Source organism: Dipodomys merriami, unplaced genomic scaffold (assembly GCF_024711535.1).
Source record: "Dipodomys merriami isolate MVZ:Mamm:240054 unplaced genomic scaffold, mDipMer1.0.p SCAF_19, whole genome shotgun sequence".
Lineage (NCBI taxonomy): Eukaryota > Metazoa > Chordata > Mammalia > Rodentia > Heteromyidae > Dipodomys > Dipodomys merriami.
The window spans coordinates 30,938,044-31,006,143 of record NW_027203270.1 but is presented as its reverse complement, the minus strand read 5'-3'; the positions used below and the strand labels follow the sequence as shown (position 1 = coordinate 31,006,143).

Here is a 68,100-nt window from a genome sequence, read left to right as displayed (position 1 = left end):
AAGCCAGCCTGCACAGGAAAGTTTGTAAGACTCATCAAAAAGCTAGAAGTAGAGGTGTGGCTCAAATAGTCAGATAGTAGAGAACCAGTCTGAAGCAGAAAAAGCTAAGGGACAGTGCCTGGGCTCTGAGTTCAAGTCCCGGTACCAACATACCCATGTGAGGGGGGGAAGAGAGAAAGAGTTGGGGGAAGTGGGGGGGGGGAGAGAAAATTCGGGGAGGGAGGAGTAGAGGAAGGGAGGGAGAAAGAGGGAGGAAAGAAGAAAGAAGGAGGGAGGGAGAGGGGGACAGGGAGGGAGAGAGGGAGGAAGAGAGAAAGGGAGAAAGGGAGAGGGAGATAGAGAGAAACAGACAGACACAGACTGAAAAAAATGAGCCTCATCAACTGTTCCGAACCATCCACAGCATCTTCTGTCTCCTCTGCCTGCCCCAACCAGCCCTGCCTCACCAATGGCTCCTCTGCCGGTCGCAAGCCCAAGCCCCCCCCCTCCCCCCACCACGCCCTCAAGCATCTCCCTGTGTGTTCAGCCAGTCCTGGGCCCAGCCTCCGTCTTTGACTTGTGTGCTCTACACTAATATGCAGCCTAGAACCCGAGTTCAGCAGACAGAACCCGAGTCCAAACGCCATGTTGCATCTACTTTGGTATGTCATTTCTTCCTCCTCATCCCTGGAGAGACCTGACCACCACAGCCACACTGCAAGTTCAAGTTCAAGGCAGAGCTGAGCCCACACTCTTGCTCAATGCTTGCTCTTTCATGTTGGTATCTTTTTTTTTTTCTCCTAGTCCTGGGGCTTGCACTGAAGGCCTGGGCACTGTCCCTGAGCTGCTTTTTTTTGCTCAAGGCTAGCACTTAAGCCATAGCGCCAGCCACTTCTGGCTTTTTCTCTGTGTGTGGCACTCAGGAATAGAACCTAGGCTTCATGCATGCTAGGCAAGCACTGTACCACGAAGCCACACTCTCAGCCAAATATATTTTTTTGTGTACTGGGATTTGAACTCAGGGTACTGACAGCACTTGGGTGCTATCCCTGAGCTTTTGTGTTCAGGGTTAGCATGCTACTGCTTGAGTAGCCGTTCCGCTTCTGGCTTTTTTTGTTTTGTAATTTATTGGAGATAAGAGTCTCACAGACTTTCCTGCCAGGGCTGGCTTTGAACCATGAGCCCCATAGCTCAGCCTTCTGAGTTGCTAGGATTACAGGCATGGCTACTTGTCTTTTTTTTTTTTTTTTTTTTGGTCAGTCATTGGCTTGAACTCTGGGCTTGGGCACTGTCCCTGAGCTCTTCAGCTCAAGGCAAATGCTCTACCACTTGAGCCACAGCTCCACTTTCCAGTTTTCTAGTGATTTATTGGAGATAAGAGTTTCAAGGACTTCCCGCATGGGCTGGCTTTGAACCGTGATCCTCAGATCTCAACCACCTGAGTGGCTAGGATTACAGGTATGAGCCACTGGCACCTGGCTACTTGTCTTATAATTGCATTTTGAACTCTGCCAGCTTCCCTCCCAAGTTGAGTTTGTCTTGTGCTAGGCATTTGCTTTTGCTGAGCACCTATGCCAGATGGCAGAAACCAAGGAGTCTGGAAAGCTCTTTCTGCACCGGGGGTGAGCCACACACAGTCAAGAAGCGATTGTTCATATTCACCAGGCTCTACTGCAGGGTACATGGAAATGCAAAGGGAAATGGAAACTACCTCTCCTCCCTTTCACCCAGGAGAAATGGAATAATGAAACTGCCTAGACTTGGTTTCCCATCAGCCTGTGCCAACACTGAAAAAATTCCCATCTTCCTGCTGCTGTTTACCATGTCCTATCCCCTGGGAAGTTGTCTCTCATTTCCTCCCCTACCTCTGCTTGCATTCTCCCATCCCAAAGCAAGCCTGGTCCTGAGGATGGCTATGGGAACAAGCCTCGAAGAACATAATGGCCTTTCCCAGGCTCCGGTGTTAATGCCCAACTCAAATCCCTTGCTCCTTCAGGCAGCTGAGAATTCAGAATGCCAGCTCCCCAGCACATCATCTCAAGGTACAGAAAAAGCAGCAGACTAAGAAAAGGGGGCTGTGGTCCTGTATCCCAGCGCATCTTCCTGAGCCAATCATTTATCCTTCAACATCCACCTCCATCTTCTGTGAATGATTTTTTTGTTGTTGTTTTGTTTGTCGGTCGTGGGGCTTGATCTCTGGGCCTGGTCACTGTCCCTGCGCTCTTCAGCTCAAGGCGATTGCTCTACCACTTGAGTCACAGCACCACTTCTGGGTTTTTTCTTTTTGCTTATGTGGTGCTGAGGAATCAAACCCAGGGCCTCAGGCATGCAAGGCAAGCACTCTACCACTGAGCCAACTTCCCAGCCCATCTAGTACTTTATTGGAGATAAGAGTCTCACGGACTTTCCTGCCTGGGCTGGCTTTGAACCATGATCCTCAGATCTCAGCCTCCTGAGTAGCTAGGATTACAAGCATGAGCCACAGGCACCTGGCTTCGTGAGACTCTTATCTCCAATAAACCACTAGAAAACTGGAAGTGGCACTGTGGCTCAAGTGGTAGAGGACTCACCTTGAGCTGAAGAGTGGAGAGACAGCACCCAAGCCCAGAGTTCAAGCCCCATGATTGGCAAAATAATAATAATAATAACAAAAAATTTTTAAAAAGATCTCATGTGGCCAGGTTGTGGCTCACACCTGTAATCCTAGCAGGCAGAATGGACTGTGAAGGTTGAGATTTGAGGACTGTGGTTCAAAGCCAGCTGGGACAAGAAAGTCCGTGAGGGGCTGGGAAGGTGGCTCCGTGGTAGAATGCTTGCGTCACTTGCATGAGGCCCTAGGTTGGATTCCTCAGCACCACATAAGTAGAAAAGCCAGGAGTGGAGCTATGCTCAAGTGGTAGAGCGCTAGCCTTGAGCTGAAGAGTGGAGGGATGATGCCCAGGCCCAGAGTTCAGGCCCCACGACTGACAGAAAGGAAGAAAGAAAGAAAGAGATTTATTTTCAATTAATCATCAGAAAACAAGCGGTGCTGTGGCTTAAAGTGGTACAGCATTAGGCTTGAGTGCAAGAGCTCATGGACAGCTCCCAGGCCCCAAATTAAAAAACAAACTCATGTTTATGTCTAGACCAGCCTGGATTTCCATCCTCCTATTTCTGCATACCACACTCAGCTTTTATTGGTTGAAATGGGACCTTGCAAACTTTTTGCTTGGGCTGGCAATCTCTGCCTACCTACTGAGCTAGGATTACAGGTGTGAGCCATTGCACCCCGTGCAGCTGGCTGATCTGAAAAAACACTTCTTTCTGTCAGAGTCAGTGATGACTCCAACTTAGAGACACAGACATGTGAAAACCCTAGAATTCCTAAACCTTCAAACCAAACAAGCTTCATCCAAGTGCTCATCAGAGTCTCCAGAGTCAGAAAGTATGCATGGACATTCTGGACTTGGGTATGTGAGTGACTGTTGAGCAGAAAGGATTGGGGTTAAGTGCACTTCTTCTTCTTCGCTGAGTGCAGATCAGTGACCTGAAGGCATTTCGAGGTCAGTCACACAATGACAGTGAGCTGGTATGTCTTTGGATGGTAAGTAGAGGGAGGATCTGTGATTGACTCCCTCAGACCCACAGTGTGGGGCAGTGAGGGATCCAGCTTCTCCTCCATTGGGATTTGAGATTTCGCTCGGTGGTTACATCAGCAGGGTTTGCCATCTACCACAGACAGCATAGGCAACAGGCTATTTCTTGTTGGCATGGTGGGTTGGGGGTAGAGCATGGATCAAGGAAGAACTACTTTTGATGTGGGACTTTCAGCAAAGGATCCTCCTTGGCGTGGTTTGAAATAATGCTATGGTGTGTTTGGATAATGGCTAAATTAGCCTTCTATAAAGACTGGAAATGAAGTGATGTCTAAATATAACGCCAGGGAATGCATTCAGTGGAGAAAGGAGCAAGATGGCGATTCCAGACAGGCAGAATGGACTTTTTTTTTTTTGCCAAAGAAAACACAGGAGTCACACCCTGCTTTGCAAAAACGATTTGTATTTGAGAGCACTTCTAATAAGGAGGAAGAGGGTGATGTACACGGGGAAGGGGCTGTGCCTTCAGCCTGCAGTAGATTGCAACAACTTCATGTTGCAAGAAATAATTCATAAACCTGTGGGACAGAACTAAGAACTGTCTGTGGATAAATAAAAAAACACAAAAACAAAAAACTTGTCTAGAGGTATAAGACAAATTCACGAGGAGCTGGTGGTTCACACCTATAATCCAAGTTACTCAGGAGGCTGAGATCTGAGAATTGTGACTTAAAACCAGCCTGGACAGAAAAGTCTGTGAGACTCCTAGCTCCAGTTAACTAGAAAAAAAACCTGGAAGTGGAGCTGTGACTCAAGTGGCCTGAAGCACAAAAGCCAACAAGAGCATGGGGCCCTGAGTTCAAGTTCTAGTACTAGCAGAAAAGAAGTAAATTAAAAAAGAAAAAGGGGAGGGGATTGTAGTCATGGAGACGGGAGGGCAGGGATGGTAGGGGAAAAACAAAGGGGGAGGCAACAATGCTTGATGAGAAATGTACTCATTACCTTGCTCATGTAATTGTAACCCCTCTGTATAATATTTTCTCAATAAAAAAAATTATTTAAGAAAAAGAAATGGGCTGGGAAGGTGGCTCAGTAGAGCGCTTGCCTTGCATGCATGAGGCCCTGGGTTCGATTCCTCAGCACCACATAAGAAAAAAGAAAAAAGCTGGAAGTGGTGCTGTGGCTCAAGTGGTGGAGCGCTAGCCTTGAGCTGAAGAGCTGAGGGACAGCGCCCAGGCCCAGAGTTCAGGCCCCATGATCGGACCCAAAAAAAAAAAGAAAAAAAGAAGAAAAAGGCCAAATATCCACCTTATAATCCCACTTTCCAGCTTTAGAAGTTTTGTTGTTGCTTTGTTTTGTTTTGTTTTGTTTTTAAGTGGGGGGGAGGAATGATAAGTTGTGTGGCATTATTCTTGTTGACCTCAGCAGAGAGAGGTCTTTTAATGGGTTTGTTTTTTGTTTAGTCTGAGAGTGTGTTGTGTTCTGATGTTCTGTTTTGGTTTTGGTTGAGACCGAGTGTCTCTATGTAGCCCAGGCTGGTGCTGAACTCACTTTGTAGCCCAGCTAACCTTGAATTCACAATCTCCTGCCTCCACCTCCTGAAGTGCTGAAATTACAAGCATGTATCACTACTCCTGGCCTAGAGATGTGTGTCTGGCCTCAGCTAATTCATCTGCAAAATGGAAGTCTGTATTTGTGGGATGCCTATTCCTATGGGCTGGGGTGGAGACACTGTCCCCCGACTATGGAGGACAGTGGAGAGAATGCCATTTTACTGATGGGCCCTGTGTCCTAACAGCACAGAGCACTGAAATGACCCTCATAAAAGGACCCTCAGGCCTGTGTCATGGTGAGACACTAAATCTTCAGATCGCACAAGAGCCTTCTCAAGCGCCAGCACAGCAAAGTAATTCTGGAGACAGGGATAAAGAAAGGTCCAAAAGAAACAGGGCCATGTCAGGTCTCTTGGCATTTCTGCCCCTTCTAAATGCCAAAACAAGTAGCAGTGTGGGTATGGAGGGGAGTCATAAAGGGTCTGGGCTGCCAGGCTGCAAACACTACAGGTGATGTGTGAAGGTGGGTGAGGGCTTTTATTAGAAACCTTTCATTTTTCTGACATGTCCCTAATTTAGGCAAACCACTCTTGGTGAATGATCTGGGTGTTCTTAGCCTCAGGGTGGATTTGATTTAGTTTGAGAAGGGTAGTAGGGGATAGGGGCAGTTGCAGCTGGATGGTCACTTACACTGCGGGAGACTAAAAATAAAAACAGTGGGGCTCCCCACGCTGGGCCTCATCTGTGAAAGAGATGAGGAAGAGAAAGCAGAGCCTGGGTTGAGTCCTAGGTTCAGGGTACCCTCAGGACGGAATGGCAGCACTTGAGGGGCAGGAGCTGGGGGAGTGGGGGGAATGAGGGACACCACTGAAGTCACAATCCCTTTCCCCGATGGCTTTTGGGGTCCCCAAGTCGCCAACTTTCATTTGAGCAAGTCTGGAGTGGTCTGGACAGGAGCCAATGCGCCTCCAACTTGGCGCTCTGGGCAGTGCCACGTCCGCGGCCCGGCTGGGGGTGGGGGCCGCGGAGGGGGCGCGGGACTCCGGGCCCCACCCTGCCGCGCGCGTGGCCCGCGCCCTTGGGAACGCGTCCAGCCCGGAGGGAGGGCGGAGGGCGGGGCCGGGACGTGGCGCCTGCCGAGGCGTGGCCCGGGCTGGGCTGGGCCGGGAGGGGGGGCGGGGGCTGCCCCGGGACGCCGGGTCCCCGCTGGCTGGGCGACCGCTGGCTCGCGGAGCTGGAGGCCTGGGGAGGAGCGCGGCGGGCGCCGGGGCCCCGCGTGGGCGCGGCGCGCGGGAGCGGTCGCCCTGGCAACGGGACGCCGCGCGTGCCGCACCGCCGGGCCCCGCCGCAACGCCCCCGGGTCCCCTCTGCGCTGCTGTCTGGCGGCGGATCCCCGGAGTCGGGGCTGCCGATTGTTCAGCCTCGAGACTGGCTGGCTCTGCTGAACTTCCAGACGCCTCTGTGGTCCTGGGGGAGGTGGAGAGGAAAAGCCGAGCACCGGAACCGCGCCTCCCGGTGCCAGCAGACAGCGGCCGTGCCCCATTTCACAAATGGCAAAACTGAGGGCTGAGAGAGGCAGGGATTGGGGAACTCCCACCTGCCTGGGAATTCAGACCTTTTTTTGGGGGGGGGGAGGAGGGGAAACAGTACAGAGATTGCGTTTAAGGCCTAGGCTGGCACTCTACCACTTGGGCCAAACCTCCAGCTCTGTGTGTGTGTGTGTATTTAGCTAATTTTGGAGGAAAGAGGCTCACAGACATTTCAGCCAGGCCTGGCTTTGAACCTCAATCCTCAGATCTCAGCCTCCTGAGTAGCTAGGATTACAGGCAGGAGCCACTGGTGCCGGCCTTGCTGGTTATTTCTTAGGGTCTCCTGAACTTTTTTGTTTCTTCTTTTTGTCGGTCGTAGGGCTTGAACTCTGGGCCTGGGCGCTGTCCCTGAGCTCTTCAGCTCAAGGCAAGCACTCTACCACTTGAGCCACAGCGCCACTTCTGGTTTTCTAGTGGTTTATTGGAGATGAGTCCCATGGACTTTCTGCCAGGGCTGCCTTTGAACACAGTCCTCAGCCTCCTGAGTAGCTAGGATTACAGGCATGAGCCACAGGCGCCCTGCCCCCATTATTTAAGAACTAGAGTAACTCCCTAGATGCTTTCAAGTGCTGATATTCTGTATTCTCATTTGCATGTGTTCTCTGTAAGGCCATGGTCTGAAATAAAGTTTTTCCCCCTTCTTGCTGTATAATACTTGCCTCTCTAGCAGCTGTGCAGTTAGTAGATCAATAATGGTTAATACAATATAGGAGCACCTTTGCTGGTCCCTTCTCTGCCAGCAAATTCCTAATGATCACCAAGGATGAGAAGAGAAAAATAGCTGGATACTGGTAGTTCATGCCTGTAGTCCTACTCAGGAGGCTGAGATCTGAGGATTGTGGTTTGAAGCCAGCCTGAACAGGAAAGTATGAGACTCTTACTTCCAATTAACCATCAAAAAGCTGGAAGTGGATCTGTGGCTCAAATGGTAGAGTGCTAGCCTTGAGCAAAAATGCCCTGAGTTGAAGCCCAGGACTGGCACATATGAGAAAGAGAGGTTTATGAGCCCATGTCAAAGAATCTGTAGGTCACCAGGAGAATGGAAAGTTGACTCCCACCTCCTAAGATTGGTAAAGCAGCAGAAATACCACTATCTAGGAGCTAGGTTTTAATTTTCTCAAGACAATGGCCATGTAGTTTCTTGAATTCTGTGGGTGTGCACATGCGTGCGCACACACACACACTCACACAGGCACACATGCATGTTGGTAATAAGGGCCTAAACTGAGGGCTTGAGCACTGTCCTTCAGCTTTTTCACTCAAGGTTGGTGCTTGAGCACCACCGTGAGCCACAGCCTTACTTCCAACTTTTTGGTGGTTAACTGGAGATAAGATTCTCATGGATTATCCTGTGCAGGCTGGCTTCCAACTGCAATCCTCAGATCTCAGCCTCTGGAGTAGCTAAGATTATAGGCTTAGGAAATCCTGATTCTTTTCTCATTCAAGAGGAACAATCCTGACCCCTGGTCCAGGGCTGGGGACACGCACCTTGCCTTACTCATTTGCATCTAGATCCTAAGTGGGGCTGGGTGCAGGCCTTAGACGTAAGGATGAACAAGACACAGATCCGGTCTATTCTATATTTGGAGGAATTGTCACTCCAGGAAAGGAAGCAGAATATCCCTCCAGGCATGTCCAAGAGGTGGATGGCCCACATTGGGAGAACTCCTGTCCAAGTATTCGGGGCTGGTTTACGTGTTTATTTCATTTGAACATCACCATCTTTGCTATTCTCAAGGGAAACCACTCAGGACCTGTCTTCCTTTCCCCAGCTTGGGTGCCACATCTGAGAGTTGTCTAATCAACATTAGACAACTCCTAAGCTGCCTCTTCTTGGATCTCAGAATGACCTTGCATGACTTGGGCCAAGTGGCTGTGGATGTACTTTTCACAGGACTTGGAGGCACAGCACTTGGAGTGGGGGGGGGCGGTCCATAGAGGGTTAACCTTGCCTCGAAAATTGCGCTGAACATTTCGCTCCCTCACTCTCTTCTTTCCTCCCTCCCTTCTTCCCTCGGTGCCTCCCTCCCTCCGTTCCTTCCTCCTTCCCTTCTTTCCTCCCTCAGCTCCTCCTATTCCTTCCTTCCTTCCTTCCTTCCTTCCTTCCTTCCTTCCTTCCTCCCTCCCTTCTGCCTTGAGACAGGGTTCATCCTTGAGACAGGTACATCCCCAGGCTAGCCTCCTGCCCTATGCCTATTCGTAATGATGAGATTACAGGTATAAACTACCACATACCAAGCTGGGCGCTGGTGGCTCATGCCTGTAATCCTACCTACTCAGGAGGCTGAGATCTGAGGATCGTGGTTCAAGGCCAGCCCAGGCAGAAAAGTCTGGGATTCTTATCTCCAATAAACCCCCAGAAAACCAGAAGTGGCTCTGTGGCTCATGTGGTAGAGCGCTAGCCTTGAGCTGAAGAGCTCAGGGACAGTGCCCAGGCCCAGAGTTCAAGCCTCACGACAAAAAACAAAACCATATACCACATTCAGCTGACTTAATGGGGGTGGGGTGGGGATAACTGGGGTTTAAACTCAGAGCTTTATGCTTGCTACGCAGGTTCTCTATCATTTGAGTCATGTCTCAGCTCCTTAAATTTACTTTTGAAAGCAATTCACATTTATACATGTATGTAGGCATGTGATACAAAATTCCAAAGATACACAGAATGAATGCAGTGAAAAGTCAGTCTTCCCTTCCCAAACATAACCACTCTTACTTTTTTTGTCAGTCGTGGGGCTTGAACTCTGGGCCTGGACGCTGTCTCTGAGCTCTTCAGCTCAAAGTGGACACTCTACCACGTTGAGCCACAGCACCACTTCCAGTCTTCTTGTAGTTTATTGGAGATAAGAGTCTCACAGACTTCCCTGTCTGGGCTGGCTTTGAACCATGATCCTCAGATCTCAGCTTCCTGAGTAGCTAGGATTACAGGCATGAACCACTAATGCCCAGCTTTACTCGTTTCTTATAAGTCCATCCAGAATCAAATATTCTCTTTCAAAGATTTTGTAACATAGATGTTGTCTGTAGACTATTTCAGTCAGGACCAGATCACAAACATTAAAGATGGAGAAAGTGTTTTGAAGAATTTGCTATGCCCCCTGTAAGATGGAAAGATATTTCCAGATGATCTATGTCTTTTCCTGTTTCATTTTTTTCCCCCTATTATCTTTCTTTTTTTCTTTTCTTTTTTTTTTGTTGGTAGTGGGCCCTGAACTCTGGGCCTGGGCGCTGTCCCTGAGCTCAAGGCTAGTGCTCTACCACTTGAGCCATAGCACCACTTCCGGCTTTTTCTGCTTATGTGGTATTGAGGAATCGAACCCAGGGTCTCAAGCATGCAAGGCAAGCGCTCTACCACTGAGCTACCTTCCTAAGCCTCCATTTCCTTTTCTTTCTTACCTTTTTTTTTCTTTTGTAAACTCAGGGCTTAATGCTTGTTCTTGGCTGGCACTCTAACACTGGAGCTACACCTCGAGGCCAGCTTTATACTGCTTCATTGGAGAGTCTTTATAGACTTTTCTATCTGGAATGTCTTTAAGCCATAACTGTCCAGATCTCAGCCTCCTGAAGAGCTAAGATTACAGTAAACCACCAATGCCTGGCATCAGACATCCCCATATCTACAGCAGAAGACAGAGACTGAACCTAGAACGGTTCGTGCTAGCTCTAGAATCAGGTTTTCCAAAACTAGCGTACACCAATGTTGTATCCCTCTACTCAGGAGGCAGTGACAGGAAGATCAAAAGTTCAAGCCAACCTAGGCAAAGGTTAATGAATCTTTATCTCAAAATAAATAGCTGGAGGCATGGCTCAAATGGAACGGTGCTTACCTGGTATGCAAGGCCCTGAGTTCAATCTGGATTTGCAGGCTAGTCCATTTGTACAGGGTGCTGTTGTCTCACCTCTGGAGTGACACCAGAGCAAGCTGGCCCAGCCTCAGTCCTGATGTAACCCAGCCATCTGACTATGATTACACCATGGACCAAGGAGAGGCTTGGCCACAAGCTTTTTCACCCATTCCCCTGAACAAGCTGCTCACCCAGGAATCTTCAGCCTTCTCCCCAGGCAGGACTGTGTTGATAGGAACTAGAAACTGCCAGAACAGGTGTGTCTAAACAATCCAGTGTTTAACTCCATATATCCCCACCAAAATGAGTTCCCCCAAAGGAAGAGTTCCTTGTATGAAAACACTCTTCGACTCAGATTATCTTCCAGCTGAGGAAATGAGGCTGAGAGGGGTCCTATAGTATGGAAGGAGATAAGGCAAAGATTGAGTGCGGTGGTCTGACATCAGCTGATAACCTGAAATTATGCAAGGGAGAGGATGTACCAAATAACAAAGGTCTAAGACTGGCATTTTTGGTAGTTTTTTTTTTGTGCCAGTCCTGGGGCTTGAACTCAGGGCCTGGGCACTGTCCCTGAGCTTCTTTATGCTCAAGGCTAGTACTCTACCATTTGATCCACAGCGCGTCAGCCTTTTCTGTTTATATGGTGCTGAGGAATCAAGCCCAGAGCTTTGTGCGTGCTAGGCAAGCACTCTTACCACTAAACCACATTCCTAGCCCCTGCTTCTTTTGTTTTTCTCTCATGCCAATACCAGGGCTTGAACTCAGGGCCTTGCACACTTGCTCACCTTTCTTGCTCATGACTAGCACTCAACCATTGGAGCCACACCTCCAGTCCAGCACGTTGCTGGTTCATTGGAGATGGCATCCCAAAGACTCTTCTTCCCAGGCTGGTTTTGAACCATGATTCTCCAGATCTCAGCCTCCTGAATAGGTAGGGTTACAGGCATGAGCCACCAGCGCTAGGCATCAGATGTTCCTATTTCTACATGAGGAGACAAATGCAGAACCCAGTAGAATTCATGCTAGGTCTAGAACCAGGTTTTCCAACACTTTGGGCTACACCAGCATTGTAAACACATGTATGCATACGTGGATCTTTGGTAATAAATCTTTTTTGTTCCCCCAAATGAAGTGGGACCTAGAAATACAATGGGAAATCAGTAAAGGCAGAGCTCCTATGATTGCAGTGGGGTGGGCGATGGTCCCTACTCTACTTATCACAACCCCTGTGACATTTCCTTGGAAGCCTACCAAGCATGTCTTGGAGATGATGGAATGTGATATTTAAAAGTCAAAGGCCAGAAATGAGGAATGGGAAGTTCTGGCTAGACTTTGTATGAAGTGTCATTTGCAAGCCCAGGAATGACTGTCTGTCATGGGGGCAAGGCTGGAACATAGCATCTACACTCCTATTTATATGCCTCTCAGTGTGCCCTACTGCTTGCTCTGCTCTGGCCACAAACTGGGCCCTGACTAGTCTTGGGACACAGAGAGGGAGATCACTCATCAGGCTCCCTGCTTCAGATACCTGGAAGTCTCTTCTCCCCAGATATCTGCAGGCTCCCTCAGTTCTTCCCGCCCTGTGCTCAACACCTGACCAGTGAGGTCTTCCTCCATTGGCTTTTAGTAGATAAGTAACACCCAATGCCCTTGCATTTGTGCACTTCCTTGTTTCTGGCCGTTCCCATTGGATGGGAGCTTCCTGGCACCCAGAGCATCACCAGACACCAGCAGCTTACACCAAGTATTCATGGGACTCCTCCCATGAGGAGAAGCCAGTCAGCCTGGTACAACTGTAGTATTTGGGGTTTGTTTTGGGTGCAGTAACTAGGGCTTGAAGCCAGAGAGTCATGCTCTCGCTTGGCTTTTTCACTTAAGGCTGGTACTTTACCAATTGAGACACATAGCTCCACTTCTGGCTTTTTGCATGGTTAATTGGAGATAAAAATCTCAGGGACTTTTCTGCCTGGGGTGGCTTTGAAATGTGATCCTCAGAACTAGGCCTCTTGAGCAGCTAGGATTACAGGCATGAGCCACTGCATCTGGCTGCTGCAAGCAGGTGCCAGTTTGGAACCGTCTGTCACAGGGACTGAGGGGAAAACTGGGAAGTACCATAGAGCTTGGGCAGTACAGGTGGAAAGTGTAGGTCTCTGCTCCCTATGTGATGTGTAGTCACTGTAGATGCCAAGCCCAGGATATAGAGAGGCAGTCTATCGGGACCCAGTATGAGTGAGGCAGCCAGCCAGGTGTCCCCTCCCACCCCTGGGCTTGGTGCCCTTAACCTGTCCTTGGCTTCCCAGATGAATCAGCAAGTTCCCAGTCCCAGGGGTTCATTGCAGCACGTTCCCCTGGGGAAGATTAGAGGATCAGGCATGACATTAAGTAATACATGAGGGAGGGCAGGAGGCCTGGAAACCAGCAGCAGCCTGGGGTAGGGGTCACCCAGGGTCACAGCCAGTGTCTGTGAGCAGATGCTGGGAACCCACATGGCTCAGCTCCTCTGGCCCCAGTGACCACCAGCAGCCTGGCTCCAAGAAGCTGCAAAACACTGAGTTTGAAGACAGAACATCCTCCAAGGAGTGAATGTAGGTGAGCCTTGCCCAAAGCCATCCACTTAGGATAATCCAATATCTGCCAAAAGTGAAAGAGGAGTGGGATTCCTCCTGATGTTTATTTATGTCTGCTTGTTTTGTGCTGGCTCTGGGGCTTACACACTGGACCTTGCATTCTCCCTTAGAGTTTTTGCTCAAGGCTAGTATTCTTCTACCACATGAGTAAAATCTCTCCTTCTGGCTTCTTACTGGTTAGAGATAAGTCTTGGATTTGTCTACCTGGGCAGGCTTCAAGCCTTTAATCCTCAGATCTCAGCCTCCTGAGTAGCTAGAATGACAGGCTTGAGCTTCTCCACCTGAGAGATTTTTCACTTTGAAAAAGGCACTCTTGTCAGGCACTGGTGGCTCATGCCTGAAATCCTAGCTACTCAGGAGGCTGAGATCTGAGGATCACAGTTTAAAGCCAACCCAGGTAGGAGAGTCTATGAGATTCTTTTTTTTTTTTTTTTTTTTGGGGGGGGGGGTCCGGTCATGGGGCCTGAACTCTGGGCCTGGGCGCTGTTCCTCAGCTCTTCAGCTCTAAAGCTAGCACTCTACTACTTGAGCCACAGCGCCACTTCTGGCCTTTTTTTTCTTTTTGGCTTATGTGGTGCTGAGGAATCGAACCCAGGCCTCATGCATGCAAGGCAAGCGCTCTACCACTGAGCCACCTTCCCAGCCCAGTCTATGAGATTCTTATCTCCAATTAACTACAAAAAACACAAACAAGCAAAAAAGCTGGAAGTAGAGCTGTGGCTTCAAGTGGCAGAGCACTAGCCTTGAGTAAAAGGAGCTCAGGGACAGTGCCTAGGCCCTGAATTCATACCCCCATCACACACCAAACTTAAAAAATAAGGACGAGTGCCAGTGGCTCACGCCTGTAATCCTAGCTACTCAGGAGGCTGAGATCTGAGGATCATGGTTCAAAGCCAGCCCAGGATAAAGAGTCCATGAGACTCTTTATCCCAAATAAACTACCAGAAAACCAGAAGTGGCCACTGTGGCTCAAGTGGTAGACTGCCAGTCTTGAGCTGAAGAGCTGAGGGACAGTGCCCAGACCCAGAGTTCAAGCCCTACAACAAAGAAAGAAAGAAAGAAAGAAAGAAAGAAAGAAAGAAAGAAAGAAAGAAAGAAAGAAAGAAAGAAAGAAAGAAAGAAAGAAAGAAAGAGAAGAGAGAAAGAGAGAGAGAAAGAGAGAGAAAGAAAGAAAGAGAAAGAAAGAAAGAAAGGAAGGAAGGAAGGAAGGAAGGAAGGAAGGAAGGAAGGAAGAAAGAAAGAAAGAAAGAAAGAAAGAAAGAAGGGAAGAAAGCTCTTTAGAATAAAATAAATACTAAAGAGTGCTCCTTAGGACCATGGGAGCTCCCCACGTCAACTGGAAATGATTGCCTCTATACAAAGGCAGCCTTCCTAGAACTTGAAACATGGCACTTGCTGGTAGATAAACTACCTTCAAACACACATGAGCACATGATTCTGCACGTGGGCAGAATCTCTTCAGACTCTGAGGGCCCACAGTGACCTCCACCTGATTGACTAGGGACCCGGGATGGCTTGAGTAAGACCTGTAGACTCCAAGCTCTTCCCTTCACACCCCACTGTCCCCCATGACTGTGACTTCAAGGAGGCCAGGATGAGGACAAGTGACTTTGGTTTCCTGTCACAAATAGAAAACTGAAGGGAGGTGAAGCGTGCCAAATACAGCTCAGGAACTGCAGTCCAGCAGAGCCAGGCTCTTGCTGCTACGCCCTATCTCTACTGGGCTGGCTCCTGACCTTTCCAGCCTCAGTTTCCAAGTTAGTAAAATGAGGATGAAACCAATGTCTTGGGAGGTATGAGGCAGGCACCTGATGTGCTATGGGTAGGGGCTTAGAGCAGACTGATGTACAGCTGGTATTAGTCTGTCCTGTCATTTCATTAGTCTTAGAGTATCTCACACTTTCACATGTAATCCGCACAGGGATTAAAGTGGACAGGCTCTTTTTCTTTCTTTCTTTCTTTTTTTTGACCAGTCATGGGGCTCATACTCAGGGCCTGGGCACTACCCCTGAGAGTTTTTTGCTCAAGGCTAGCACTCTACCACTTTGAGCCACAGCTCCAAACATAAGAGTCTCATGATCACCTGTGATCCTAACTACTCAGGAGGCTGAGATGTGAGGATCACAGTTCAAAGCCAGCCCTAGCAGGAAAGTCTGTGAGGCTCATCTCCATCTAACCACCAGAAAACCAGAATTGGCACTGTGGCTCAATGTGGGAGAGAGCTAACCTTGAGCATTAGGGACAGCAGCTAGGCCCTGAGTTCAAACCCTACAACTACCCCCTCATCCCCCCCCCAAAAAAAAAGTCTTATGGCCTTTTCTGCTGACTTCAAAACATAATCTGATCTCAGCCTCCTGAGTAGCTAGGATTACAGGCAAGTCACCAGTGCCTAGTAGACATCTTCTCTAGGTGTAGGCTGAATGTGGTCTTGCCCTCATCTCCTAGCCATTCTCTTTCCTATCATCCTTACTCCTAGAAGGTCTCACTGGGCTGCTCTCTCCCTGGCCCCAGGAGTCCCCTGGCCTGCCTAGCTCCACCTGGACGCTGCCTGTGGCCTCGCCTGTCATGTGGTCACCCTGCCTCTGCCTGTGGCAGGCCAGAAACCTGACTTGCCAGGCAGGCTGCCAGGGCTCCTTTGGTAGATACCCTGCCACTCCCTGTGGGGCCCTCTATTCTGGGAGCTGTAATTCAGATGGTCGTCCCCACCCTAGTTGCTATCTGCGGCAGCAGTTACTGCTCCCAAAGGCCCTGCCACCCCGCTAGCAGCCTTTCATAAACAGACTGCCCTGTTATCTTGGGTACCGCGGCTAGGGAGGAGGCCCTCCCACCCTGGAGATACAAATGGCCTATGCATCCCAGACAGAAGCCTGCTCAGTGTGGACAGGGGTGGGATGGAGCCCTCGCCCACAACAGTCCAGTTATAGCAGCCTCAGAATGCACCCCAAGGCTTGCTGGACTAAGTAGGGTGCACAGAAGAGCTGTTGCCCTCAACACCTTGGTGACTGGGTCAGTTTAACTGTGTTCTTCTCAGAGGCCTGACACGCTCAGCCACAGGCCATGAAATGTGTATACGTGTGTGTGTGTGTGTGTACGCACACGCGTATGTGTAGGAATGTTTCTAAAATGCAAATGTGATTGTACTTCCCAACTTTCAATGGTTCTTCATAACCCTTAGGCTTGAAGTCCCAACAGACCTCTCTGCCTTATCTCCCTTTGCATGAACTCTGCCTCCCCACGCTGTTCTCTTCATCTAGCTCCTAATTCTCTTGCTTGTCTCAGAAGACATTTCTCATGGAACCCTTTCCTGACATCACAACATATACACCGCCTCTCTGGTCCTCCTGGGGATGGAGGTGGTGTCCTGCTGGGTAGCCTCGTCTGTGCCCTGTCTCCCTCCCAAGCAGCACCCAGTGCCTATTGTCTGTTCCCAGTGTGGCATCTTAGTCTTCCTCACTACTGTGTCCCTAGTACCTAGCCCAGTCCTGGATCACAACAGGTCTTCAGGAAATGTTGAAAAGATCCAGGCACTGGTGGAATTTTAGGCATGCTTGTAGCCTAGCTACTTAGGAATCTGAGATCTAAAAATGGTAGGGATTTTGTTGGTGGTGGTGGTGGTTGATCATGGGGCTTGAACTCTGGACCTGAGCACTGTCCCTCAGCTCTTCAGTTCAAGGCTAGAACTACAGTGCCACTTCTGGTTTTCTGGTGCTGTATTGGAGATAAGAATTTCACAGCTTTGGCTGGGAAGGTTGCTCAGTGGTAGGGTGTTTACCCCTAATGCATGAGGCCCTGGGTTTGATTCCTCAGCATCACATAAACAGAAAAAGCTGGAAGTGGTGCTGTGGCTCAAATGGTAGAGGGCTAGCCTTGAGCAGAAGTGCTCAGGGACAGCACCCAGGCCCAGAGTTCAAGCCCCACAATTGACAAAAAAAAAAAAAAAAAGAATTCCACAGCTTTTCTTGCCCAGGCTGGCTTTGAACTGTGATCCTGGATCTCAGACACCTAAATAGCTAGGATTACAGGCATGAGCCACTGGCATGCAGCGAGATGGTGGCTTAAAGCCAACCCAGGTAGGAAAGCCTATGAGATTTATCTCCAATGTGGAGCTGTGTCTCAAGTGGTAGAGTGCCATAAAAAAAGCTAAGGGATAACTCAGGCCTTGAGTTCAAGCCCCAGTAATGGCACACACACGTGTGTGTGTGTGTGTGCGTGCATACACGCATATATACACACTCATGCGCACTTGCATGCAAAGAAATGTCAAAAGTGTACAAATGAATACACAAATGGTTCGTCACTCCTACAGGACTTTGGGGTCTCTGGGAGGGGGGATTTGGTAACTTTGTGCCCTCTTTTTTCCAGGAAAGCTCAAGCTGCAATGTTCTGTCCTTTTGTCCTCTAAGAGTAACCACAGACTTGCTGCTTTGTCCATTCTAAGCTAAGAAAAGGAGCCGGCCTGCCCCTGGCCTGCAGTGTGTGTGTGTGTGTGTGTGTGTGTGTGTGTGTGTGTGTGTGTGTGTGTGCGTGTGTGCGTGTGTGCGTATGCGTGTGTGTGTGTGTGGAGGGGGAACCCCAGGAGCTCTGAGGACGTGCTGTGACACAGGCAGACATCCTTGGGCTGAGAGGGAGGAGGAAGGAGGGGTGACTGGTCTCAGGCTGAGTCACAAACTATAAACCTGTTACTGGAAGGGGAGACTGAATGCACACTAATCAGGCAAGACAGGGTCCCATTTTGCCTCTTCAGCCATAGTAAGGAGACACACTTTGTATATTGCTTGCCTCCACTGGCCAGGCGCCTGGGGCTCACTCATGGTAATCCTAGCTGAGATCTGAGGGTTGTAGTTCAAAGACAGCACAGGCAAGAAAGTCTCGTGAGATTCTGATCTCAATTAACCAGCAATTAACTTGATTAGCTTGACCTCTGGTTCAAGTAGTAGAGTGCTAGCTTTTTGGTGTTTTTTTTTTTTTGTTTGTTTGTTTGTTTTTTATCAGTTGTGGGGCTTGAACTCTGGGCTTGGGCGCTGTCCCTCAGCTATTCAGCTCAAGGCGAGCGCTCTACTGCTTGAGCCACAGTACCACTTCCGGTTTTCTAGTGGTTTATTGGAGATAAGAGTCTCATGGACTTTCCTGCCTGGGCTGGCTTTGAACCATGATCCTCAGATCTCAGCCTCCTACTTAGCTAGGATTACAGGCGTGAGCCACTGGCACCCAGCTTTTTGGGGTTTTTTGTTTGTTTTGGTTGGTCATGGGGGCTTGAACTCTGGGCCTGGGTGCTGTCCCTCAGCTATTCAGCTCAAGGCCCACATTCTACCACTTGATCCACAGCATCACTTCCAGCTTTTTCTGTTTATGTAGAAATGAGAAATTGAACTCAGGGCTTAATGCATGCTAGGCAAGCACTCTACCACTAAGCCACATTCCCAGCCCCAGAGTGCTAGCTTTGAACAAAAAACCTCAGGGACAGTGCCTATGTTCTGAGTTCAAGCCCCAAAGTGGTTACAAATTTTAAAAGGGGAACTATCAAAGAACGAGGACAGGCACTAGGCCAATGTGATTATCCTACCTGCAGTCCCCAAGGACCATGAAAGGCCCTGTGAAATTCAGTACTTCTGTTCCCAAAGTGCCTGCCTCCAGCACTCCATCCTACAATCCTATGGGTACACTGACCTACTCCAATTGTGGACTGGGACACTGTGGTCAATACAGTTGCCTCCACCTCCACAGAGCATGAGGCCCAGGAATGGAGTCCCAACACCAAGGCCTAGAGCTCAGGCTCACTAGGAAGAAAGTACAAGAGCAGTCTAGGGCTGGTCCTAAAGGATCACAAGTCAGGCCAGCCAGGGCTGCACACCCCAACCTTATCCCAAAAAGTGGTGGTGCCAGGCACTAGGGGCTCACACTATAATCCTAGCTACACAAGAGAATAAGATCTCAGAATCAAGGTTCAAAACCAGGCCAGGCAGAAAAATCCAGGGGTTCTTATCTACAATTAATCAAGTGGGTGCCCTTGAGTGAAAAAGCTAATGGAGAGTATGAGGCCCTAAGTCCAAGCCCCAGTACCAGTGCGCACGCACGTGTATACACACACACACACACACAATATCATGGAATAACAGAATGAAGGCATGAGTGATCACACAGAATACATAGCTTGTTTATCAGTTCTCATGAGGATTTAACAGCCATCATCATAGCTCCTTTCCCGAAGAGTCTTAAAGCATCCAGCTTTCTTGGAGCCACCTCCACCAGGGATTCCCTCCCCCAGATGCCCTCCTTCTTCCCACTTGTCTGACTGTGGGTAGACTGAAATGTGCAGGCCTGTGTATGAAGCCAGCATGGACAAACTTCCTTATGGAGCCCCCTTGATCAACAAAAAGCTGCTGCTTCTTGATTGTCATTCTGTCTCTCAGCCCTTCAGCTCAAGGCACACGCTCTACTATTTGAGCCACAGCACCACTTCTGATTTTCTGGTGGCTTACTTGAGATAAGAGTCTCATGGACTTTCCTTCCTGGGCTGGCTTTGAACCATGATCCTCAGATCTCAGCCTTCTGAGTAGCTAGGATTACAGGCTTGAGCTACCGGCACCCAGCTCTGCTTCTTGATTTTCACTTGTTATTCAAAGGAGTTATGCCACTGGAATCCTCCCCTTAGTATACCATACTTTAGTCAGTTTGTGCCTGTATAAATGTATATGATGGCCCAGTATTCGTTTTAATATATGTTAATAATTTAGATTTAACTCCCACATATGAAGAGAAAACACGTGCCATTTGTCTCTCAAGCAGAGAAACCTATTGGAATTTGCAGAAGGTCCACTGAAAACTCAGACAGACATCACAGAACCACACAGCCTGTGAGCCAGCACTGAAGCCTGGAGGGTCAGTTCACAGCCAAGGGGTAGAAAACAAAAATACAACTGGGACCTGATGGTTCAGGTCTATAATCCCAGCTACTCAGAAGGCTGAGATCTGAGGATTATAGTTCAAAGCCAGCCTGGGCAGGAAAGTCCATGAAACTCTTTTTTGTTTTGTTCTGTTTTGTTTTTGGGTCTGGTCGTGGGGCCTGAACTGGGCCTGGGAACTGTCCCTCAGCTCTTCAGCTCAAGGCTAGCGCTCTACCACTTGAGCCACAGCGCCACTTCCGGCTTTTTTTTTCTGCTTATGTGGTGCTGACGAATTGAACCCAGGGCCTCAGGCATGCAAGGCAAGCGCTCTACCACTGAGCCACCTCCCCAGCCCCGAAGTCCAGGAAACTCTTATCTCCAATTAACTACCAAAAAGCCAGTAGAGCTGTGCTCAAAGTGGACAAATAATAGCCTTGAGCACAAAAGTTCAGGGACAGCACCTAGGCCTGGAGTTCTAGCCCTTCGGCTGGCAGAAGAAGAAGACCACTGACAACAAGGAGGAGGCGGGGAGAAAAGGAGGGTGAGGAGGAGGAAGAAGAGGAGGGGGAAGGAGGAGGAGGAGGAGAGGGCTGGGAAGGTGGTTCAGTGGTAGAGTGCTTGCCTCGCACGCATAAGGCCCTGGGTTCAATTCCTTAGCACCACATAAGCAGAAAAAGCCAGAAGTGGCGCTGTGGCTCAATCAATAGAGTGCGTGCCTTGAGCTGAAGAGCTGAGGGACAGTGCCCAGGCCTAGAGTTCAAGCCCCACAACTGACAGAAGAAGAAGGAGGAGGAGGAGGAAAGAAAGGGAGAAAGAAAGAAAGAAAATGAAAATACAGAAACCCCACATAAATGGGCAGGGTAGGAGACAGACTTGAGCATCTCAAACACAGGGGGGAAAGCAGACAGGCTTGTGCGTGTTTAGGTGAGCCCAGGGATTCAGGCCAGAATATTTAAAATACGGGTTTTTTGTTTTTTTTTGCCATGCCCTTCTGGGACGATGGACCCAGATGGCAGGGCAGGCTGTGGCCTGTGCACAGGAAGAGATGGAGATGATTCTGCGCAGACCTCTCCTGGGCTAGCCCAGAGCCTCTAGCCCAGTCCCTGCTCTGGCTCCTGCCTTAGGACTTCCACTGCTGCAGCTGTGGTTTGGGAAATGAGACTTTTGGGGGTGCTGTGTGGCTTCTAGGAAGTTGAGGAAGAAACCCCTAAATCTCCCTCTTGGGCCTCTGTTCAATAACAAGCCTTGGTGAGATCTTGACAATTTTCTGCTCAAGTAGAAAAACGAGGCCTGAAGTCATCATGTTTAAATGCAAGTGGTCTCTGGTTCAGACTGTTATAGAAACCACAGCACAAAAGATTCTGCAGGCCCCAAATCTCCTGCCACCTTCTTTCCCCTCCAGAGGTGAGAAACCTTTTCCTTTTGCTAGAGGGGACCCTTGCTTTTGGCTAAAAATGCAGTTCTGGCCAAATGTAGCGATCACTACTGTAATCCCAGCTCTCAGGTAGTAGCAAGAGGAAGATTAAAATGATCTAAAGAGAAGTCCGGGGCCGATGGCTCACATCTGTAATCCTAGCTACTCAGAAGGCTGAGATCTGAGGATCATGGTTCAAAGCCAGCCTGGGCAGGAAAGTCCGTGAGACTCTTACCTTCAATAAATCACTCAGAAAACCAGAAGTAGCTCTGTGGCTCAAGTGGTAGAGCACTAGCCTTGAGCTGAAGAGCTGAGGGACAGCACCCAGGCCCAGAGTTCAAGCCCCATGACCAACAATAACAACAAAATCTAAAGGGATAGGGGGAGAGAGGGAGAGGGAGCAGTATAACCGAAACTGCCTGCCTGGGTTCAAAGCTTAGTTCTTTCTCTTCTTAGCCCTGCGACCTGGACAAGTTACACACCATTCTGTGTGTACATTGAGGAGATGGTAGGGAGCCTTTTCAGAACATTGCTGGGCACATAGGAAGCACTCTGCCAAAGCTAGCTATTATGATCTAGGAAGAAGAGTGGGAGAGGGGTTTGCTCAACACTGCTTCCAACTCCCCAGCAAATGATTTGCAACACATCTTGCAGAAGTGCCTGAATGGGGATACTCTTGGTGGGCTTTTCCCAATGTAGCCCACCATCACCTGTCTCTAGTTCACCCAGGGCTCCAAATTTGCCTTTTCAGGTCATGTCAAGAAAAGCAGACCAGGGGCTGGGAAGGTGGCTCAGTGGTAGAGCGCTTGCCTTGCATGCATGAGGTCCTGGGTTTGAATCCTCAGCACCACATAAGCAGAAAAAGCCGTAAATGGCACTGTGGCTCAAGTGGTAGAGCACTGGCCTTGAGCTGAGGAGCTGAGGGACAGCGCCCAGGCCCAGAGTTCAAGCCCCACAACCGACCAAAAAAAAAAAAAAGAAAGAAAAGAAAAGCAGACCAGCACCTGACCACCACTTGGGACACAGCATCCTTGGACAAAAGATGCAAGGATGCTTGCTTGCTTTCTGTGCTAGCACCAGGACTTGAACTCAAGGCTGATGCTCTACCACTTGAGCCACAGCTCCACTTCTGGCTTTTTGCTGGTTAATTGAAGAAAAGTCTCACAAACTTTCCTGCCCAGTCTGGTTTCAAACCATAATCCTCAGATCTCAGCCTCCTGAGTAGCTAGAATTACAGGCGTGAGCACTGATACCTCCCCTCTCCCCTCACCATTTTTTTTTTTTTTTTGTCAGTCCTGGGGATTGAACTCTGAGCCTAGGCTCCATCTCTGAGCTTCTTTTTGCTCTACCACTTGAGCCACAGTGCCACTTCTGGCTTTGGCTTTTTCTGAGGAGTTTACTGGAGATAAGTCTCACAGACTTTTCTGCCTGAGCTGGCTTTGAACCAGGATCCTCCAATCTCAGTCTCCTGAGCAACTAGGATTACAGGAGTGACCACTGGTGCCTGGCAAGGGCCCTTTCTTAATGTCCCTATATTTCTGCTTTCTCACTGGTAAAAATGAAAATCCTAAACCCCTCAGGGAGATAAGGCTGGGAAGTCTTCGGCAGCCAGCCTCACTCCCTGGACCTTGCCACGCCCCCTCACCTGACTCCTCCCACCAGGATGCTTCTACAGAGCTGGAAGCCTAAGTTCTGATACCTGGCCTCATGGGCTCTAAAGCTGGAACCTTGGACAAGTGAGTGACTCACACTCTTTGTGAAGATCAGTAGGAGAGCTGGTCCCTGAGCCAGGGCTCACAGGGACTTGAGCAAGCAGTGTCACCTCTGATGACTCCCTTTCCCACAGGCCAGATCAAGTGACTTAGTCATTAACATGAAACTCACCCAGAAGAGCAAGATCTGCCTCCCTGCACTGCATGGCCTCCACAAACTGGGGGGCCGGAGGGCTTCCCATTCTATTTCTGACCCAATTTTTAGGTAAACGGCTGATCTTCCAACTTGCTTACTCTCTGGCTATAGGAGAGGAAAATATAGACAGCTGAGAGAAGTAGGACTGAGTCCTGGAATTTTCAGTCCAAGGAAAAGCAGGAATTTCTATACTTCTTCACAATGGCATTTTGCAGATAATACCTGTGAAGAAATAATCTGTGTAACACAAGAGGCTGAGATCTGAGAATGGCAGTTCAAAGCCAGCCTAGGCAGGAAAGTCTGTGAGACTCTTTTCTCCAACTACCACCAAAAAATTGGAAGTGGAGTTATGGCTCAAGTAGTAGAGTACCATCCCTGAGTGAAAAAGTGACAACAACCATACCCTGAGTTCAAGCCTCAGTACCAGAATGACAAAAAAGAAAATCATCATCATCATCATCATCATCATCATCATCATCTGCCCGTCCAACCCCTGACTCCATCTGTGAATTTGGAAACCAGGTTGAAATTGCATCAGGGACTGAACATTGGAATGTACTTGTGTGGCCCTGGGCAAGTGGCTGTATCTCTTTGCCTCTCTACTACCTTATTCTAAGATGGGGTAAACTATAATACTGGTGGGTGACCCTGAGCAAGTTTAACTCTCTGTGCCTTGATTCCCCTTCAGTAAATGAGCCTGGACAGTAGTATGGTGAAGATCACAACACATGCACAGCAATTTCCAGTACCTACTAAGTGCTCAGACGGCACAAATGAGACCAATATGATGAAAGCAGAAGCAGGAGGTGTGCTAAGCAGAGAGCGGAGATGATGAGACTGGAGGTTGATGATGCTGAGCTGCTCCCAAAGGAGGAAGGCCTTAGAAGAGGTAGAGCTGATGTGTTGGGAGAGTGAGGAGTGGAGGCAGGGTGTGAGCAATGGAGGGATGCAAGCCAGTTTATGGGGCTGGGGTTAAGTAGGGAGCCACAATCAAGCTAAATGTGTCTCAGGCGTGCGTGCGTGCGTGCGTGTGCGCGCGCTAGAACTTGAACTCAGCATTTTTGCTCAAGGCTGGCCCTCTATTGCTTGAGCCACTGATCCATTTCCAGCACTTTGCTTGTTAATCAGAGAGAAGAGTTTCTCATTTTTGTCTGGCTTCAAACCACAAACCTCAGATCTCAGCCTCCGGAGTAGCAGGCTTGAGCCACTAGCACCTGGCTGTCTCAGTAAGGACGCCTCAGCACTAAAAACAAGAGTGATGGCTTCTTAACTCTCACCTCTGACTTGCAGCCCCACCTGCTGCTACACCTGGCCATCTTCCAGTAGGGGCAGGATTTAGGGCTAAAGTTAGAGCCAGGCCTGGGGGCGTTCACACAACTGCTTTGAACCCAAATGGGTCAGCTGCATTCCTGTGTTTGAACTCCTGGGCAAACTATTTCTCCCGGTGTTGTGAACATCCAACCTGTAATGGGGTCATCTAGCTGAGTGCTTGATTCATAGTACATTCTTAGAAGACACAAGTCATCTATCCTTCTCCTGCGGGCTGGGAGGCTCTGTGAAGAGGGGGTGCAGGACTGTGACTGGCAATAAGGACCCAGAGGGGAGTCCCCCCCCCATCCCCGCTGGTGGGCTGGATGGAAGTGAGGCGCTCACTTCGCTGGCCAGCGCTCGACCACTTGAGCCGTTCCTCCCGTTGGGCTTTTTGCTGGTTAATTGGAGATGGAGTCTCAAGGCGTTTTCTACTGACTGGCTTCAAACCTCATCCTCCAAGATCTCAGCTAGGATTACAGGCATGAGGCACCAGCGAAGGGACAGAAAGGTGGTTTTTGTGTTTAATTTACCCCCTCATTTGCAAAGGGGCAAACCGTTTGGCGCCCCGGTGGGAGCCTTCGCCCCCCCCACGCCCCTCCACCCGCAATCCCCAGTACCCCGTAACCTGTGACCTGGGTAAAGGGTTCTGAGGGCCGGGCGGGACGCGGTGACTCCGCCAGGAGGGCAGAGGGCACCGAGCTCGGCGCACGTGGAAGCGACGGCTTTTCCTAGCGGGTGAGCCGGAGCCTCCCACCCGGCTGCGGGGACGGACCGCCGGACGAGCGGGCGGTGGAGGTGAGTGCTGCAGAGCCCGGGCCTCGGTGGGAGTGTCAGCAGGACTCACGTCGCTGTCCACGGCCACGCCGATGACGGTGCCCTCCAGCCTGGCGGAGGGGCCCCGCGTCCATCCCGCCCCCCTCCCCACCCCCCTGCTCCCAGGCAATCCCACCTTCGCTCCGGCTCGCTGAGCCGCCGGGGCAACACGGAGGCGTGGCCCGCGGGAAGCCCGCCCCTTTGATGTGCACCGGCACCTCTGTGATTGGTCAGTCTCTTGTGACGTACCGAGACTGCGGTGGACCCCAGTGCTGCGGCAGCCGCAGCGCCGGCCGCGGCTCCGGCTCCGGCTCCGGCTCCCGGGCATTTAAAGGGGACGCGGCGGCGGCGGCAGCGGCGGCGGCGGCGGCGGCAGCAGCCCGGGGGAATGGGGGGCAGGTGGGGGGAGCCATCCAGACGCACGTCATCCACGGTCCTTCGGGACTGGAGGGACTCGTGAGCCGGAGCCCAGGAATCCGGGGGTGGATAAAACACCGCGCCCCCCCCAATTCCGTAAGCACCCCGAGCTCTACCCTGCACCCTAATACCTTAGCTAGACCCCCCTCCCCAATCTTTACACTCAAACTCAGCCGGAACAGACCTCTGCCACCGCCGGCCCCACGTGAGTCCTGGGTTCTGGGAGCTAGGGAAAGCTGGGGTCCCAGTGTTGGGGTGGGGGGACCGTGTGGAGTTTGAGGACGCTTCTTCACAAGGGTGGCAGGCCGGGGAGGGGGAGATTCCCTGGAGCAGAGGTATGAGCCCCTTCCTCCTACCCCAGAAATGTGGTGCCCAGGTACCTCCATCCCTGACAGGCAAAGTCCCCCCTTGGTCTCTGCCACCCACAAGTCCTCCCGTCTCCTGAGCTGCACACCCCCCGCCCGCATTAGGGCGAAGCGCCCGCCAGCTGGGGGTGTGCCAAAGTGCCTGCTTTCCAGTCACCTCTAAAAATATCTCCCCCCCCCCCACCTCACCGGCAGCTGCCACCTCTCTGCCCCTACCCGGTGAGGATCCCGGCTCAACTTAGCTAGCTACCCAGGCAGGGAGAGCCCCGAGGTGACTCCTGGTCCCAGATTCTCTGTTGACACAAAGGCACAGATCCTTACCACTTAAGAGAGCTCACATCCCAAGGAATCCTCCCGGGCAACAGAGGAACTCCAGCTGGCTTTCCCAGAGACCCCCACAGCTCTAATTCCGACTGATGCTGTGGGATTCCCAAGTTAGCTTCACCTCTCTGAGCTTATTTTTTCCTATCTGCTATTTTCCATTTGCTTGGAAAATGATGGATTGGGGGTGGGGGTTGTTATCTGGGGGTCGGGAGGAAATTTGGCTTAATTGTTGGGTCTGATTTCTAATGATTCATAGTAGGAGACTTGTTCTTAGGCAGACAGGGCTTGTTATTGTGAAGTTCCTGAGTCCTCCTCACTCCTCATTCTCATCCTGCTTGTTTCCTGTGGAAAATTGTCCCAAAACCTTTGTGGGGCCTCCGTCCACCCATTCAGGGAGGATTTTCAAGCTTTAGGGCTTATGCCGAAGAGGAACCTCTTTCCCTCCCCCATCCCCAGGATTTAAACTAAGAGCATTTGTGGCCCTGCAGGGAGGGATGGGCAGGAATTTGTGGTTCCACCTAGGAGTCAGAGACTGGAGGGATAGGTGGGTGGGAAACTGTGATTCCAGGTGAAACCAGATGTAAGAGCATTTGTGTCAAAGCTGGGAGAGCCAGGGGCCAGTGGTTCCTGCCTGTAATCCTAACTACTCAGGAGGCTGAGATCTGAGGATCTCCTTTCAAAGCCAGCCCAGGTAGGAAAGTCCATGAGACTAGCCTTGAGCTGAAGAGCTCAGGGACAGTGCCCAGCCCAGTGTTCAAGCCCCAGGATCACCACCAACAACAATATAAAGGTTGGGAGGGGTATACAGGAATCTGTGATCCCAGGTAGAGCCAAGGCCATCAGATACTGATGGTAGTGGGACTGGAAACAGACTCCTTGCCATCTCTAGGAAGACTTTCTTCTCTCCCTGCTCCAGCCTTCAAGAGGAAATCCTACTCCCTTCTCTAAGAGGGACTCTGATCACTTAGGACAAAGCTGCTGGAGGTGAGTAACCTTTCATGTTACAGGAGCAAGCTAGGGACAGGTCCCTGGTCCGCTTGGTGTAGGGGTGGGATGTCAGTGCATGGCTTTCTCAGTTGGAGGGAAGGAACTCCAGGTTGCTTGGCTTTCTGCTCTGGAAATGAAAAGAAACAAGAGCAACTTGCAAACAGTAAGTGCTTAAAATGATTCCCCTAAATACCATTATTAGAGGAAATATGACTTTTTTTACTATGGGAAATGACAAGTTTCGAGCATAATTAAAGATCAGTAAAATAGTCAAAAAAGAAAAACAGGCCGGAGGGTGGGGCGAGGGGATGGGGATCAAAGTACTGATAACCTTTCCTATGAGATTAAAACTGGCCTCAACTTGGTTCGTGCCTGTAATTCCAGCACTGGGGCAGTGACTGTAGGAGGAATTCAAGACCAACCTGGGCCTTAGGGAAAAGAAATTTAGGGGCTGGGAATGTGGCTCAGTGGTAGAGTGCTTTCCTAGCATACATGAAGCCCTGGGTTCAATTCCTCAGTACCACATCAACAGAAAAAAGCCAGAAGTTGCACTGTGGCTCAAGTAATAGAGTGCTAGCCTTGAGCAAAAAAAAAAAAAAAAAAAAAAAGCTCAGGGACAGTGCCCAGGCCCTGAAGCCCCAGGACTGGTGTAAAAAAAAAAAAAAGGAAGGAAGGGAAAGAAAGAAAGAAAGAAAGAAAGAAAGAAAGGAAGGAAGGAAGAAAAAGAAAGAAAGAAAGAAATTTAGTTTCTGTGTGGCTGGTGGTGAACCTTTAGTATCTTTCTATCTGCTTTTGGTTTCACTGCCTGCTTGACACATGCCTGTCTCCATTTGCTTTTACAATGGGAGTGGTATCTCCTGACCTTTCTCCTCTGACTGCCAGGCCCTAGAACATTCATATCATCAGCCTGGATTGACTGGGGTCTGACCTGCCTCCTTCTCCCAGTATATGTCATTCTAAAGCTTCTAAATCTCCTTCTTCATCATCATCATCTCTCTCTCTCTCTTTTTCATCCTCCTTTTAATCTGTGTTTCCTCGTTCAGAGCCCCTATTTTTTGTTCACTGCCCCCTTGAGTTTTGCCCTTTCCTCTCCTGACTTAAAGTTCTTGGGGAAAAGACCCATATTTCACCTCTATGGAAAATTATTTGTGTGCAATCAGGGAGCAGGGAGACAGAAGACACCTCTGGAAGGTTTCCAGAGCTAGTGTCCTGTTCCTGGGATATACCAAGCTATGTCCCAGTGAGACTCACCTTGACAAAGTCAGAGGGGTTTAAAGTGTCACCCATTTTCACCACCAGAGGGCAGCAGACAACCAGCTCTTTGCTCCTTGATCTTTTGCCTCTCAGTTTCTCCCTTTTTTTCCCAGCGGTCTCTGATGGCTCAAAGGCCTTTGGATGGAGAGGTGGAAGAGTTCAGAAGCATGGAAAGCTGTAGATAATACCCTTTGTAGCTGCACTGACAATGGCCCCAAGCAATCAAACCTGGTCCCCAAAGTCATACAGCAAAATCTGGCAGATTTCAACATGAAGCTCAGTTCGGCGGGACCCTGGAAAGCACTGGGGAGGACCAGTCCTAGATCAATTGTAAACACATGGCCTAGGCCAAGAAGAGAGTTAACTTCTCTGCTCATCTTATAAGAGTGATGAGCAGAGAGAGAATACTAGTATAGGGAGCCAGTACACAATGATGAAGCCTATACATACAAGGGTACTGATGATACTGGAGGAAAAAGCCTGGGGACTGGACCTCTTAGATCTGGTCTGAATTACTGTGGGATAGTGTTTGAGCCCATCTCAGACTCAGTGGTGCCATCTGTAACCTCTCCAGCATGCTTGGGGACCATATGCTGATGCGTAGTGCTTCCTGGTCTGTGTCAAATGAAGAACTTGATTTTTCTGAGACCCTGGTTATAGATAGGGTTTTTGTTGTTTTGCTTTTGTTTTTGTACTGCCACTGGGGCTTGAATTCAGTCCCACGCCCTCACTTGGATTTTTCTCACCTGAAATGGGGGCTGTATCAACTTGAGTCACACCTTTGCTTCTGGCTTTTTGCTGGTTAAATGGAGAGAAGAGTCTCATGGATTTTTCTGCCCAGATTGGCTCAGATCTCAGCCCCCTGAGTAGATACTACAAGAGACATAAGCCACCAGCTTCCCACTATTGCTGAGACCCTGGGATGGAACCTGTGGTTTAGCAGAAGAAATAAGACCAGGTGGACCTGGATGGTAGAAGCAAAGCCACCAGACTAGACACCTTTACATACACTTTTATGGTTGTTAGGTGCTCTGGACAACAGCTGGAGGCCAACAGAGTCCCTAGACGTGGTGCTCAGGGTGATGTACTGACAATGAGCGGGTGTTTTCCAGTTGCTGGCCTCCGATGCCTGTCTAGGGTAAGTGGGTCCCTCTAGGATGAGGCCTGTGCCCCCACTTTTCCAACATGGGGTGGAAAGAGCCCATCCAGCCCCCTTGCAGGTTTGTCCTCCCCTCCACTGGAGCTCCACCAATCCCTGGAAGCGCCCATCTCAGGGGTGGGGTCTAGATGCTTTACAGCCTCAAGTCCCAACCCCTGAGACTCCCAGATGAGAGGGAAGGGACAGTTCAGTTAGGGAGACAGGAAGCCAGGTTCAAACCCCAGCTCAAAAATGAGGAGCTTGGACTTCTTCTGTTTCACAAGGTTGCTTGGCCTAAGAATATTAAAAAGTGTTGAGTGAGTGAGTCCAGGTCTAGCATCCATCTCATGAACTGGGGCATACAGCTAGGGCAGAGGGGAGAATGGCAGCAATGGATATTTCTGCATCCGCACAGATGTGTCTGCCCTCTTATACAGCCATTGACAAGCATAGGTGGCAGGGACATGCAGCGATGGGCTCCTGCTGTCTCCATATGCTTGCCTTTTTTGTCCCCTTATACTTCCCTGTTGTCCCCCATCCTCTCCCATGCTGCCTCTCCTGCACCATTCCCTTCTGAACATGAGACCCTGGCTCAGGGTCTCATTTCCTGGACCCCTCCTCCCCTTTCTTCCTATCTGACAGTCTGATTCCACTCTCCCCTAACATGATGACTTCCCAGCATCCTCTCCTTTCCCCGCTCCCTTCCTCCCTCTATCTGCTTTTTCAGCCACCGCTGCTGTCTCTCCTCTCCCTTACCTGTCTCCCAGGTTTGCCGTGGCCTGGTGGGGGCTTCTACCTCCCCAAGCCCCACTGCTTCTCCTGCTGCTTGCTTGCTTCGGACTCTGGCAGAAACCATGGCAGAAATCCCAACTGCTGACTCGTTCCTCCCAGGGAACTGGCAAGTGATTAGTGACTAGCTGTCAGCACAGGACTGGAAAAGTCCCTGCAGATGTTACCTGTGTCCTGTCCCTGGTCCTCTGCATGGTACCAACCACTTTGTCTGGCAACAGCTCCCCTAAAGAGGCTTCTCTGTGTGGTTGGCATACCCAGAAGGCTTGGCATTTGCTGTCCACAAGCTTTGGATGATGCTAGGAGCCTTTGCTGGAGCCTGGCTCTGTGTTGTCCACTGCAGCCTGATAGGCCATTAGTCCAGCAAAGACCAAAAGGAGAATAAGCTAACTGGTTCCCTCTATCTGCCTGTTAGAGTGAGTGGAGTGTTCCCTACACCCTTTGTGCTCACCAAGCACACAGGCCACCGGAAGTCTCCCCATCTGTCTAGTCCAGGAACCTCCCAGAGGCCTGGCTTTAGGCCTAGCATGGTCCCCCACCCCTGGACATCAATCCCAGTGTGGTTAACTGAGAGATAGCAAGAAGGGTCCGGTAGGGACAGCACGGGGGGGGGGGGGGGAGGGACTGGGGAGGGGGCAGAGAACTGCTTGCTCCTCCAGCGTAACCAGCCCTTGGGTCCTCCTCAGGTCTTCGACGGGCCAGCACCCCTGGCCGAGGCCCGCTAACCAGCCTCTCCTCGGCCGGCTCCTGCCGCGCCGCCTCTCGCTTGCCCCCTCCTCCTGCTGCTTCTCTCCCCCCTGCTCCCAGGACGGCGGGATGGCGGCGCAGGGCGCGCCTCGCTTCCTCCTGACTTTCGACTTCGATGAGACCATAGTGGATGAAAACAGCGACGACTCGATCGTGCGCGCCGCTCCGGGCCAGAGGCTGCCCGAGAGCCTGCGCGCCACCTACCGCGAGGGCTTCTACAACGAGTACATGCAGCGCGTGTTCAAGTACCTGGGTGAGCAGGGCGTGCGGCCCCGGGACCTGCGCGCCGTCTATGAGGCCATCCCCCTGTCGCCGGGCATGGGCGACTTGCTGCAGTTTATAGCCAAGCAGGGTTCCTGCTTCGAGGTGATTCTCATCTCCGACGCCAACACCTTCGGTGTCGAGAGTGCGCTGCGTGCCGCCGGCCACCACGGCCTCTTCCGCCGCATCCTGAGCAACCCGTCGGGGCCCGACTCCCGGGGACAGCTGGTCCTGCGGCCCTTCCACACCCACAGCTGCACGCGCTGCCCGGCCAACATGTGCAAGCACAAGGTGCTCAGCGACTACCTGCGCGAGCGGGCTCGCGACGGCGTGCACTTCGAGCGCCTCTTCTACGTGGGCGACGGCGCCAACGACTTCTGTCCCATGGGGCTGCTGGCGGGCGGGGACGTGGCCTTCCCGCGCCGCGGCTACCCGATGCACCGCCTCATCCAGGAGGCGCAGAAAGCCGAGCCCAGCTCCTTCCGCGCAGGCGTGGTGCCCTGGGAAACCGCCGCCGACGTGCGCCTCCATCTGCAACAGGTGCTGAAGACGTGCTAAGGACCGCCGCCGCCTGCAGGGGGCGCTCGAGGCGACGGCGCGGAGAAGGGCCCGGGCCCAGCGGGAGGGGTGGGGGAGTGGGAAAGACAAACCTAGTTTTACCATTCCCTCTTCCCTTTCGCTTTGCTCCGTCCCTCCGGGAATTTCTGGAGTTTTGTCCATGGGAAGGGGCGGGGGAGGGAGGGCAGGGGGAGGGGAAGGGGCTGGGAGCGGGGTTCGGAGCCGTCCCTATCTATGCAGTTACCCCAGCTCGGCTGCCGCCTCCCCGTTTCCACTGCAAACGATCAATCCAGGAGTCTGGCCCAGCGAGGGAGTGGCGTGCAGGCCTCTAGAAAGGTAGCAGTGTCTCCCAAATATCCTGTCTTCCCAACGTGGAGGAAGGGGCTTGCTGGAAGGTGCGAGAAGGAACAGCTCCCACTGCTTTTAACTGTTGCCTTGGCCTGTGTAACCTCCCCTCCCCCAGCCTTCTCTCCAAGAGACCCAGGATTCCCCCCCACATTTGCAAAGCCGCACACCAGACTCCCCGGCCGCAGACAGATGACAGCTCCAGGCCTCCTAGATCTTGCTTCCGCCACTGCAACTCCACCCTATTGCTGTTCTTGCCTCATCCTCGGCCCCCCAGCCCATCCCACCAATACCCCTGAGCCAGGAGGAACCATCGCTTCCTGGTATCGGGACGAGGTAGCACACTGTCCACCTCACGTTTAAGGCCAACCAGGGACCTCTGAGCGTGAGAGTGTGTCCCTCGCACCCCAGCCTCGTCTATGCAGCAAGAGACCAGGGACTTCACCAAAGTCGTCCTCCACGCCCCTCTCCTCCCCTATGGAACCGAAAGCCATGATGTTTTTAAGCAGAGCCAGGGAAGCCCAAGGTCCTCTTCCCTCTGGTGTTTTAAACCTATAAAAGGAGGTGAAGAGGGACGAAGTGACTGAGCTCTCTCGCGCCGTATTCTGAGGAGTGAGATAACTGTTTTTCGAAACCCCATTTAAGTGGGGGGGGGTGATCTTCAGCTTGAGGAGCCAAGACTGAATGCAAGCAAAGGGCAGAAGGATAAGGAACAGCCAACGGCTGCTCCAAATGGGGATATGCAAAGGGGTGGTGATGGTGAGATCTGGAACCCTCCATAGGGCTCTACTTAGCAAGAGCCTTAGAAACCAGATGACTTGCCACACACACACCCCACCCCCACTCTGCCCTTTTAGTCTTGCAGGACAGTCTTTTGGAGATGATCAGAGTTTTATTACCAGCAGGCACTTGCAGGTAGAGAACCCCACCATGCATGCAGTAGGGACCTCTGGACAAGGTGACCAAACTCCTTGGTCTCCAGTTCCTTCTCACCTGTAGCTGGGCCTCTTCTGCCTCCACTAGGGCCTCCTTCCCATGGCAATAGGGGAAGGAACTGAGCTCTAAGCCTAGAGGTGGACAGGTCTCATCTAGACTTGACTGGAGCTGGCGTTGGTCTGGGATTCAAGGCTCTGTGGGGACAGTTCCTGAGTTCGTGCAGGGAGAGCCCCGGGTGGTCAAGGCAGTCAGCAGCTGGGCTCCACATAGTTTCCTGGAAAGAATCCGGTGCCCTCCGAGCTGACCCCCTCACACCAGCCATCCGAGTAGCGGCGGGTGACGCAGATGGTGGTGCCCGCAGAGAAGGAGAGCTCGTTGTCCTTCTGACCGGTGTATGGATACAGTGTCACCACTGCGGGGCAAGAGGAAAGGGTGCCCCTTGTAAGGTGTGCCTCCTGTCCTTATCCAGAGTGAGGACGCAGGGGCCAGAGTCCTGAACTCTAGGGAACCTCTGAGGGTGAAGGCCACAGGGAAGAAGCTTCTTTCAAACCTGGAGCCCCTCCCCAGCTCAGGTAATATTCAATATTGTGTCAGCTTAAGTCAGAACTCCATCCGGAAAAAATGGGGCGTCTATGTTCACCTTGGCAGCAGGAAGAGAAAATACCTCTGAGGGAGGTAGAAAAGTTGGGGGGAGGGACAACAGAACCCTGGCAACAAGATCTGGTGCCCTTTTAGTCCCACAAGTCCGGGTACCTTTCTCCAGGTATGCAGCAGGGACCCAGCTGGGCTCATCGCTTCCAAAGCCTGGCGGGGGCGGGGGCAGCAGACTCAGTTCGCTGTCATCTTCCAGGGCCGGAGGCGGGGGCAGGTCCAGGGGCGGGGGCAGCTCTGCGGGAGGGGGGGGCGGGGACGGGGAGAGAAGGAATGCAAAAAGTCTGCTCCTGTGGCACTGGCCACGCCCACATAACGGTCGGGACCCTGCTGGGCTGGAGGAGACCCCAGGATCGGGCGATTTCAGGCAGTGTCCCTAGGACACACCCATCCGGGTCCTCCCACAAGACCTCCAGCCCGTGGCAGCTGCTCAGAAACCTTGGAGGGGCAGCTTATTAGCTGCAAGGTCGCAGCCTCAGCTGCTTAACTAAGCAGGAAGATGATCTGAAGGTTAGCCTGGCCCGGGTGGCTCACACCTGTAATTCAAGCTACTCAGGAGGCTGAGATCTGAGGATCATAGTTGGAAGCCAGCCCGGGGCAAGAAAGTCCCCTGAGACTCAACCAGCAAAAAGTCAGAAGTGAGGTGAGGCTCCAGGGGTAGAGCACTAATCTTGAGGGGGAAAAAAAAGCTCAAGGACCGCGCCTAGGCCCAGAGTTCAAGCCTCAGTGCCAGAAAAGAAAAGCCAAAAAGTTAAGTTTGAGACGTTGCCAGCAGGCAGCCTGGGCTGGAATAGGTACCAAGTCTTTAGTTCACCTCTGGTGCCTCCCAGGACCGCCCCCTCCAGGGTGGGCGGAGCTGGAGCCCCGAGGAGGGCGGCGGGGGGCGGGGCGTCGCAGGTGGAAAGCGACCGGGCCTGCGCAGGGGCGGGGGGGGGGGGGGACGCCCCTCACCTGGCGGGGGCGCAGACAGCACTTCCAGAGGTGGAGGAGGCAGGAAGACTTCGGCGGCCACGGGCGGCGGAGGCGGGGCTGGGGGTGCGGCTTGCCCCTTGGGTGGGGGGACCCCTTCGGCGCTGCTGAAGGCCAGGACAAAACCAAGTTGAGGGGCACGGCGTGTCCTGGGGACCCCGCCCGCACACGCGGCGCCCCGCCCCCAGTGGTGTCCGTGGTTGCAGGCCAGGGGACCCCCATCTCCACCCCCCTGCCCCCCCCCCCCCCGCCGCCTGCATCGCTCACCCGGCCGAGGTCAGGGAAGAGGCGGACGAGGCGGACGAGAGTTTGCCGTCGGGCACCACGGGGAGCTGCACGGGCTCGGGGATCCGGGGTGGTCTCCTGGGGGTACGGGGCGGAGGGAGGAGGTGGGGTGAGGGAGCGGGACGGTTCGGGCGGGCAGGGCTCAGGTTTGGCGAGGCGGGGCGGCGGGTGGAGGGGCATCTTTGGTGCCAGGCCCCCAGCTTGGCTGGGGCACCGGGAGCTGCAGGCCGGGGACGGATGGGGACAGTCCCAGGAAGGGCGGTTTGGGTGACCCACGGGGCCGTACCCCAGCGTGGCGGACGTAGGTGTGGCAGGCGCCTTGATGCTCTTGCGAGACAGGGTCCCAGTTCGGGACAGCTGTGTGCTCAGGTCCTGGAGGGAGGGGTGGGAGGGCCGGCATCTGGAGTGGGGGAGGACAGTCCCCCACCCCATCCAGAGAGGAACTAGCGGGGGGGGGGGGTGGAGGGGGGACAGGGGCAAAGCAAGTTCCCACTTCCCAGCCCCCGCCGCCTCTCCTCCCTCCCCGGCCCCTCCCAGCCAACCGTGTCGTGGAGCCTCGAGATGCTGCGGGTACAACCCACTCACAGTCTGAGGGCCACTTCCGCTGCACAACCACAGCGTCTGAGTGAGCCCCTCGGCCCCGCCCCTCCCCCAAACCGGCTCAGACCCCCAGAGTTTGCATGACTGGATGGGGCTTAACTTTCATTTATCCTCAACCCAAGCCTGAGCTGAGGGAAGTGGGGAGGAGAAGCATGACTTCCAGAAACCCCACCTGTCATTTTCATAGACCTCAGGGAATTGACTCCGGCCCCTCCCCCCCCAGCTGAGGGTAGAGAGAAGCAGGGCCCAGGATCTTAAGGGGGAACTGTACAAATGATAGGTCGAACCCCATGTTCAAGAGGCCCCTCTGTAACTGATGTTCTATGTGAGTCAAGACAAGCCAAAGAGGACTTGAACTGAAGCACAAAGAATTAAGCTGGGGGTTTGGTAGGTAGCTTTGTGGTAAACCCTGCATGCTTACCAAATACAGGGTCCTAAATTCCATCCATAGCACCACACACCCACAAAGTAAGTTGGGCAAAAGAATTTACTGGTTTGGGGCTGGGAAGGTGGCTCAGTGGTAGAGCGCTTGCCTTGCATGCATGAGGCCCTGGGTTTGATTCCTTAGCACCACATAAGCAGAAAAAGCCAGAAGTGGCCCTGTGGCTCAAGTGGTAGAGTGCTAGCCTTGAACTGAAGAGCTGAGGGACACAGTGCCCAGGCCCAGAGTTCAGCCCCACGACCGGCATAAAAAGAATTTACTGGTTTAGAGACTTGGTAACTGAAGAAGTCTAATTTCCTGGTGAGTGGGGGGGGGGGTTATATGTTAAGAACATCAAAGGGGTCATATAGATACTGATCTAATCTGGGAGGTATAAGTATGGAGAAGGGAACTGACATGAGTTGGGGGTGCCTATCTCCCAGGAGACAAGCTGAGAAGAAAGTGCCAGAGTCATGCGCTTCACCATGTCCCTCTTGTGTGCCTGCAACCTGCCCCTTCCTGCCACCAGCAGCTCTCGGGTAACTCTCAATGTAGTGACCTCAAACCACCAGACAGAGGAAGTTGCTGTTCTCATGTGGCTGGGGAGCCATTCCCATACCCACCCTGACGTCCTCTCTTCCCCTTCACACGTACACCCACGGGTGTTCAGAGTCTCGCTCATCACATCATCTGAATATAGGGTAAAGACCAACTTTGGGGGAGGGCATCACAGAAGGATGAGAGCTGAGGGTGGAGGGGGGAAGGGTTCAAGATGATGGCTTCTGGGAATGAGGAAAGAAGAGTTGCAGGGTAGAATGCAAATAGGAAGAACAGATCCTTTGAGGCAGGAGAGTAGGTGAGTAGTGGGGAAGAGGGGCACCCTGTACCTTGATCCCATGGCCAATGTCATCCAGGCAGCCAAAGTTGAGGGGTCTCCTGTAGTAGGGTGTGAGTGGAGGGAGAGTCTCAGGAGCAATGACCTTCTGGCCAGGAGGCAGCCGCTGGACGGTGGCTAAGGTACCAATCTCCCTTCTGGCCACCTTCTCCATATGCATGTTTACCATCTGTGTGACAGGGTTTGAGATGACAGTGGGGAGGTGGTGGAGTCTGTGTCCCACACCTTCCCTTTAAGAGAGGAAGAAGACAAAGGCTTTGGGGTGAGGATGGGGCTGTCGGAGGCAAAGATGTCCTGAGAGTGAGTTTTGTCCCTTTGGGTACCTAGCAATTGGGAAAGGGTAGCAGGGAGGATGGAACCACTTTGGAGCAACTTCCTAGTGGAAGAGAATGATGGTTATTATTAGCTGAGCAGGAACAGGAAGAAGGAAAAAAATCACAATGTCCCTGGGGATGCTGGGAAAGGATTGAAGGACCTGTGGCAGGCTCTGGAGCAGAGGTGGGGTCACAGGGCAGTGGCATTGAATATAGCTGGATCAGCTCTCCCCTTCAGGGTACAAATAAGTGAAATGAACTTCCTCTTGGAATGTTCTATAGAGAAGCCTACAGTGCTGTGAAGTAAGAGGAAAAGACACCCCCCCACACGCAGGTGATGATGCATGATTAGACTAAGTGGATAGTTAGACCTGTGCGTGTGCTTTAAGAGGCAATCCCTCGGTCAAGGATCCAGGAAGGAAGGCAGAGGGTGTGTATATGAGAAGGAAGGGGCTCTTCGTGACCTGCCTAATACCCTAAGTGAAGGAAATTCATTAAGACCTTGTTTCTATTTCTATGTAAGCAGGATCTTTTTGCATATCTTCTGTATTAGTAAAGAATCATAAATCACAGATAAAATTTTCATATGTCCAGGGTGGCATTCAGAGGAAAAAAAAAAAAAATATATATATATATATATTTAAACTGCCTTCAGGGAACTCTTAATGGAATGGGACAGCAAGTCCCCTGTCTGAGACACAGAGACAGGAAGACCCCAAAAGTTTAAGTGGAGCAAGCACTACTAGCTACTCTGGAGGCTGAAATCTGAGGATCATAGTTTGAAGCCCTCCCAGACAAACAAATCTGTGTCTCTTATCTCTAATGGACCAGGAAAAAGCCAGACGTAGAGAGTTGTGGCTCAAATGGTAGAGCACCAGCCTTGAGAAAAAAAAAAAATCTAAGAAACAGTTCTAGGTCTGGAGTTCAAACTCCAGTACCAGCGTCTCTCTCTCTCTCTCTCTCTCTCTCTCTCACACACACACACACACACACACACACACACACACACACACACAGAGCTTAAGTGAAGTTGGGCAAGCAGACATGGAGGGGATTTTGCTGCAGAAAATGACTGAGTGAGCCCAAATAGTTGGGGGTCAATACAACACACCTTCCCACCCCCTTACCTGGCCCAGAGTGCTCACACGGGCTTCCACCTGCCGCAGGGCAGCCCCCTGTAGGTCCAACATGCGCAGAGTGTGCCCAGCCAGGTTGCCCACCTGGTAGGCCACACTGGCCAGAGCCTGGGTAGTGAAGGCCATGGTCTCCTCCAGTGCCTTCCGCTTGTCTGTGGCCTGAAATACACATAGACTGGTTGGAGGCCAGCACACTCCACTGGGGCCTTGGCTGACTGGGGTGGAATGGGAAAGGACCTAGAAAAGGCAGGAGCTGAAGTGGGAGGAAGCAGCAGTCCCTCTTAGAGGAGGTTTCTAGAAAAATGATCTAGTCAGAAGACTCGGGCCATTAGAAAAGTGAGTTTGTAGCCTCGAAGGCAAAGCCACCACTCTTCCAATAAAACCCTTACTGCCTTCCTGAGGACTTGAGCAACAAGGAGCTATTTGGGGGTTATAGAATGCACAGTAGAAAGGAAAGAGGAAGGTATTGCTAGTTGCAAACATTCTTAAAAGCTAAAAGCAGAGTGACATTGTCCAAGAAAAAGTATACACACTGCCTGATTTATGTAATCCCTCTTTGCATTACCTTATAATAAAACAAAAAATAAAAAACAACCACGTGCCAGTGGCTCACATCTGTAATCCTAGCTAATCTGAGGATCAAGGTTAAAAGCTAGCCTGGACAGGAAAGTCTGTAAGACTTATCTTCAATAAACTACCAAAAAGCTAGAGGTAGAGTTGTAGTTCAAGTGGTAGAGCACTAGACTTGAGCATAAAAGCCCCGAGTTCAAGCCCCAGGACTGGCACATACATACTCAGAAAAAGGAAACATTAAAAACTAATATAGCCCAGACCTTCAAATTGGTGTCTCCTAGAGTAATACAAGAAATCCATCCTGGATGGTTCTCGGAAGTCTCTGTGCTTCGTTTAACCTCATCTGCAGGTTGGTGTTTGGACACTCACCTAAGGAAACTGTGGCCCAGAATGGGGTCAATTCCCTCACTCATTCTGTCCAGTTCTCAATGTGCTGAGAATAAAATCCAAACTTCTGAACATGGCAGCCTCACATACAGACCATTCAAGTCTGCCTTCTACCTTTCTCTTCACTCATTCCCTGCCCCCACTCCCTTGCTTCCTTACTTAACCCCCTTCAGCTGTTCTCTTCCTGCACAAACTAGATGATTTCTACCTCCCAGCCTTTGTATTTAACGGTAGTTCCTAGAATCCTTTTCCCTAGTAAGTTTCAGCTTCTCAGCGAGGTCTTCCTTTCTCTAACCTAGGCTTCCACCTGGCACACCTCTCTGTTGCTATCATATTTACCCTGATTTCTTTTTTCTTCATAATCTTTAGCACTATCACACATTATCTATTTACTTGTTTTAGTGGGGGTGAGGGGAGGATACAGGTGCTTAAACTTAGGGACTCATACTAGGTTAAAGCTCTACCATTTGCTAGGTTCCCAGCCTATTTGCTTTAGTTTGTTATTTAAATAGAATTTCAAGCCGGGCTCAGGTAGCTCACGCCTATAACCCTAGCTATTCAGGAGGCTGAGATCTGACGATCAAAGCCAGCCAGCCTGAGCAGGAAAGTCCGTGTGACTCTTATCTCCAATTAACTACCAGAAAACCAGAAGTGGTGCTGTGGCTCAAGTGGTAGAGCGCTGGCTTTGAACTGAAGAGCTCAGGGACAGTGCCCAGGCCCAGAGTTCAAACCCCATGACAAAAAAAAAAAAAAAAAAAAAAAAGAATTGCATACATTTGTCAAGGTTGGACTTGAATTGGGATTTTCCTACCTCCACCTTCGGAGCAGCTCAGATTACAGATGTGAGCTACTATATTCAGCTTCTGTTTAACTTCTCTATGTCATCTATTCTTAGCCTCTTCACAAAAAAAAAAAAAAAGTAAATGCTGTGAGAGTAGGAAGTTTGTCAGTTTCACTGTATATCCTAGCCCAGAGCAGTGTTCCGCACATGTAGAAGACATTTAATAAATATGTGTTTGAGGATTGGTTAACAGATTGAATAGAAACTGAAATCTTTGCTGGGCATCATGCTACTGCATTCCTGACGCTGGCTGCCTCATACTACTGGTTAGTAAAGGAGCAGTGGGCAAGGAGTGGCTGAAGACAAAAGAGGATTTTTGTCAGTTCCAGATCAGAATGTGGGGGCTGGGGCAAAATTTCTCTGGTGTCTTTGTTCCCCAGGCAACTTCCTCCTCCCACTTGAGCTTGCTGTACTCTAGGCTGTACCTTTGGGGGTGGGGGGGGGGGGTAGAGGAGAGCCAGGACAAATCAGGCCAGGACCAGTGTAGTTACGGACAAGACTGCACTCTGGGATCTGCTTGCCTGGGCCTTCAGGTGTCCCTCAGGACCTGTCAGGTGTCCTGAGCGACACCTGGAGGCCTCCAACCTAGCCTGCCAGAACCTTCTGGAAAAGCCATGTCATGGCCCTGACTTTCCTGACTTTCTGTTCCAGGAAAGAGATGTTCATTTGCATGTTGGGTTATATCTCTTTCTATATACCCAACCATTTTTGCATATCATCAGTATATGTCACCAAGAACCTTGAATGGGAGAAAAAAATCAATTTAGGAGATAAGTAAGAAAAAAACAGTGGATCTTTTTCTAGTTCAAGATCTTCCTTTAGTAAGTGAAGGAATAGTCTCATCTTCTGGACCAGAAAAGTGTCTGCTTAGGCCCAGTCCTGGATGCCTGGATGTTTTCTGATTCTGGATTTGGTCTTGGATCAAGGTTAGGTCTGGAGGAACAAAGGATCTGGGATCCTTCATCTGGGCTGATGGCTTGTTCATTATGCAAATGACTGTCTGCAAACCCAACCAAGCTTGACTGTAGTACACCAGGCTGCCTTCTTCTCCCTTTCCTGACACCTGGTTGAGGTGGGGAGAGAGAGGTAAGACCAGAAGACCCTCAGTAAGGCCAGGTAGCTGGTTATGTGGTCTGGTTGCTTCTTCTGCCAAAAAGAAGCAGGAATCCTGGGATTCTGACCTGTGTGGTTTTGTCACTTGGCTAAAGTAGAATTTTATTGTTTTCATGAGACTTGCATCCTTCTGATGAACAAAGCACCAATGATGCTAACTTAAGGATATCTTCTTAAGGACCAGGACCCAGACTGCTTATTACACTATCACATTTAACTCCTGTCTACCCTGAAAGAGGTGTAAGAATCAGAGAGTTTGTAAGAGGCCAGTGGCTCCTGCCTATAATCCTAGCTACTTAGGAGGCTGAGATCTGAGGATTGTGGTTCTAAGATAGCCCAGGCAGGAAAGTCCATGAGACTTTAATCTCCAATTAACCAATAAAAGGCCAGAAGTAGCCAAGCACTGGTGACTCATGCCTGTAATCCTAGCTACTCAGGAGGCCGAGATGTGAGGCTGGTGGTTCAAAGCCAGCCTAGGCAGCAAAATCCATGAGACTCTTGCCTCCAATTAACTACCAGAAAGTGGTGCTGTGGCTCAAAGTAATAAGGTGCTAGCCTTGAACAAAAAGAGCTCAGGGACAGTGCCCAGGCCCCAAATTCAAGCCTTATGACCAGCCAAGAAAAAAAAAAAAAAAGCTGGAAGTGGAGTTGTGGCTCAAGTGGTAGAATACAAGCCTGGAGTAGAAAAGTCAAACAAGAGAGAGAAGCCCTGAGTTCAAGCCCCAAGTACCAGCACACACACACACACAAAAAAAATCAGAGATGAAACTTGCTTGTAGTTGGTAAGTGGCAGAACTGAAAATGGAACTCAGGTCTTCATGACCACTCACCTTGTATATGCCAATGAGAAATGACCCATCCACAAGCCCTTTGAGATGTATCAAAACTTGAAGGAACAGAAGGGGCTGCTTCCATCCATGATCATGGGAGCATGCCTCTCAGCGGTAGGCCAACTATGCAGGCATGCAGACAGCACGCCAGCTCCCCTACAGACTGCTCATTCAGCATCTGCACAGACCAAAGCTACACTCAGTCTAGCTACAGGTTTAGAAAGTGTGCTATGGAATCTGAATTTTGGCTTGAATCTAGGCTCTGCCACCATCTTGGTAAGTTACCTTTACCAAACATCAGCTTTATTCTGTGGTAGGAATAGCACTGGCCTCACAGGGCTAGGCCGGGAAAGAAGGAGCCATGCAAGGATACAGAGCACTTTGTTATTATTATTATTTTTGTCGTCGATGCTCTTTAATCTGCCATATCTCAAAGGTACTTGCTACCCTTTTCCCCAATACTTTTATGCTAGAAAGTCCCTGGTGTCTTTAGTTTGCTTAGAAAAATGAAGTTTTGGGCTGGGAAGGTGGCTCAGTGGTAGAGTGCTTGCCTTGCATGCATGGGGCCCTGGGTTCGATTCCTCAGCACCACATAAGCAAAAAGAAAAAAAAGCCAGAAGTGGTACTGTGGCTCAAGTGGTAGAGTGCCAGCCTTGAGCTGAAGAGCTGAGGGACAGCGCCCAGGCCCAGAGTTCAGGCCCCATGACCGGACCCTCCAAAAAAAAAAAAAAAAGAAAAGAAAAATGAAGTTTTAGAAAGCTGGAGCTGGGTGCCAGTGACTCATGGCTGTAATCCTAGTTACTCAAGAAGCTGAGATCTGTGGATCACGGTTCAAAGCCAGTTCAGGCAAGAAGTTCAAGGCCAGCTCAGGCAAAGTTAGTGAGACCTTATCTCAAAAATAAAATTTAAGTGAAGTTTGGCTCCTCTCTCTCTCTCTCTCTCTCTCTCTCTCTCTCTCTCTCTCTCTCTCTCTCTCTCTCTCTCTCTTTCTGTAGCTTTTAGAGAGAGTCTCACTATGTAGTCAAATGGCCTCAAATTCATGATCCTCTTACTTCAGCCTCTGAGTGCTGAGGGTTACTAGTGTAAAGTACCATACCCAGCATAGTTTGTCACTTTTAAGAGAGGAAAGAAAATGGATCTGTGGCTCAAGTGGTAGAGTGCCAGCCTGGGGTGGGGGGTGGGAGGAACGCAAAGCAAAAGCATAAGACCCTGAGTTCAGGCTTTAGGACCAGCATGAGAGAAAGACAGACAGACAGAGACAGAGAGAAAAAGAGAGAGGAAGGAAGAGGAGGAAAGAAGACAAAGAGTGCAGATAGTGTCTTTAAATCACACATCTGGGAGACAGAAAGGAGAGGAAAGATCTCAGGAGGTCTGGAAGCAGCGAGGCCGGGCTGCTCTCAGCCTGGACAAGTCCCTTCGCCGTCTGAGCTATGGTTTTCATATCCACAAAATAGGAGACACAATAGTTGTTTCATGAGGCAGCTGTGGGATTCATGAAAGCACAGGGGTCTCCGGTCATTTACTTCCCTGCTCCCAGGCCCTGATTCAGGAATCTGTCCCAGGACAGACAGATTCTGGGACAGTTCTGGGACAAACACAAAGTTTAAATCACACACAACAATAACAACAACAACAACAACAACTGTTCTCCAATGCCACTCTCCTTCTTTTCCCAGCCACCTGCTCCCAGGAATCATGTCATAAATCCCCTGCCCCTCCGCCAGACCCTTTCTCTGTAGTCCGATAGTCTGTGACTTCTCTCTATCCATCCTTAAGTACCAACCAACAAACTCCTTTCCTTTGCCTGTCTTGAGTTTACAACCATGGGAAGTTCTTCTGAAATCTCTCCTAAATCCAGCCTGAAAATATAATGGTGTCCAGGCACTTTGAGTCTCTGGAGTGAAATGCTCTGTGAGAGATGAGCCTGGCTGACGCTGGAGACCAGGCTGGATAGAGGATGCTGCCTGGCTGGGTCCTCTGAGCCTCCGGTGGAGAATGGGCTTTGCCAGCAGTTGGGTAATATGGGATCCGGGCTAAGTTTGGGGGACCAGGATGAAATCAATCAAAGCCTGGAGTGGGAGGGTTTTTCAGCTAAGCACCTGTCAGGTGCCTCCCTGGCCCTGCCTAAGGCTCAGCAGCACAAGGGTCCAGCACCCCTCCCCCTCGCCCCCCATCATGTCCTGGCCTGTGCCCTCTCCACTTACTTTTGCGTAGTTGTCTTCACAGTAGTCAGCCACCCTCAGCAAGGCCCTGTGGTTGCCCAGCAGAGCCTCCCGGCCCGTGGGAATCTCAAACTCTTGCAACTGCTGTAGCTCCGCCATAGCCCCCAGCTGCGTTGGGCTCCCCCAGGGGAGCCTCTGGTTTTGAGCCTCACCCTGCCCTTGATTGGTCGCTCTGCCTCCCCTCCCTCTTACTGCTTTTGGTTTCCTCTTCGTGAGAGACCCAAACCTGCTTGCAAAGGGCAGGCATGCTCATTCTGAGACAGGAGGAAGTCCCTGCTCCCTGGGCCTGTGCCTCTCTGTCCTCTGCCTAGAGGAAGGGGGAAGCCAGTGGCCTGTTTGGGGGCCCAGCCCCCAATCCCACCCAGCAGAGGAAGCCAAGGTCGGGGCGGCTGTGATTGCTCCCTGATCCTGGAGAGGAAACTGGTTGGTAGGGGGGTGGGGGGAGAGACTGGGAGGAAGGGGTTGGCCTGCTATGGTGGGGGGGGGGGTGTAGATTTTCCACTCATGGAAGAGGGGAGGAAAGGACAGAGGGTGGGGGCTTCCTTGGGAAGCTCGGGGATGAGTCACGGGGGCGGGGGGGGGGGGGGAGTGGAGGGTGGGTAGGATATAGAGATCAGTCATTCTGAGAGCACTAAGAATTAGCAAGGCAACAATGAAAACCAGCCCGGCCAGCAGCAAGAAGAATCAGGGTTAAAAACTAGGAAGGTAGTGTCCAGAGATAGTTTCCAGGTGTGATGCAGGGCTGCTCTACAGAGCCTGTGTCTGGCAGAGGCAGGACAAAATGAAACGGAGCCAATTAATGTGAGGACTTAGATGGAACAGTAGGAAGGACTTGGATTTGGGATGTTACCAGGTTCAAATTCCAGGTTCAATGGCCGTTTTTAGGCAGCAGTGGTGAACAGAACACAGAACCCAGCTAAAGTGGCCTGGGCTTCAAAGTTCATGAATGAACAGGAGAGTTGAAGTTGAGGATTTGTGGGATCTTGTCCTGATTTCCAATTCTTCCATCTCACATATGAGAATGGGACTTAGTCCTGAAGCAAGGGATGAGCTTAAGGCTTCCTCCTGCCCTGCCTCCAGTCTCATGATCCCAAGAGAGACCCACGCTGACCACAGTGGTCTCTCAGCACCGGCTCCTTGAGAGGGCCCTGGGTTATTGGGCCAGTGTCAGCCAGAACATTAGTTTATGAGTGCTTGGAGAGTGAGCCAGGAGATTCTTGTAAGGCAAAATTGTGGGGATCCAATGGGAGAGGCCAAAGACTCAGAAAGGGCAATTAGATGCCCATCTGAAACTTGTTCCTGGGAAAGAAGAGCCTGGGGCAGGCTCAGAGGTGGAGGAAGACAGTTGAGGGGATTGTGGGGGCTGCAGGGGGACCTGGGGAAATAGCAGTCTGGAGGTGGGTCACTAAAGGGAGGGACTGCTGCAGGGTGGGGAGGGGAAGGGGGAGGGGGAGGGGGAGGTCCATTTCCTTCTTTCTGTCTTTGGGGGAGGGTGTGGGTCTTTGTTGGAGGTGGCAAGGGCTCCAAGGCTCAGGAGGTAGCTGGGCTTACAATAGTGAGCCTGTGATCAGCTTAGCTTCAGAGATTGGGGTTTACAGACCATCTGCTTTATCCGAAGATTTCCAGCTGACAAGGAGCTAGGAGGCTCACACACCATCTTGCCTGGATCCTAGGCAAGCGAGTTGGACTGCGTGCTCTTCCTTGGCAGGTGAGAGGGTTGAGGGTGCCCTGGGTGGGGACCTAGACTAGTCTTAGTATTACTGAGGTTAGCCAGGCCTTCCTGGTTACCCCCAAAAGACAATAATAACAATATTACTCTCAGCAATAATAACAAAAAATGTGCTGGGTTCATTATATGTAAAGGGCAGTATTTTAAACTATTTCATATGCATCACTTTCTTAATTTTCATAATAATTGTGTGAGGTAGATACCACTGTTATTCTCATTTTGCAGATGGGGAAACTAAGCCTCAAGAAGGGTGAATGACTTGCCCAGTACAACACAGCCAGGAAGTAAGAGAGTTGGGGTCAGAGCTAGAGTCTGGCCAGTTCCAGAGCCCCTGAGGGTAGACCAGGTGACATTCTCCTCTACCATACAACAAAGAAAATGTCTATCTGGGTCATTATGCGGAATTGCCTTCCAAGAAAGCAAGCTTTGGCTGGGAATGTGGCTGAGTGATAGAATGCTTGCCTAGCATGCATTAAGTCCTGGGTTTGATTCCTCAGTACCACACAAATAGAAAAAGCTGGAAGTGGCACTAGGGCTCAGAATGCTAACTTTGAGCAAAAGAATCTCAGGGACAGTGCCCAGCCCCAGGACTGGGGAAAAAAAAAAAAAAGCAAGCAACCCTTCCCCTTTTTGTTTCTTCCTCTGTTTCCTCCATAGAGAAGTCCCTAAACCTTGGCAAAGATGGTGCCTGCCCCATCACACCAGGGCACCTCCCCTCCTCCTGAGCCTAGAGCACAAGGTAGAGATAGAGCGAAGACAAGGGACCTGAAATGACAGATGTAGCAGGGAAGACGATGTAAGTAGGGATATGGCCCAAGGCTGGTGGCTCAAGCCTGGAATCTGAGCAACGCAGGAGGCTGAGATTTGATGGTCATACTTAAAGCCAACCTGGCAGAAAAGTCCATGAGACTCTTAACTCCAATTCACCACTAAAAAGCTAAAAGTGGAGCTGTGGCTCAAACGGTGGAGTGCCAGCCTTGAGCAAAAATGCTAAGGGACAATGCCCAGGCCCACAGTTCAAGCCCCAGGCCCAGCAAGAAAGGAAGGAAGGAAGAAACGAAGGAATGAAGGAACGAAGGAAAGTTGGAAGGAAGGAAGGAAGGAAGGAAGGGAGGAAGGAAATAAGAGAGGAAGGAAATAAGGGAGGAAGGGAGGAATAGAAGGATGGTAGTGTGGTAGGAGCTGGAAGAGTTGATGGTTTGGGGTCCTTCTGGGACCAGGTGTTTCCAGGACAGAATGGCCCAGGATCTCAGGGAGAAAGAGCTACTGAAGATGGAGGTGGAACAATTGAAGAAGGAGGTGAAGAGCCCCCGAGCTCCGGTAAGCCTCCTCTTCCTTCCCCTGTCTCCTGTTCTCCATGTCTTCCATCCTGCAAGGAGCTCTTTCTAGAGCAGCAAGCAGTGCCTCTGGGAGGGGGATGAGATGCAGAAAGGCTGGGGTCCCCTCTACCTGCCCAGAGGCAGGAAAGACCTCTGGAGCCAGAGAGAGCCCCGTGGATTCTGCCTCATCTCCAAACTGGGCTGCCCAAGCATCCCATAAAGGTCAGAGTCCATGTCTGAGGTGTCAGGCTAAGGGTCTCAGCTCTCATGCCTGCGTGTCCCCTTCCTCTCCTGCTTCTTTAGCTTTCATTCCTACTCTGCCCAGAATCTCATTTTCCTGCAACTGGCCAAGTCATAGATTCTGAGAAATAAGCAAAGGCTGTGAACAGATTTTTGTGTTCTTGCAGATTTCCAAGACAGGAAAGGAAATCAAGGATTATGTGGAGGCCCAAGCAGGGAATGACCCTCTTCTCAAAGGCATCCCAGAGGACAAGAATCCTTTCAAGGAGAAAGGCACCTGTGGGATTAGCTGATGGCCCAGAGCCCTTAGCCCTGAATATCGGTCCTTCATCAGCCAGGATCAAATCCTGGGATACCCAGGATCTCCTCTTATTGCAATGAGTAAAGATGCCAATGAAAGCCTGTGTATCTATTCACAATTCACTTTAAGTTCTTTCCTCCATCTGTCTCCCCACCTGCGGGATCACCACAGACCCCACTTGTAACACTCCAGGGGAGCTTTGAAAGCTTACCTGGTGGCACATGGGTTGCAGGGAGGGAAGAGCCTGAAATACCTAGCGGACAACCCTAAGAAGTATTCTCTTGACTGGGCACTGATGGTTCATGCCTATAATCCTAGCTACTCAGGAGGCTGAGATCTGAGGATCACAGTTCAATCAATGCCAGCCCAGGCAAGAAAGTCTATGAGACTCTTTTCTCCAATGTACCACCAGAAACCTGGAAGTGGTACGATAGTGACAATAGACTTGAGTGAAAGAGCTGAGGGACTGCACCCAGGCTCTTAGTTCAAGCCCCAAAACCAATAACAACAACAACAAAGTATTCCTTCTTCCTAGATCTCCATCTTTGTTCTCTGCTCCCTTCCCAGAAGGGAAGAATTTCCACAGCAGGGAAATGGGGCTAGAGGGTTGCCTCCCCCACTTCATGTGCTAGCTATCTTCTTCTTAGCCATTATATCACCCCAGATGGTCAGATGACAAAAAATTAGTTTGTAAAGTCATGATTTAATAGTTTATTTAATATTGATGAATGTCTATTATGTGCTTGGCACTAGAATGCAGGAGTCAGCAGGACTACTTGGTGGAGATGAAACTATTTTCAATTAAGTCAGTAAAATGTAGCTGGGGGGCTGGGAATATGGCTTAGTGGTAGAGTGCTTGCCTAGCATGCATGAAGCCCTGGGTTCTATTCCCCAGTACTACATAAGCAGAAAAGGCCTGAAATGGTGCTATGGCTTAAGTGGAAGAGTGCTAGTCTTGAGCAAAAGAATCTGAGAGACAGGGTCCAGGCCCTGTTCAAGCACCAGGACCAACAAATACACACACACAAAAATGGAGCTGGGTGTGGTGGCTCACACCTGTAATCCTAGCTGTTCACGAGGCTGAGAACTGAGGATTGTACTGCTTGAAGCCAGCCCAGGAAAACAAAGTTGTAAGACAAAAAATATGAGACCCTTTCTGAAAAATTACGAAGTGTGAAGGACTAGAGATAGTTCAAATGATAGAGCATTTGCTCAGTAAGCTCAAGCCCCTAAACTCAAAATATCATGACTGCCAAGAAAAAAAAAGGAAAGGGAAGGGAAAGGTTGGGAAGGGAAAGGAAAGGAAGGGAAGGGGGAAAGGATTGGCTGTGAGTGGGGTCAAGGAAGAGATAGATTAAAGAATTCTTTGGGGAGGAAGTGGTGCTGTAGCTCAAGTGGTAGAGCGCTCGCCTTGAGCTGAACAGCTGAGGGACAGTGCCCAGGCCCAGAGTTCAAGCCCCACAACCGACAAAAACAAACAAACAAACAAACAAACAAACAAGAATTCTTTGGAGAATAAAAATCCAAGGTGGTTTCTTTTCTCTCCAGTACAGGGGTTTGAACTCAGGGACTTTGAACTCAGACTGACTCAGCTTGCTTGTTTGGCTGGTGCTCTACCACCTGAGCTACACTTCCTGGCTGATTATTTTGGAGATGAAGTCTTGTGCACATTTCTGTTCAGGCTAGCTTCAAACCAGATCTTTCAGATTCCTGTTTCCTGAGTAGCTAGAAGTACAGGCATGAGCTACCAATGCCTATCAGTGTTCAGATCTTGGTATTTCACTGAGGGATGGGTGAGGCAGGGTTTTCTAGAATGACATCCAAGTTTATGGTCGGGAAACTTATGAGATTGAAGGCAAATAGCTGCAAAAAGCCCTAACTATATAGCAGGATCTTACACACAGCTACAGACTCAGCCTCCCTTCCCCACCAGGCCACAGCGCAAAGGGACACTAAGAGTGAGGTCAAGAGAGGGCATTGGTAAGAATCCAGGATCTTCAATTCCCCTTCTCATCTTGGCCTCATCTCATCATTCTGTACCATGGAGTAAATTCAGCCACAATCAATATACTACACTCAAGAGAAGGAAAAGAGGACTGAGAAGATAAAATATTCAATACAACAGTTTTTATTTCATAAATGAGGAACAGTAAATACACAACATGTTCCTTCAATAAGAAGGAGAAAGAGGCTGGGCACCCCCGGCTCATGCCTATAATCCTAGCTACTCACGAGGCTGAGATCTAAGGATTGCAATTCAAAGCCAGACCAGGCAGGAAAGCCCATAAGACTCTTATCTTTAATTAACCACCAGAAAACTAGAAGTGGAGCTATGGCGCAAAGTAGTAGAATGCTAGCCCTGAGTGATAGATCTCAGAGACAGAGCCCAGGCCCTGAGTTCAAGCCCCATAACCAACTAAAACAATCAGCCCAACAAAGAGAAAGAGAGATGGCACTAAAGCCATATGCTATAGCCAGGTAGCCAAGCTTCCTTCAGCCTACCCTGCCCTACCTTTGTTCTGTCTATAGGGAGAAGTTCAGCAGTGGAGTCTTGATCCAGGCAGGTGACTAACCTTTCTTCCTGAGGAGGCTGAGCCTTGGCTGGAACTCTGCATAACGGAGCACTTTCTCCAGCTCACCTTTTCCGATCCCTTTCTTGGCCACACCCAACTATAGTTAACTACCACAGGAGTCCTTGAGCCTCAGGGTTGGTCTGTCTGAATCCCCTTCAGAATGTTTTTCTTTTCTTTTTTCTTTGTTTCTTTTTGTCGGTCATGGGGCTTGAACTCTAGGCCTGGGCACTGTCCCTCAGCTCTTCAGCTCAAGACGAGAACTCTACCACTTGAGCCACAGTGCCACTTCCTGCTTTTTTCTGCTTATGTGGTGCTGAGGAATTGAACCCAAGGCCTCCTGCATACAATGCAAGCACTCTACCACTGAGCCACCTTCCCAGCCCCCCAGAATGTTTTTCTAATGCACCACTTCCACTTAAAGGAATCATCACATTGCGTCCTGGCAGTGTTCATGGTTCCTTCCAGCGCTTCTTCCTCACACGTGCAAACCTCAGGCTAGCAGTGACAGGAGGAAAGACACATTCTGACAGGGGATCATTGACAGGATCCAACCTGTCTCATTCCAGAGGTCCTTGAGAATTTTAGCCATGAAAGAAAAGCCCAGTGTGTTGTCTCTGGTTCAGTTCAGAGCACAGCTGGCAGCCTTTTGAAGGCAGCTCACCTGGGGTCTCCCAGCAGGGCTAGTGGCATCACATAGGGCCTATACCAGAGAAGGCTGTCTGTCTTTCTGTCTCTTTCTCTCTCTCTCTCTCTCTCTCTCTCTCTCTCTCTCTCTCTCTCTCTCTCTCTCTCTCTCTCTCTCTCACACACACACACACACACACACACACACACACACACACTCGACTTCCAGCTGTTACACACGTGATGCCATCAGTAAGCCCTGCCATCATTAGCCTCTGCCCTTCTTTTTTTTATTTTATTGTCAGGGTGATGTACAGAGGGGTTATAGTTACATACTGTAGGTATGTGAGGGATGGGAATGTGGCTCAGTGGTAGAGCGCTTGCCTTGCATGCATGAGGCCCTGGGTTCGATTCCTCACTACCACATAAGCAGAAAAAAAAAAAGCCAGAAGTGGTGCTGTGGCTCAAGTGGTAGCTGAAATGCTGAGGAGCAGCGCCCAGGCCCAGAGTTCAGGCCCCACGACTGGATCCAAAATAAATAAATAAATAAATAAATAAGGTAGTGAATATATTTCTTGTTGAACTTGTTACCCCCACCCTCATTTTCTCGTACTTTCCTTCCCCCCCCCAATTCTACCTCCACCCTTAATTCTTCTTCTTCTTCTTTTTTTTTTTTTTTGCCAGTTATGGGACCTGAACTCTGGGCCTGGGCGCTGTCCCTCAGCTCTTTAGCTCAAGGCGAGCACTCTACCACTAGAGCCACAGTGCCACTTCCAGCTTTTTCTGCTTATGTGGTGCTGAGGAATCGAACCCAGGGCCTCATGCATGCAAGGCAAGCACTCTACCACTGAGCCACCCAGGGCCTCATACATGCAAGGCAAGCACTCTACCACTGAGCTACCTTCCCAGCCCCTTAATTCTTCTTTTTACTTCAGTGGTTTTATTTTGAAATAATTTCAGATTTGCTGAAACATTGCAGAGTTGCCAAGTAACAGAGTTCCCCTCTACCTTTCACCCAGCTTTCCAATGCTTATCTAACCATCATACTTTTTTTTTTTAATCAATACAAAAGCTTAAACTCAAGGCCTTCAGTTCTTGCTTGGCTTTTTCTGCTAATGGCTGGCACTCTAGCTATTTATTGGGGGGGGTGATCCGGTAGTGGGGCCTGAACTCTGGGCCTGGGCGCTGTCCCTCAGCTCTTCAGCTCAAGGCGAGCACTCTACCACTTGAGCTACAGCGCCACTTCCGGTTTTCTGGTGGTTTATCGGAGATAGGAGTCTCACGGTCTCTCCTGCCCGGGCTGGCTTTGAACCGCAATCCTCAGATCTCAGCCTCCTGAGTAGCTAGGATTACAGGTGTGAGCCACCAGTGCCCGGCCACTTCCGGCTTTTTACTTTTTGCTTATGTGGTGCTGAGGAATCCAACCCAGGGCCTCATGCGTGCAAGGCAAGCGCTCTACCACTGAGCCACCTTCCCAGCCCAATGGCTGGCACTCTATCACTTGAGCCATGCCCTCACTTCTAACTCCTTACTGGTTAATAGGAGATAAGAGTCTCTCAGATTTGTCTGCCCAGACTGGCTTCAAACCTGCACCCTCATATCTCAGCCTCCTGAATAGCTAGGGTTACAAACACAAGCCACCAGTGCCTGGCTAATCATCACACCTTTTCTTAAAATGGTACACTGCTACAAACTAAATACTATACTCTACTTGGATAACCCCAGCTTTTTTCATTAATGTCATTTTTCTGTTCAAGGATACACACTGCATCTAATACATTCCCTCATTTTGGGGGGATTGAGAAGAAAAAGAGCCTTTGGCTGCAGCAATATCTTTGGTTTTGTTTGTTTGTTTGTTTTTTGTCAGTCATGGGGCTTGAATTCAGGGCCTGGGTGCTGTCCCTCAGCTCTTCAGCTCAAGACTAGCACTCTACCACTTGAGTCACAGTGGCCACTTCCGGCTTTTTCTGTTTATGTAGTCCTGAGGAATCAAACCCAGGGACTCATACATGCAAGGCAAGCACTTTACCACTGAGCTACCTTCCCACCCCCGAGGTAGCAAGATCTAAAGTAGCATGGCTGTCTATGAATGTCTATGAGACATTCCATGAGCCTACAGATGTTGGTATTGACCAAGACACAACAGAGAATGCCCACCAAGTTCCTGAATCAGAACCTAACCCGTGAGCTGCCACCAGAGACCTAGCTGGTGCTGGCACTCTACAAGAGACTTAGGGCTGTTGCTGACTCACTGGGCAGTGGTGGAAGTCAGCTGGCCACAAGGAAGGGAAGTTGGTTCTACCCAGGCATGATCTCTAACCTACTTCTCTGGCTCCTTGGTTTCATGAAGCTTGGTCAGCCTCATGGTCATCCTTATTAAGGATTGAGCCTCTTCTGCATATGGCCGGCTGGGAAACCCATGGCATTATTTACCAGCCGTGAGCTCCTTCTTAAAGAGTCCAGCCACAGCTGCTCCCTAAGAGACCATTCGGACCACTATGTTCCAAGACCTTGACCATCTGGCCTGAACTTCTGTGGCTTCCAAGAAGTCAGAGAAAAGGGAGTTTTTATCTTTTTTATTTTTTTGCCAGTCCTAGGGCTTAAACTCAGGACCTGGTTGCTGTCCCTGAGCTCTTTCTTTGTACTTAAGGCTAGTGCTCTACCACTTGAGCCATAGCATCTCTTCCGGCTTTTTCTGAATAGTTTTTTTTCTTATTGTTGTTGTTGGTGGTGGTTGTGGGGCTTGAACTCTGGGCCTGGGTGCTGTCCTCAACTCTTTAGCTCAAAGCTAGCACTCTACCATTTGAGCCATAATACCACTTCTCGTTTTCTGGTGATTAACTGGAGATAAGAGTCTCATGGGAAATTTCCTGCCCGGGCTGGCTTCCAACCCTGATCTTCAGATCTCAGCTAGGATTACAGGCATGAACCACTGGCCCCTTGCTAAGGGAATTTTTTTATTTGCTGACTTTCAAGGACCACCCTGAGATCAACAGTTCCCAGAAACAGAAGAAGTATTTGGTTCAATCACCTAGATATGATCAGAAGCTGGTCAACTAGGGAGGGGAAGTGAGGATGGAAAGACAAGGAGGCAGTAAGTTTTCTAGAGACTCGATAATATCACTGGTAAGAAATTACTAAGGGTGCCTCCTTCTGGTTAATCAAGTTTCTTCCATGCATGGGGGTGGGGGGTGAATGGTGGCCATACCAGGTGGAAAGCACTCCCTCCAAATGACTCTATATGACTCCCTTTTTTCCCCTTCCCTTTGTGCCACGTTGAGAGGTGATTGATATTACAAACAGCTGGGATTACACAGAGGGTTGTGTGTTAGCCAGGCGCCAGTGGCTCAGGCCTGTAATCCTAGCCACTCAAGAGGCTGAGATCTGAAGATCGAGGTTCAAAGCCAGTCCAGGCAGGAAAACCCATGAGACTCTGATTTCCACTTAACCATCAGAAAAACCAAAGTGGCGCTATGGCTCAAGTGGTAGAGTGCTTGCCTTAAGCTGAAGAGCTGAGGGACAGCACCCAGGCTGAGAGTTCAAGCCTCATGACCACCACCACCAACAAACAACAACAAAAAAGAGGGCTGTGAGAGACAGAGATGGCACCAAGAACTTAGAGGAACATTGGTAGCTCAGAGTGGGATAAAGGAAGAAAGGCCCAGAAGAAGATGAAGTACAGAGGGTCAAGCAGAGACCAAGTCAGGTGATTCTTCATCAGTAAAAAAGAGGGAGAGGGTGCTCTTGAATTTAATTTCTAGCTGAAGTAATATAGAGCCAAATCCTTCTCATGCTTCACATTCAATTCAGGTTTCACATTCTTTCCCTAGTCCACCCAGGATGAGGATCTCTAGGCCTCAAGAGGAGAAGGGACAGCTGATTGGTTAACATGGCTCTTAACTTCTGTGGACAGTAGCTCAAAATCTTTCCTATTGGATGAGGTAGCCAGGTCCCTCCCACTCCTTGCACTTTCTGGATTTCATCAGAAGCCTGGGTGTGGGAGAGAGAGGGACTCAAGATCATTGTTTCTTGACACACTTTAGAGTTTGGGGAAGCGTATGATTAACTTATTCCACCTTCCCAATTCATCTACCTGAGCCTGACACTGGGGACATGCTCAGGGGACAGGACATTCTACTTCTTCTGTCACCCAGGTCTGGCATTTAGTGGGACTCACACTGGGTTTAATACTCTGTTATTACTACCATCTTGAAATATTTACTAGTTCATTTTTGTTTTAAAATAAAGGCTCCAAGCTGGGCGCCAGTGGCTCATGCTTGTGATCCTAGCTACTCAGGAGGCTGAGATCTGAGGATCACAGTTCAAAGCCAGCCCGGGCAGGAAAGTCCATGAAACTCTTAAAGGCTCTATATAGTATGTGGCTGGTCCTATAATAAAACAAATACAGCAGTCTGAAGGAGGAGGCGATATGCTTATCAAAGTGCAGGGTGTAAGGTAGGGCTCAAATTAGCACCAAAGTGATCCTGCTCCTGACCCATTTCTAGCATTTCTGATCATTACAGACTAGGAGAGCAAAGTAGGAGGTGACACCTTGCTGGCCCATCTGATTTTTTTTTTTTTGTCAGTCATGGGGCTTGAACTCAGGGCCTGGGCACTGTCTCTGAGCTTCTTTTACTCAAGGCTAGCACTCTACCACTTGAGCCACAGTACCACTCCCAGCCTTTTCTGTTTATGTGGTACTGAGAAATCGAACCCAGGGCTTCATGCAGGCTAGGCAAGCAGTCTACCACTAAGCTACATTCCCAGCCTTTTTTTCTTCTAAGTAACAAATGTACTTTTAATTGATTTCAGCTAAAAACTGTTTAGGAAGGACCAGTAATCAATTCTTCCCTTGATGTGTTAGAGCCACATCATCCACAGTACTAGAAAAGAAAGGCATGATACCACTTTAGGTTAAATGTGTGGCTGGCAACCAAGTCCAATCTCTTACATTCCATATTTCTCTTTAGTTCTTCTACCTTATCAACATAAGCTCTCATGGTATTTTCCTTGGACATCCCTTTCAGCTGATTCCAGGCATCCCACTTGACTTTGCCCTTGAAGTCCAAAATCCCAAGCCAGCTCTGTATAAACAGCATCTCACTGTCAGCTGGCTGGGTCTTGAGGTGTTTAACTTCATCAGTAGCCTTGTCATTGTCAAACTCTGCCTGAGTCATGCCAGCAAGGTGACAAGGATCCCCAAACGCCTGAGACCAGAGCAAGGATCAGGCCCATCTGATCTCTTTGAATCTAACAGACCAAGGAAATGGGACTCGTGAGTGACTCAGCACCCACAGCATCAAGCCAGAAACCAGCACATTACAAAGAGCCCCCACTCCCATCTTCCCCCACCTTAGAAAAGGGTAAACCCTTCTAATCATGCTAATTCCTAATCAGGCTAATTCCCCACCTTCTAATGCTCTCCTGCAGGCTTCGGTCTATCCCTTTATTCCTTCTGCCACACCCTTAAAGACCCATCACACACACACACACACACACACACACACACACACACACACACACACACACACACACACACACACACACACACACACACACACACACACACACACACACACACACACACACACACACACACACACGGTCCACAGTTTCCTGCAGAGTTTCTTCGGTCTATCCCTTTATTCCTTCTGCCACACCTTTAAAGACCCATCACACACACACACACACACACACACACACACACACACACACACACACACACACACACACACACACACACACACACACACACACACACACACACACACACACACACACACACACACCTGGTCCACAGTTTCCTGCAGAGTTTCTTGCCCAGCCAAGGCAGGCTGTACTCTGCTTGTTCTAGTGTGTTTTTCAGTGGTACTCTTGCTTAGGATCCTCCTTATTCTCCACTCCCTAGAAGACCCAAGTCAAGTCCTCTGGGCACCAAGACACCAAAGTCTTTCCTCATGGGGACTCTGATCATCCCACCCCGTAGCCCCTCGCTATTAATAAGAAGCTCCTTTAAATTTCTTGAGCAATTCGTTCGGGGCTTGAAACCTCCTTATTTTATGTCCCTCCCCTTTTTTTTTTTTTTAATTTATTTCTTTTCTTTTCTTTTTATCTTTAGGGGGGAACTGGTCCTGGGGCTTAAACGCTGTGCCTAGGCCCTGTCTCTGACCCATTTTCGCTCAAGGCTAGCACTCTACCACTTGAGCCACAACTCCATTTCCAGCTTTTTCTATAATTAATTGGAGACCAAGAATCTTTCAGACTTTCCTGCCCGGCTGGCTTCAAACCACAATCCTCAGATCACAGCCCCCACCCCCACCCCCAGTAGCTAAAATTACAGGCATGAGCCATGGGCCCAGCTTCTTTTTCTGTTTAAAAAAAGAGTTTTATTGGGGCTGGGAAGGTGGCTCATTGGTAGAACACTTGTCTTGCATGCATGAGGCCCTGGGTTCGATTCCTCAGCACCACATAAGCAAAAAGAAAAAAAGCCGGAAGTGGCGCTGTGGCTCAAGTGGTAGAGCGCTAGCCTTGAGCTGAAGAGCTAAGGGACAGTGCCCAGGCCCAAGTTCAGGCCCCACGACCGGATCACCCCCCCCCCAAAAAAAGTCTTATTGTGTAGCTTAGGTTAGCCTCAGTTTCCTAAGTGCTGGGATTACAGGAGAATACCACCATGCAGATTCTTTGTTTAGCTAATTTGTATAATAAATCACAGCTAGGTAAGCATCACCAAGTAATATTTCTCTAGCTCCAAAAGCCCCTGCAACTTTGTGACTGAGTGGATACTAAAAAAAATTAGGTGGTTGAGCCAGGTGCCTGTAGCTCACGCCTGAAATCCTAGCTCCTCAGGAGGCTGAGATCTGAGGATCACAGTTCAAAGCCAGCCTGGGCAGAAAAGTCTGTGAGACTCTTATCGCCAATAAACCAGAAAACCAGAAGTGGTGCTGTGGCTCAAGTGGTAGAGAGCTAGCCTAGGGCTGAAGAGCTGAGGGACAGCGCCCAGCCCTAGAGTTAAAGCCCCACAACCAACTAACAAAATAAATAAATAAAAATAAAATTAGGTGATTGCAAATTCAAGAGGGCAAAGGGAGAGGCAGTAAACAGTCCTTCCTTCTCTCATCTCTCTTCATCCTCACAGAAAGCAAAGTTTCCAGTTTTTGCTGTAACCTTCCAAAGATATTTTATGTATACCCAAGCAAATATATTTGTATGTACTATTTCCATGTGCTGTTTTCTCCTTTCTCCACAAATGGTCCAATCCATGTTATTCTGAGCTTTTGTTGAGATTTCTTTTCACCTAGTTGGATTTCACTTACATTAACATCCATACACACTTCCGAATCTACTACTTTCTGTCTGTATTTTATTCATTTATTTTTTAGGTCATGAGGCTTGAACTCAGTGCCCAGGCCCTTTTCACTCTAAGCTAGTACTCTACCACATTGAGCTACAGCACCAGCTTTCTGGTGGTTAACTGGAGAGGAGTCTCACAAACTTTCCTGCCCAGGGGCTAGCTTCAAACTGTGAACCTCAGATCTCACCCTCCTGAGTAGCTGGGATTACACGTGTGAGCCACTGGAGCCCAGCTTTATCTTTATTTGGTCTTTTTTTCTTTCATTCAAGATTACAAGCTTGGCGGGGAATGTGTCTTAGTGGTAGAGTGCTTGCCTAGCATGCATGAAACCCTGAGTTCGATTCCTCAGCACCACATAAGCAAAATAAGCTGGAAGTGGTGCTGTGGCTCAAATGGTAGAATGCTAGCCTTGAGCACAGAGAGAGTAAGGAACTGAGCCCAGGCCTTGAGTTCAAGGCCCAGGACAGGCAAAAAAAAAAAAAAAAAAAGATTACGGGCTCACCTGAAAACAAATTATTTTTGTTATAATAAAAATTTTCTTTTATCAATAACAACAACAAAATAAAGATCGCAAGCTCATTGAGGGCAGGGATCAAGGTTTGGTTTATTTTGTATTTCTAGTACCTCAACCATAGAGGATGTCGAGCCAAAAGGTATCAGCTGTGCACGTTTTGTAATTCATGGGCTTACTGTATGCTAGACAATATTGTACATACATTATCTCATGTACAACTGCAAAACCAAAACAGACAAGACAGCCTTGGGAAGGGAAGGCACAAATGGGGCTGCACTGGTGTCAGTGTGCTGCCCTCTGCTGGGATAGTGGTTCAGAGACAATGTGCTTCAAAATGTAGCATTTTGGTTCTGCCTTCCAGGGAAAGCCATCTGTCCTCCTTTCCTGGTCCCTTCCAGAGAATGAAACGCTGGAAGAGAATCCCCAGACTATTGTGAACACACTGAGGTTTCCCTCAAGCTACTGGGAATGGTAAGAGAATAGATGAGAAAGTCAGAGAAGCTAGAGCTAAGAGTTTGGTACTTATGGGTTCTAAAAGCAAGTTGGGCTGGGTGCAGGTGGCTCACTCCTATAATCCTAGTTACTCAAGAGATTGAGATCTAAGGATCCTGGTTCCAAGCATCTGATATCCAATTATCCACCAAAAAAAAAGCTGGAACTGGAGTTGTGGCTCAAGTGGTAGAGTGCTAGCTTTGATTAAAAAAAAAAAAAAAAAGCTCAGGGACAATGCCCAGTACCTGAATTCAAGCCCCAGGATGGGCACAAAAACATAATAAAATAATAATAATAATAACTTTAGGACCAGTTTTTTTAAAAAAAATAATGGGTAGTGTTGAGCTAGATGAGGTTCAGAGTGCTAATTGTGTGTGTGTGTGTGTGTGTGTGTGTGTGTGTGTGAGAGAGAGAGAGAGAGAGAGAGAGAGAGAGAGTATAGGGCTCAAATTCAGGGTCTGCATGCTGTCCTTTAGCATTCTCAGTCAAAGGTGGCCCTTTACCACTTGGAGCTTTTTTTCTTTTTTTTCCCTCCCTCCCTCCCTCCCTTCTTTCCTTCCCTCCTTCCTTCTTTCTTCCTCCTTCTTCCCGCTCCCCCTTCCCCCTCTTCCTCCTCCTCCTCCTCCCCCTGCTTCTTTTTCTTCTTCCTCCTCCCCTCCTCCTCCCCACCTCCTCCTCCTCCTCCCCTCCTCCTCCTCCTTCTTCTTATTCTTCCTCCTCCCCCTCCCTCTCCCCCACTATTCCTCTTCCTCCTGCTCCTCCTCTTCTTCTTCCTCCTCCTCCCCTCCCCCTCCTCCTCCTTCTCCTCCTCCTCCTCCTCTTCCTCCTCCTCCTCCTTCTTCTTCTTCTTCCTCCTCCTCCCCCTCCCCCCCCCTCCTCCTCCCCCTCCCCCCCCCCCCTCCTCCTCCTCCTCCTCCTCCTCCTCCTCCTCCTCCTCCTCCTCCTCCTCCTCCTCCTCCTCCTCCTCCTCCTCCTCCTCCTCCTCTTCTTCTTCTTCTTCTTCTTCTTCTTCTTCTTCTTCTTCTTCTTCTTCTTCTTCTTCTTCTTCTTCTTCCTCCCCCTCCTCCCCCTCTTTCTCCTTTTCTTCCTCTTCTCCTTCTTCTGTGCCATTCCTAGGACTTGACCTCAGGGTTTTGGCACTGTCCCAAGCTTTTCTGTTCAAGGCTAGCACTCTACTACTTGAGCCATGGCTCCATTTTCAGGTTTTTGGTAGTTAACTGAAGATAGAAATCTCACAGGCTGGGGCTGGGAAGGTGGCTCAGTGGTAGAGCGTTTGCCTTGCATGCCTGAGGCCCTGGGTTCGATTCCTCAGCACCACATAAGCAAAAAGAAAAAAGCCGGAAGTGGTGCTGTGGCTCAAGTGGTAGAGCGCTAGCCTTGAGCTGAAGAGCTGAGGGACAGCGCCCAGGCCCAGGGTTTAGGCCCCAAGACCAGACCCCCCCCCAAAAAAAGAAATCTCACAGGTTTTCCTGCCCCTTCTACCTTCAAACTTCAGTTCTCAGATCTCAGCCTCCTGAGTAGCTAAGATTACAGGCAGGAGCCATGGGCATCAACCCCCTTTTTATTTTCTAATTGGAGTATTTTCATTAAAAAGAAGAAGAAGAAGAAGAAAAGCACAGTGCCTCTGGGCACTATTGGCTCATGCCTATAATCCTAGCTACTCAGGAGGCTAAGATCTGAGGATCGCAGTTCAAAGCCAGCTGGGACAAGAAAGTGAGTGAGATTCTCATCTCCAATTAACCACCAGAAAACTGGAAGTGGCTCTGTGGCTCAAAGTGAAATAGCACTAACCTTGAGCAAATGCTCAGGGACAGCACCCAAACCCAGAGTTCAAGCCCCATGACAGACAAAAACAACAACAACACAGTGTCATGCTACTATGGTGAAGCCTTCAGAACCTTTGTGTTTTTCTCCTAAAACTTTTTTTTTTCCTGGTTGTGGAGCTTGAACTCAGGGCCTTGGTGCTGTCTCTGAGCTCTATTGCTCAAGGCTAGAAACTTACCACTTTGAGCCACAGCTACTGTTCTGGCTTTTGAGTGGTTAATCAGAAATAAGAGTCTCTCAGGGACTTTTGCCTGGGCTGGCTTCCAGAACGGCAATACTCACATCTCAGCCTCCTGAGTTGCTAGGATTGCAGGCATGAGCTACGGGTGCCCGACTTCTTACTTTGAGATTATGAAGATATTCTCTTACGTTATTGTCCAGCAGCTTTATTGCTTTTCCTTCACTTTGAGGTCTATATGTCACGTGGGTTTTATTGTTGTTTAGCATAAGTTAGGGTGGAATCCAATTGGACACGCTCAATTTGTTATCACTCAACTGTCCAAAAGATTTGCTTTTCCATTCTATTGCACTGGTTTGTTTGACTATCTTTGTACCCATAACCTCACCATTTTATTCTTCCGTGCGCAGCGTGGATTAGAAGCCTTGGCCCCTCCCACCCTCACTCCCCTCCACGCCTGGAGATGTTTTAAGGCTGGGATGATTCACACAGGCAGATCCATTCAAACCTTTGGGGAGGGGGGGTGGCGGGAAGAAGATCCTGTTTCCATGGCAACCTCCCAAGAGGCGGAAACACAGAACCACAGTGCCAATCACCCCGTGGGGAGAAAACAAATGCGTCATTGAGCACCCTCATCATTTACCTCACTGGGAGAGACACTTCCCCAAACCCAGACACGAATCCAACTCTCCCAGCACGTAACTCCGCCTCGATCCTAGAGGTACACCCTTTCCCGCAAATCGTGCGCCCCAGGGCAGCACCCCAAACTCGGACCTCCGCAGTCCCCCAGAGACGAGCCTGACACTACTGGGGAACGCCTGAGAGATTCGTGTCCGAAACTGAGGCGAAACAGCCCCTGAGTGGTGAAAATAGCCCGCAGAGACCACCTTACGGGCCGGGGGACAGTAGCTTGACCAAGGGACTGTTTGTGCAGGGGGGAGGGGAGGTGTTTTGTTGTTTAAATTCAGAGATCGGGACTAGAACTCGGTTTCTGACGCTTTCGCTCCTTGGCTGTCGCTCTACCACCTGAGTCACGCCTCCAGCTACTAAGGGACTTTTCAACTGAAGATACAAACCCGCTCGCTGACCGAGCACGAGTCTACCAACACACTAACACGGGGGTCTCCGACCCGCAAACACACCGTGACCGAACCCCAGCCGGGGTTATTGCTTGTGACCAATTGGAGGCTCGCAGGTGTCGTTTCCCCGCCCTTTGGCTCGGTCTGGTCACTTTATTCGCTGCTGCGCAGAGCAATCACGTAACACATTCCGAATAGGAGTCAATAGAATAAAGAATCCGGCAGCCTTCGGTAAGGAGTGGGCGGGCCTTCCTCAGCGCCCCTCCCGGAGCACCCGCCTCGGAATCCTTCGGGTTATTTCGGCTGCTTCCCCCGCAGGGTAAAGTCGCGCTTGGTCTCGCAGCAACACATTTCTTTTCCGCCCTATTCTAGCGCGTGCGCACTGCCGTCCCGTAGATGTCCCTGAAACGTGAGCTTGTTGAGGGAGGGGGAAGGGACCCTAAGCCGCGGTCGGTCTGGTCAATGGTAACCGGGCATAGCCTGCAATGGCTGTCGCCTCCGGTGCTTCCCCAAAACAGAATTGCAAGGCCAAAAAAACATTCGCCGAGGTCCCACCGAGATTTGAACTCGGATCGCTGGATTCAAAGTCCAGAGTGCTAACCATTACACCATGGGACCTGCTGGCTGCTTTAGGCGACCGGGAGCCTTCTCAAGCCACATGGCGCGCTAAGCTCCACTTGGCGCACCGGGCAGCTTTTCAAAAGCTCGGGAGCATTCCCGGCTCGCCTGGCCGGCCGGATCCCCGGCCGAAGGACCGCCGGGTGCGCGGAAGCCCCGCAGCAGACTCCCGCGGCCCTCGCAGTCGAGATCGTTCTTGGCCCCTTGTGTGTCGTCCCTTCCCGCTTCTCTTCCCGCGCGTCTCCAGGGGTCGATGCCCGGGCCCCAGGAGTCCGGAGGGTGCGGGGTTGGCGAGGCCGGCGGTGCGGAGCCGGGCAGGGGTTCGGGGGAAGCCCGCTGTCGCTCCGGACTCGGGGCCGGAGGCTCGGCCCACGCAGCCGGGGCTTCCTGCGTGTTTATTTATTTACATTGGCACGCCCTCTGTTCCGGGGGCGCCTTGGCTAAGTGGGGAGGGAAGCGGACCCGCACGTGCTGGGACAGAGGTTCAAGCCCCCGGCGTAATCGGGATGTGTAAACGGAGATTTGATGCTGCGCCCCACCTGGAGGAGGTTTGTTAGATTGGTAAAAGTTAGACTTATTCACTTCCTTTGGAACGGATGAAACTTGCCGCAACCCGGAATCCTTCCAAACGGAAGAGTTATACACCTGTGGAACAAACGCTGTGTGACACAAAGTACAAATAGAAGGATTAAAGAGGTAATTGCCTCAAGTCCTGGGTTCAATCCTAGATGTGTGGGGATCCCCTTTGTCCCATATGTCCATCTCCCCCTTGATCCTGTCTTGGTCAAAGTATAGAGAAGCAAGCTGACTGCGTTGTGGTGCTCGCCTGTAAACACAGGAGCTGCAGTTTCAAACTGCCCAACAGCCAACGTGGAGTTTATGGGTGCAACAAGTGCCTCTTTCCCCTTTTATAAGGGGACTCATCTAGTTAATTCTACAAAAGATGCCCCATCCTCTCCTCTTCCTCTTCATTTCCAACATGTTCTCTTTTTCCTAGTAAACAGATATGTTTGTGTGTGCATGCATGTGTGTGTATGCTTGCACACCAGTCCTGGAGCTTGAACTCTGGGCCTGGGCACTGTCTGAGCTCTACTAATCTGAGCCACAGCTCCCTATCCTGTTTTTTGGTGATTAAATAGGGATAAAATTCTCATGGCCTTTCTTGTCCTGCCTGGCTGCCACCCCACCCCCCCATGATCCTCAGATCTCAGCCTCCTGAGTAGCTAGGATTACAGGCACAAAGCACCAACATCCAGTTTCACCCAGCTTGTTTTATTTTTGTTGCTGAGATAGAGCCTTACTATGTAACAGCACAATCTGTCCTGATACTCACCATCCATCTTCCTCCCTTAGCCTACTGAGGGTTGATATTACAGGTGTTCATCATAATACCTGGCTTTCATGACAACTTTCTTAATGAAGATATAGATTAACATTCAGACATATGTTTCTCATGATCAGTGCTAAGCAGTAACTACCTAAAGAATTAAGAAGTAGAATGTGTTGAGTGCCAGTGACTCACACCTGTAATTCTAGCTATACAGGAGGCTGAGAGCTGAGGATTAAATAGTTCAGAGACAGCTCAGGCAGGAAAATCCATGGAGACTCTTATCTCCAAGTAACCACCAGAAAATGGGAAGTAGAGGTGTGGCTCAAAATGGTAGAGCCCCAGCCTTGAGTGGAAAAGCTCAGAAACAGTGCCCAAGCCCCACATTCAAGCCCCATGACCAGAAAAAAAAAAAAGTAAAATGTAACTATATTCAAAGTATCCAGGGATTAATTAGAGCAATTATTTTTAGAAGTTATTTTTCTTGTAAAATATTGTAATTATATATTAAAATTAAAAGACAAGGGATGGGAAGGTGGCTCAGTGGTAGAGTACTTGCCTTGCATGCTTGAGGCCCTGGGTTCGATTCCTCAGCACCACAGAAGCAGAAAAGCCAGAAGTGGTGCTGTGGCTCAAGTGGTAGAGCGCTAGCCTTGAGCTGAAGAGCTGAGGGACAGCACCCAGGCCCAGAGTTCAGGCCCCATGACCTGATCCCCCCCCCCAAAAAAAATGATCATGAACAAATACCACATTGTGAAGTCAACTTTTCAAAATATAAAAGCAAAAATTATTTGAATAAAACGCTGTAATCTACTTTTTAAAACTAAAGTCAGAGGCAATTTTTTCAAAAGACAATAACAGTCTTAGCAAAGTGAAAACACTATGAGGCACAATAAAAATTTTAAAAGTTTGTTTCAGAAAGGAGCAATTCCCATAATGTGGTGGGTGAGATTCTTTATAACACAAGAATTAACCAGAAACCACCCAAGTTAATTTCATTTTATGTTTGTAATGGAAGAAAAAGTATGGCTGTCTTTAAGGTCTTGTTTGTTTTATTTGCTGAGAAATATTTCAGGCTCAATGCATGTATCCATTTTAATTCTGATAATGATCAGACTAAAGAGCAGCTCGAGTGGTTCACTCACTCTGTGCTCAGGGCTCTTTCCTGCCAGTTGCCTTATCTGTGTTCATTTTATTAAGGAGCCAAGTTTTGGCAGGAAGATCACAAAAATCCATGCAGTCTGAAACAGGTACTTCTCAAGGCAAAGACCTGGACTTTCATTGTTGTTTGAGTCCAAGAGATACCACAACAATAACAAAACCATGAATAGGCTGGGCTACACTGGATCATGCCTATAATCTCATCTACTCAGGAGGCTGATCACACAGTTCAAAGTCAGCCTAGGCAGAAAAGTTCATGATACTTATCTCCAATTTACCAGTAAAAAGCCAGAAGTGAAGGAATGGCACACACAGTTGTGCACCAGCCTTGAGGGGAAAAGCTAAGGGAGAGCACACGGTTCCTGAGTTCAAGCCCTATTACAAGCACAAAAGCAAAGCTAGGGGCTGGGAAGGTGGCTCAGTGGTAGAGTACTTGCCTTGCATGCATGAGGCCCTGGGTTCAATTCCTCAGCACCACATAAGCAAAAAAGAAAAAAAGCCGGAAGTGGCGCTGTGGCTCAAGTGGTAGAGTGCTAGCCTTGAGCTGAAGAGCTGAGGGACAGCGCCCAGGCCCAGAGTTCAGGCCCCACGACCGGACCCCCCCCCCCCAAAAAAAAAAGCAAAGCTAATTTCCACCAATACTCTTCACACACACAGCAGCCTTTCTTTTGTCTCAGGACACCAACCCGTTTATTCATTTCCATGTGATTGGATCAGATGAGGCCAGATATCTGTGTGCAAATGTTTCACAAATAAGAAAGAATTTGTTATTGATATGTTCTCTACTGCCCTGATCAGTGATTGGTCCATTTCTAATACTCCTGAACATCTGATTGGTCCTTCCATTGACAGCCATATCCACTTGTCCTGTCCACAGTGGGTGTGGGTCCCTGCTTATGTTGGGAGGAGTCTCCTTTTGGTAGCCCTGCTGGCAAGTTCCACAGTTCCAGATACCCACAGACAGTCAAATAGGCATTTTCCCTGCGTCATGTGCCTTTAGGTACTACACTGGAAGTGGTTTTTGAAGTAATGCAGAGCCAGCTTGTACTGGATCTGAGCTTTGGTATTGGTCCGGTATTTGCTGTAGTTCCTCTCCAGGGCAGCCAGCTCTGGGTCCCCTGATGGATGTCGGGACTGGTGATTCACAATCACCTGTGGGCAGGAGCCCACCAGCAGGCTCCCCAGTCCATCAATGAAGAACTCTGCAAAGGAAAGAAAAGGAAAGAAAAAAGACAGCTGTAGCAGAGAGCCAGGGGCCTCCTCCAGTTCTAGGAAAATAATCACAGGAAGCTCCACTCCATGGAAAGCCACCCCTTTGGATCCAAGAACCTGTGGGTACTGATGGGGTAAGAGGAAAGAAACAATCCCATTTCTTAGACCTGGGGGTACTGAGGGGGTAAGAGGAAACAATCCCATTTCTCAGATAGGTGTGGGCAGAGAGGAAGAGACCAGGCAGAAGGAAGAAGAGGGGCAGAGGAAAGGCAATGGCTAGTTGCAGTGTTCCAGGAAAGTCCTGAAAAAAGAAAAATGAAGCAGGTGGGACAGAGGGATGGGACAGAGTTGTAGGAAAAGGACATATGAGGGGATTCTCAGACAGTAGCAAGCTAAGAGAAGTCTTAGAAGAGAAGAGAAATGATCTGGGAAGCAAGACCAAGAGGGCCTTAATCTGAGGAGATGGGGTAGTGAGCCCCACTGGGGTGGTCTTTTGCAAGGACAAGCTTCCAGGATCGACCCCCAACCCCAGCTTGTTTCCTCATCCCTACCTGAATGAGCCACTCGTTGCAGTCGGGGATCAAAGCCAACTCTTTGGAGTCGCTCTGTGTGGGCCAAGAAGAAGTTGGTAACACCACCAGTCACCACGCAGCTGGGGAAGCCCTTGAGGCGCTGGAAGGACCCCGACCTTCGGTGAATACAGTC

At 50.0% G+C, this 68,100-nt stretch overlaps 4 protein-coding genes, 1 non-coding gene and 1 pseudogene across 15 annotated transcripts in view; 2 read left to right on the top strand and 4 right to left on the bottom strand.

The window, feature by feature from the left end:
- Window positions 1-25,843: 25,843 nt before the first annotated feature.
- On the top strand, window positions 25,844-33,255 carry Phospho1 (phosphoethanolamine/phosphocholine phosphatase 1). Of its 7 annotated transcripts, XM_070028294.1 has the most exons (7): window positions 25,851-26,117; window positions 27,518-27,585; window positions 29,869-29,980; window positions 30,748-30,878; window positions 31,456-32,317; window positions 32,576-32,671; window positions 32,799-32,970. In XM_070028294.1, the coding sequence occupies exons 3-7, from the start codon at window positions 29,936-29,938 to the stop codon at window positions 32,874-32,876; spliced, it is 1,212 nt and encodes a 403-aa protein (XP_069884395.1). In that variant the 5' UTR covers window positions 25,851-26,117; window positions 27,518-27,585; window positions 29,869-29,935; the 3' UTR covers window positions 32,877-32,970. The 7 variants fall into 7 exon arrangements, with proteins under 7 accessions (XP_069884398.1, XP_069884399.1, XP_069884395.1 ...); XM_070028292.1 differs by having other exon boundaries at window positions 25,858-26,117; window positions 32,576-33,255; XM_070028297.1 differs by lacking the exons at window positions 32,576-32,671; window positions 32,799-32,970 and having other exon boundaries at window positions 25,844-26,117; window positions 31,456-32,439.
- A 297-nt stretch (window positions 33,256-33,552) lies between these two features.
- Window positions 33,553-45,005, bottom strand: Abi3 (ABI family member 3). 2 transcript variants are annotated; one of them, XM_070028299.1, is made up of 8 exons: window positions 44,836-45,005; window positions 38,879-39,046; window positions 37,430-37,606; window positions 35,808-35,893; window positions 35,504-35,599; window positions 35,219-35,343; window positions 34,370-34,504; window positions 33,553-34,028 (listed from the first exon to the last, which is right to left on the bottom strand). In XM_070028299.1, the coding sequence occupies exons 1-8, from the start codon at window positions 44,950-44,952 to the stop codon at window positions 33,865-33,867; spliced, it is 1,068 nt and encodes a 355-aa protein (XP_069884400.1). In that variant the 5' UTR covers window positions 44,953-45,005; the 3' UTR covers window positions 33,553-33,864. The 2 variants fall into 2 exon arrangements, with proteins under 2 accessions (XP_069884400.1, XP_069884402.1); XM_070028301.1 differs by having other exon boundaries at window positions 35,219-35,340.
- Window positions 45,006-45,187: 182 nt separating this feature from the next.
- Gngt2 (G protein subunit gamma transducin 2) lies at window positions 45,188-48,553 on the top strand. Of its 3 annotated transcripts, none has more exons than XM_070028303.1 (4): window positions 45,188-45,276; window positions 46,472-46,561; window positions 47,813-47,902; window positions 48,309-48,553. In XM_070028303.1, the coding sequence occupies exons 3-4, from the start codon at window positions 47,819-47,821 to the stop codon at window positions 48,432-48,434; spliced, it is 210 nt and encodes a 69-aa protein (XP_069884404.1). In that variant the 5' UTR covers window positions 45,188-45,276; window positions 46,472-46,561; window positions 47,813-47,818; the 3' UTR covers window positions 48,435-48,553. The 3 variants fall into 3 exon arrangements, with proteins under 3 accessions (XP_069884404.1, XP_069884403.1, XP_069884405.1); XM_070028302.1 differs by having other exon boundaries at window positions 47,803-47,902; XM_070028304.1 differs by lacking the exons at window positions 45,188-45,276; window positions 46,472-46,561 and adding an exon at window positions 46,840-46,928 and having other exon boundaries at window positions 47,803-47,902.
- Window positions 48,554-55,445: 6,892 nt separating this feature from the next.
- LOC138830551 (acyl-CoA-binding protein pseudogene) lies at window positions 55,446-56,816 on the bottom strand (annotated as a pseudogene).
- A 6,807-nt stretch (window positions 56,817-63,623) lies between these two features.
- Trnaq-uug (transfer RNA glutamine (anticodon UUG)) lies at window positions 63,624-63,695 on the bottom strand. Its single transcript has one exon. It is a non-coding gene; the product is annotated as a tRNA-Gln (tRNA).
- Window positions 63,696-66,798: 3,103 nt separating this feature from the next.
- Window positions 66,799-68,100, bottom strand: part of B4galnt2 (beta-1,4-N-acetyl-galactosaminyltransferase 2 (SID blood group)) — a 31,059-nt gene continuing 29,757 nt past the window's right edge. For both annotated transcript variants that reach the window (XM_070028289.1, XM_070028291.1), the window contains exons 10-11: window positions 67,947-68,100; window positions 66,799-67,385 (exon numbers count right to left, since the gene is read on the bottom strand). The exon at window positions 67,947-68,100 is cut by the window's right edge and continues 66 nt beyond it. In XM_070028289.1, the coding sequence (XP_069884390.1) occupies window positions 67,180-67,385; window positions 67,947-68,100 (360 nt within the window). In that variant the 3' untranslated portion in view covers window positions 66,799-67,179. The remainder of the gene's footprint in view (window positions 67,386-67,946) is intronic.

Excerpts from the sequence above, each read along its gene's own strand:
- Phospho1 (XM_070028292.1), top strand. The coding sequence starts at position 29,936 with ATGAGCGGGTGTTTTCCAGTTGCTGGCCTCCGATGCCTGTCTAGG. Across the intron at positions 29,981-30,747 it reads GCCTCCGATGCCTGTCTAGG|GTTTGCCGTGGCCTGGTGGG; the intron begins GTAAGTGGGTCC and ends CCTGTCTCCCAG. Across the intron at positions 32,318-32,575 it reads TGCGCCTCCATCTGCAACAG|TTACCCCAGCTCGGCTGCCG; the intron begins GTGCTGAAGACG and ends CTATCTATGCAG.
- Abi3 (XM_070028299.1), bottom strand. The coding sequence starts at position 44,952 with ATGGCGGAGCTACAGCAGTTGCAAGAGTTTGAGATTCCCACGGGCCGG. Across the intron at positions 35,894-37,429 it reads ACATTGGCCATGGGATCAAG|GACCTGAGCACACAGCTGTC; the intron begins GTACAGGGTGCC and ends CCCTCCCTCCAG. Across the intron at positions 34,029-34,369 it reads TGCTGCATACCTGGAGAAAG|TGGTGACACTGTATCCATAC; the intron begins GTACCCGGACTT and ends CTTGCCCCGCAG.
- Gngt2 (XM_070028303.1), top strand. The coding sequence starts at position 47,819 with ATGGCCCAGGATCTCAGGGAGAAAGAGCTACTGAAGATGGAGGTGGAA. Across the intron at positions 47,903-48,308 it reads TGAAGAGCCCCCGAGCTCCG|ATTTCCAAGACAGGAAAGGA; the intron begins GTAAGCCTCCTC and ends GTGTTCTTGCAG.